The following is a 69,677-nucleotide window of genomic DNA, read 5'->3' as shown; positions in this document are numbered from 1 at the left end:
GCGGCGAAGTCGAGTGCGGACTGTCGGCCGGAGCTGGCTGTTCAGGGGTACAGACCATATCAGGGCTACAGACCTTCAGGGGTACACCTTCTCAGGGGTACAGACCTTCAGGGGTACAGACCTCAGGGGTACACCTTCTCAGGGGTACAGACCTCAGGGGTACAGACCTTCAGAGGTACACCTTCTCAGGGGTACAGACCTTCAGGGGTACAGACCTCAGAGGTACACCTTCTCAGGGGTACAGACCTTCAGGGGTACAGACCTTCAGGGGTACACCTTCTCAGGGGTACAGACCTTCAGGGGTACAGACCTTCAAGGGTACCGACCTTCAGGGGTACACCTTCTCAGGGGTACAGACCTTCAGGGGTACAGACCTTCAGGGGTACAGACCTCAGGGGTACACCTTCTCAGGGGTACAGACCTTCAGGGGTACAGACCTCAGGGGTACACCTTCTCAGGGGTACACCTTCTCAGGGGTACAGACCATCAGGGGTACAGACCTCAGGGGTACAGACCTTCAGAGGTACACCTTCTCAGGGGTACAGACCTTCAGGGGTACAGACCTCAGGGGTACACCTTCTCAGGGGTACAGACCTTCAGGGGTACACCTTCTCAGGGGTACAGACCTTCAGGGGTACAGACCTCAGGGGTACACCTTCTCAGGGGCAGTGTTGGGAATGTTACTTTAAAAAAGTAATTAGTTATACTCACTACTTGTTCCAAAAAGTAACTAAGTTAGTAACTGAATTACTCTATGATAAAAGTAACTAGTTACCAGGCAAAGTAACTATTTGCGTTACTTTAAAAAAAAAAAAAGATTTGCTATAGGTGAAAGATTTGGATTTTTCTGAGCAGTTTTCACTTGGCCTTAATGTGTTAAATGGTTGAACTGCCCATTCAAGGCCCTGATATGCTTCCAACTGAGGCCCCGTCCACACTAACCCGGGTAAATCTACAAATGCATCAATATTCATTAGTTTAGTCCTTCCTTCCAAACTAAAACTGAGAATTCCGACCCTGAAAACAATGCTTTTCGAAAACGATCGCTGAGGTGGATAAATGTGAAAACGCTGGGTTTGCGTTGTAGTGTGGACAGACGGAGGCTTTCAGAAACGATGACGTTCGATTGCCATGACACTGCCATGACACTGCCACAAGCTTGCGCTAGAGACCGAGAAGCTCATCAAAGGAATGGCAGGTGAAATGCAAATGAGGATCTCTCTGTACATCGTACTAATTTATCTCCAGAAACAACCTACTTCGAGCCTACTTCGAGCGGCGTTTCTGGACAAGACCGGGTCGAAAATGATCAGGGGTACAGACATTCAGGGGTACAGACCTTATCAGGGCTACAGACTTTCTCAGTTATCAACTGATCATGTCTATAATGGACTTTTACAAATTTTTTCCAAAGTAGTTGACATTTATTATATCGAGCACACAGTGAGACACTCAAAAGAGTAATTCAATACAAATGATACATTCCAAAGCTCTGTTTGAAGGTTTTCCAAGTACAGGCGCAAAAAAAAAGAAATCCGAACACCACATAACAATTATCCAAGGCCTATTTCAACTACAGCCAAATTAAGTAAAGACCAAATATTGGACCAAAAATATTAATTAAATATTGTAAATGCTAAATAAACATTAAATGTTAAATAAAAACTATACCAACATTTGGTCCTGTATGAATACATATCAGCCATTAAATACACTGTGAGGTGGGAGCATAATGCTATGTATATATATAATCTTTTTTTAACCATTCATTTACACCGACGGCGGCGTCAACCTTGCAAGGTGACAGCCAACTCGTCGGAGGCAGTTAGGGTGATGTGTCTTGCTCAGGGACATCTCGACACTTTGCTTTCAGGGGTGTCTGGGCCTCTGGGGGGACTCTGCTGGCCACCAGAGGGTCGGGTTCGCTGGTTTGCTGCCTGCTGGTCGCCGGTGGTGGACGGGTGTTACCATAAATGGGGCAGGTCATCTCTTAAGGAAAACCAAGCAAAAAAGATACAGGCCTATTATGATTATTTGAAACAGATGATAATTATCAAACAGTTGGGCCGCTTGGTATGATCTCAAATTCCGAAAAGGCACATCTCTTGCTTTAAATGTTATCAGAGTGCATTTGAATTCCAAAACAAGCATATTGTGCTTAGTATAAATATAGATACAATCAGCCATGTTTAGTTTCCAGGGGGAGCAGCGTCCATAGCAGCCACCATAGCAACGATAGAAAACGTTGTGTTCTAACAATTATCTGGCGAGACCTGAAAGAATATTCACAATAACAAACAAGCTAAACGTCATATAAAATCACCGGACGAAGATTATGAAAATAAAATGCACATTTCTCGCTAGAGATGTCATCAAGACCTATTTAATGCCGAATCTGTATCGAAATATTGCATTTTCCACTGAGAATAATATAAATGTCAGCCATCTTGTTTGTTTTGGCAGACTGATACTCAGTTGACGTGTATGGAGGCAAACAGAAAATAATATGACAAAAACAATTTTAGAGCAGTTATTGTGAAACTACTACCTTTACCCTCTTGGACCAAATTAATGATAAAAAATGTATGTGATCATTAATTGAGTCTCTCTCCCACTGAAATATAATTCCTGAAGCTTGTGTGTTGCCTTCTGACAAGCCTCTGCATTGCCAGCTGGCCGTCATTTTAGCATGAGCTCTCTGCTGCTGCAGTAGCCACATACGGCTTCATGTCCCTGCCAAGTTTCAGAACGTTTAAATTGTGATTGTTATGCAAGCAGTCGCAAGCAGTTTCGTTCCAAATCATTGTCCCGAACTGGTTTTGACACTGGTACAACAGGAACAACTGAGCAAATCCACCATTTCAAAATAAGGAAGGGATACTTCCTCCTCGTCTCCGTCCCCCTGAAATGAGCCAATGTTACAGAGAGATATGCTCACTGGTTCCAGTATATCTAGTGGCATAGAGTTCTTAAGTCAGGTATCGTGCAACGTTTTTTAGACTGAAGGTATTGGACAGTAGCGGAGCAATATGCATTCTCTTTATGGTGTGTGGTTTCCTGTCATTGTCTCTTATGGCTGTCTCTCTGTTTCTCTTCTCTTTTTTCTGATCACTGCTCACATTGAGTAGGAGTACTGAACATATGCACTGGCGAGCATGTCTTTGGGGATCTGGGTGCTGCATTAAGGCATAACTGGGTTAGGCCTATCTATTCATCTCTACATTTAATTTTAAAATACTTTTATACGGGCCTAGCTCCATTTTAAATCTGTTGGTTTCTGGATCGTCTGAGTAATGAGTCGTCTAAAGATAGTGTGTCATTGCTTCAATGTTATTTTCTACCTGTAAACATGTTCCTTTACTCTGCTGTAGTTTGTGAAGTACAATCACTCAAATTCTTGTGAAAATATTTACCGACAGCGATACATTGATGAACTTATATGTACTTAGTGTGAGTCACTTTGGATGAAAGCGTCTCCTTAAGGGACTAAATGTTGAGTTATACTCACCATAATGCATATCACATATACTGTATGTATATATATACACACACATAAGGACGCTGTAAAATGACCTAATAAAGCAAACAAATTGGGCTTAGATTTAAAGGCTGACAGATACCTTGGTGCCTTCGCCTTCTTCTCTGAACAACACAGATCATCACCACCAGCACGATGAGGAGGAGCGCGGACACTCCAGAGACGATGAGGAACGTCTTGTTCCCGATCACATCTATAAAACCTGGGGTCTTAGTTCCTGTGGAGCAGATAATAAATAGGTCAATGATATATCTATATATATATATAGATGTTCACAATATATTTGTTTGAATATGTTTTTTGAATTTTGAGTATCGTCAGTGCAAACAAAATAACCTGAATGTGTAATTCAATTTAGTTCCATACACACCATGCCGAAAGTTACGCAAGCACACACAACCCCGCACACACAACCCCGCACACACAGACACACACACACACACACACACACACACACACACACACACACACACACACACACACACACACACACACACACACACACACACACACGCACACACACGTTTACAGTCCCTCACTTCACCTGATTTTGCAGTCACTTCCATCTCGTTCCCTGCTGTTATGGAGAGAAAATTATAATCTCCTACTTCTTGTTTGGACTCAATTAAAGATATTGCAGACACAAACATATCATTTATTGATTCGAGGTATTTATACTTTTAAGTTACCACTTACCGACAACAATGAGTGTTCCATTGGAATAGATTTTCCTTAATATAGGTTTGACGAACGTGACTACACAATAGTACCATCCACTGTCCTTGTCTTGGACATTTGTTATTGTGTAATTGCACCACATCTTTTCCTCAGGGGGTCTATTGTTGCATGTAAAGTTTCTCTCTTCGTCTGATCTTTTTGAATCATTGGCGGAGAAGCGCCAGTTCAACATTACTCTGTTACTCTTGGTTCCTCCCTGACATGTACCGCTGCAGATCAGAGTCAGGGAGGAACCACGAAGAACCGGGCCTGGGGGTTCATCCAGGATCTGGGGTGTACAATTCGACGACATGGCTGTCACTGCGAAGAGTGAAGGGAGAGAGAGAGAGAGAGAGAGAGAGAGAGAGAGAGAGAGAGAGAGAGATGTTTAACATGTCCACACAAAACTAATCGTTATCGTATCAATAAATAATAGATCCCTAGATAAAAAGAGATGAATGTATGTTTGCAATTAAAGGAAAATAATAATTTACTTTTGACATTAAGATAAATCAACAAATTCTTTATATATAATACTGAATATTTGTATTATATTAAATATCAGAGCTCTCTAGTTCTTAATCCTACCTGCCAGGGAGACTGGAATAAGGAACATCTCCCAGACTATCATTTTGCTCTTCTCAAGGTGTTAGCTTCTGCCGCAAACACCAGGTATGAACACCAGGTATGTTACGTCAATCTAAAGGCATCATGCACCCTATCTGTCAGGACTTCCTGTAAGGCGGTGCTCTCTCAGGCATCAAGCGGTAAGAGTGTGTGGGGGTGGGTGGAGGGGGTGGAGTCTATCATGAGAACTTAGAACACCATCTACCTTCAGTCCTCTCTGTACACAACCAAAGACCAGCAACGAAACCAGGCACTGTGTGTGCGTGTGTCTTTGTGTTGTATGTGTGTGTGTGTGTGTGTGTGTGTGTGTGTGTGTGTGTGTGTGTGTGTGTGTGTGTGTGTGTGTGTGTGTGTGTGTGTGTGTGTGTGTGGGTGTGTGTTAGAAGGGGAGCCACCACTCCTCCCTCTGTGTTATCTGCAGACAGACCTGTCTGTCTACTCCTGTCTTAACGCGACGACGTCAATCCCTGTGAACAACAACAAATCCTAGTCGCGCCAAGCAGCTGTAGTCGTGTTCAACACACACACACACACACACACACACACACACACACACACACACACACACACACACACACACACACACACACACACAGACACACACACACACACACACACACACACACACACACACACACACACACACACACACACACACACGCCCTCCCAGCAGTGAGCCCTGGGGGGGAGGCCTGCTGTAGCTTGTCCCTCACTGTCAAGTAACGACAGGAAACAAAGTTCACGGCAGTTGGTTGCAAAAAAAAAGTATAGTAATTGTCTTCGAGATATTTATATATATTTTTTTTGTTCCTTCGCGATATCTGCTGAGCGAGGCTCTGTCATGAGGAGGTGGAGGCGGTGAATCCCTCGACAGGCTGACTTTAAGTGGAGCGCAGAAGGCTAGCTGCGCCCTAGCAGGACTCTGTGTTGCAGTGGTGTTTGTTGGTGGTTTGTTTTGATGGGTCGAGTATAAGTATCATCAAGGGTGTTTTAGGCGTATTCCGAGCTGATTTATTCTGGAGGGTGCGAGTGATGTTTGGTGACTTCTGAGGGCTGAGCAGATTATGCCTCATCAGAGCACGAGCACACGGGCGTTCAGGACCGCTGGGCAACCTCTTTTTGTTATCATGGGGATTTAAACAAATAAGAAATTGAATTTGTCTGCACGCCCAGACCTGAAAACCCCCCCCCCTCCTCCTAAAGCAGAGCTCAGAGGAAGTCGCCCTTATCATGGAGGAAGAAGGGGTAGTGAGGGAGAGAGAGGAAGAGGGAAAGAGAGAGAGGTAGGGAGATGGAGGCAGAGGAAGAAAGAGAGAGAGAGAGAGAGGCAGAGAGAGGGAGGGGAAGAGAGAAGGTGAGAGGCAGAGAGAGGGAAGTGGCAGAGGGAGGCAGAGAAAGAGGGAGAGAGAGAGGGAGAGAGAGAGAGAGAAAGAGAGAGCGAGAGGAAGTGAGAAGTCGGTAGATTGGCACTCGGATATATCTGCTTACTTTTTTTAAATAACTGCGGCATAACAAGAATTGCAGTTCATTTCTTCATTGCCGGATCAGTCTGCTGACGTACGGAGTACATTTATATTCAACCTGTTTTTATTTTTTGCAAGCATGCATAAAGCATCAGGAAGTGAGAAAGGTTGAAGCTCACCAGTCTGCCTTCCTGTCCTCTGGGTTCGTGTGAAGCTGCTCTGCTTGGTTAGAGAGCCTGATGGCGACAGCCATCACCATAGTGATAGCATCCATCAATGTCATTCAAACTATTTACTGTATTATTGTATTATTATTTTTTCATCATATGCCATCAGGCGGGGAGAGGGGGTATACAGTAGACTATAACTTCTATATAACATGAATGCCCCTCCTCTTCCTCTCTTCCATGTTCTCCTCCTGGTGGACCAGTGACGAGTACCCAGTTCAGAGACGTCCACCTGTAGCCGTGACAGCATGGCCGCTGTCCCGACACACAGGACACACCCAGCGGCTCGCCGTACTCGCGTCGGAGGCTGGCTCCGACCTCGCCCCTCTGTTCCTCCAAGGCCGTTGTCCTCTTCGTCCTCATTGTGCTCATTGTGCTCCAGTTACCTGAACTGAAGTGAATCCGGTTTAACACCTTTCATTAACTCGCACATTAAATGGTACAAAAAACAAAACCGGCGTCTTGCCATCACCGCCAAACAAGATAAGCGAGAGAAACTGACACAGACTTGGCCAGCATGGCGTTCGCCCGGGGCAGAGGTGTGACAACTCTGTAAACCAGACCACAGATTGGATATTCTGTCCGCACAGAATCCTCATAATTATTGTTATTGTTACAGCCGTTAACCACAGTCCCAACCCCCCATGCCACCATGCCCGGCCTCTGATTGGCCGTGCCGTGATTGGGTGGGCGGAGCTCCACAGCTCTTTCCCGGTTGGACGGTGAGCAATGGCTCCGCCTCTCCGTGGCGGGAGCATTCTCTTGGCCCCGCCCTTGTTTTTCCTGCTGTCGTTGGGAGCGCTGGGAGCACTGGGAGCACAGTACTGTGATCCACGGAAAACCTTCCCCTACCAGGGTAAGTCTGCCCTACCATCCCTCGGTGGGAATATAATATTGTTGTATTATTATATTGAATATTATAATATTCATACACCCATGGTTTATATACTGGATTCATTTCATAAAAAATCTTTGAGGGAAATGCCAGAATAAGTTTGTCACTACCACCAATCTTTGGGTAAGGTTGAGGTTAAGGTTAGGGTTAGGGTTAGGGTAAGGGTTAAGGGCTAGGGTAAGAGTGAGGGTTAGGGGTTACGGTTAGGGTAAGGGGTTTAGGGTAAGGGGTTTAGGGTAAGGGTTAGGGATTGGGTTAGGGTACGGGGTTTAGGGTTAGGGTTTAGGGGTTAGGGTTAGGTTTAGAGTTGAACATGTGAACCCGTTGTGCCCTCCTGCAGACGAGGACCTCAGGCTGTTCAGGGAGGAGGGGGTGTGGAACTACTCGACCATGCTGCTTCGGGAGGAGCAGGGCGTTCTGATGCTGGGGGCCAGGGAGGCCATCTACGCCCTCGACCTCCACAACGTCTCCAGCAAGAAGGCCGCCGTAAGACCCTCAAACTGACCCTCAAACTGACCCTCTCTGCTAATCTGTTACTTGAGATGGCAGCCTTGAAGGAACGGTTGTTGTTACAATTGTGTAACTTGTTGATCATATTGCTGTGTTTAGTATTTTAAACCGACATGAATTAAACAAGATGGCCGATGAAACTTTTAAGCAAGAAAATAAGTGACCACAACAGTTGGCACCTAATCCCCCCCCCAGAACCACCGCTTCAACGAAAGCCGTGAGCTTCTCTATTGTACCAAAAGCATCAAACGGCTAGCAGCCGTCATAACTGGCCATGCTTTGTGGCCCAATCATTGGCTCATAGTATTTGTAATTTATGTTACAGGCATTACGTATTCAATTGATAATTAAACCACATAGGATCTCCCCCCACTGCGGTACTCGACCCTGCTCTGTGTCGATCAGTCGTTGGTGCCGGCACATGCGGGTATCTCCAACGGGGACTTGTAATAGAAGCTGTTGCTCTGAATCTGAGCGCTTCCCGGTGGATGGAATGTAAACGGCGGCGTCAGTCATGCGACCGACGGCCGGTTGAAGAGCTTGTGTTGTCCTGTGACAGTAGCTGCTCTTTACTGTAGTCCCTATCAGCCGGCCGGCCTTGTTCGCCGTGCGTGTTGGGTAAACAAATCAGGCGCGCATACATGAGTCTCTCTCGCTCTCGCTCTCTCTCTCTTATATACATATATGATATATCTAATGCCAGTGTCACCGGGGATAGAGTGACATCTGTTGGGTGCTTCCACTCACAATTATATTTGTCATCATCAATTGAATCCTCTTCACCATCTGTTCATCTCTCTCGGCCTATATGTCTCTCTGTCTGTCTATCTGTCTCACTGTGTATCTGTCTTACGGTCTCTCGGTCTTTCTGTCTCTCGGTCTTTGATTCTCTGTCTCTCAGTCTTTGTCTCTCTGTCTCTCGGACTTCCTGTAAGGCGGTGCTCTCTCAGGCATCAAGCGGTAAGAGTGTGTGGGGGTGGGTGGAGGGGGTGGAGTCTATCATGAGAACTTAGAACACCATCTACCTTCAGTCCTCTCTGTACACAACCAAAGACCAGCAACGAAACCAGGCACTGTGTGTGCGTGTGTCTTTGTGTTGTGTGTGTGTGTGTGTGTGTGTGTGTGTGTGTGTGTGTGTGTGTGTGTGTGTGTGTGTGTGTGTGTGTGTGTGTGTGTGTGTGTGTGTGTGTGTGTGTGTGAACACACACACACACACAGAGAACCACAGAGAACCACAGAGAACCACAGAGAACCACAGAGAACCACTGAGAACCACAGAGAACCACAGAGAACCACAGAGAACCACAGAGAACCACTGAGAACCACAGAGAACCACTGATCACCACTGAGAACCACAGAGAACCACAGAGAACCACTGAGAACCACTGAGAACCACTGAGAACCACTGAGAACCACAGAGAACCACAGAGAACCACAGAGAACCACAGAGTACTCCGACAGTTTGACCTTGTGACAGGTGACCTTGGGTGTCTTGAAAGGCGCCTCTAAATTAAATGTATTATTATTATTACTATAATCCCAGAGGCCTCCCGCTCAGCCCGGCGCTGCAGCCCACCAGCGTACGGGCGGGGCTGGACCGCCTCCACGCCACGCCCAGGAACAGCGACCGGCAGCAGGGCTCCCTGGTCAGCATGCTGATCCCAGTGGAACGCAGACTGTAACACTCTCTGTCTCCCAGAGCCGAGCAGAGCAGTGTGGTTCAGGTGATGGCCCGGCGATAGTCAGTGTGTTTACATAGATCGGGTTAAGCCATATATACCGGTTTTGCGAACGGGCCGTGACACTCGTCTGAATGTACATGGCCTTCCAGAGAATCGAATAATATATATGCGGGTAGAAAGCAGACTATGTACGAGTTATCTAGTTGTTCTTATCCGATTTCACTTGTCCGTTCATGTACCGGTTTCTCTCCGAAGTAGCTTGGATAAAGGTGTTTACATGCATTTTAAAATTCCTGTTGAGGTCTAATTTGTTTAATTACCCGAATAGGACTCTGCATGTAAACGCACCGAGTGAAGGCTGGTTCAATGGGAACAACTGGCCAATAGGACAATACGCCACGGCCACCAACACAAGACCTGGAGGATTAAAAAACAGATGCTGAAACCTTCTGAAGAGGAACATCACACACGTGAAGCTTGTGGAACCCAAGCCAGCAGATGTGCCAGTCTGTGGTGTGTGTGTGTGTGTGAGAGTGTGTGTGTGTGTGTGTTGGTTTGTGGATGTGTGGGTGAGGTGTCAAGGTGCTACGAGGCATGCCATACATTCTTTACCAGGGCAACAGTTGTGGTTTCCTGTGACAAAACACAAATGGGTCTCAGATCTCCAGGGTTTTTGATCATATCCGCAAAATAAAATAGAAAATTTTGAGATTTTGAGCATCTTATTAAATTCTTATGTAAGAATATATTAAAATACGAGGTTATCACAGTAGCAGAAACGCTGCTGAAGTTTTTATAGGCTTTCCAATAGCCTCGGAGTATAGTGTAATTAATAATTAAAGAAATAATGCACCTAATTTGCCAGGAAGCATCCTAAAGCACGCAGGGCGTAAACAATGGATGTCTGCAGTCAAACACAAACAATAATTAAAAGACATTGGTAATTACACATCACGAGCACTCTCAATATCCTCCTACGTTGTGTTCCACCAAACGTACGTTGCGTCTCAGAGACAAAACCACAATACCCAGAGTTCTCTACGGCCGCATGCGCACAACGCACAACGGCCCAAGGCGTCGGTGAACGAAGATGCAATGTACTATAGCAGCATCAGTACCAGCAGAGAGGTGAAAATAGACCGAAACAAGGGGACGTTGCAAAAGTGCCGATTGTAGTTCTGGTGACTGTGCGACTAGTGAGCCGGAGCGCCAGGATGGGGGAACATAAGGTAAGACCGGACCTCAGGAACAGGTGTTTAGTCTCGGTCGGGTCGGGGCGTAGCTCCGATACAAAGAAAGGAGGGGAGGACGGCTAGCGACGAAACATGAGAACTCGTCTATTCCGGGTCATACTTGTACATTCAATGTATGTATCTTGTATGGTTGCAAGAGTTGTGGTGATCAGGAATACGACACCTCTCTCTATATACCAAGAACCTGCCATTTGGTTTACGTCTAGTGTGTGTGTGACCGGTGAGATAATCATCCCCACCTTCATTGATCCCATGGGAATATAGCTTCAGAGATAAGCCCGTCCCGACGTGTCTAATATGAATCAGGGGTTTACAAACGCTATTACATAATAGCAGCCTATAGCCGGGATAAGCGGGCTGCAGTCCTATACTCCACCTCGGCCCGCTGCTGCTGCTGCGCCCTTCTGCATCACAGAGCATTACTCCGATTATGAACGGTGTGTTGTCACTGTTGTATAATAAGGCCCAGGCATGTTGTAGACTCGTAACGTATACAACGCAACGCCTTAGTTTGTATTTTTCCACAAAAAGCATATGTGAACACGCATGCAGTAAGATCCCCATAGTGGTGGAGTCGCATTATTAAATTATGAATGCGCATCTCCTCGCCCATGAAGTGTCCTTTCCGGCTCTGAGAGGGTGGATACTGATACCCTGCTCTGTGGAGCAGAACGGAAACGCTGCCTTTCCAAGAGAAAGCTCAAGTATACATGGTTGACGTTCTGCCTCAAAGGCAAATAAAGGGTATTGAAATGGAAAGTGTGTGTGTGTGTGTGTGTGTGTGTGTGTGTGTGTGTGTGTGTGTGTGTGTGTGTGTGTGTGTGTGTGTGTGTGTGTGTGTGTGTGTGTGTGTGTGTGTGTGTTCCAGGAATCTCTTCGTAAGATCACGACCACACTGACGTTAAAGAATGAGGAGATTACGAACTTCATCTGCAGCCTCAAACAGAGTCTGGAGAACTTGGAGGTACAGGAAACATCTCACCGCTACGATTCCCCCACGTAACCAGTTCATAATGAACATGTGCTTTGTTTTGTGAGCTGTCTGTCTCACTGCTCTGTGTCTCACTGCTCTGTGTCTCACTGCTCTGTGTCTCACTGCTGTGTGTCTCACTGCTGTGTGTCTCACTGCTGTCTGTCTCACTGCTGTGTGTCTCACCGCTCCATGTCTCACTGCTCTGTGTCTCACTGCTGTGTGTCTCACTGCTCTGTGTCTCACTGCTGTCTGTCTCACTGCTGTCTGTCTCACTGCTGTGTGTCTCACCGCTCCATGTCTCACTGCTCTGTGTCTCACTGCTGTGTGTCTCACTGCTGTGTGTCTCACTGCTGTCTGTCTCGCTGCTGTCTGTCTCGCTGCTGTGTGTCTCACCGCTCCGTGTCTCACTGCTCTGTGTCTCACTGCTGTGTGTCTCACTGCTCTGTGTCTCACTGCTGTCTGTCTCACTGCTGTGTGTCTCAATGCTGTGTGTCTCACTGCTGTGTCTCACCGCTCTGTGTCTCACTGCTCCCTGTCTCACTGCTCTCCGTCTGTCTCCAGGCCAACTCAGACCGTGTCCATGGAGACCTGGAGTCTGAGTTCACCTCCCTCAACGCCGTCCTGGACCAGCTGAAGGACGGGATGCTGACCCGCATCAAACAGGAGCGCGCCAGCCGCACCTACGAGCTGCAGGTAACTAGCTCACCTGACTAACCCTGACCAGCTGCAGGTAACTAGCTCACCTGACTAACCCTGACCAGCTGCAGGTAACTCGCTCACCTGACTCACCCTGACCAGCTGCAGGTAACCAGCTCACCTGACTCTGATGATAACCAGCTAACCTCGCTATGATGCTAACCCATATGACACACAACTGCTCTTTGACCTTTTAAATAATCCTAGATCAATATTTGACGTGTGATGGTGAGAGACATCAGAGGTTCCGTGCGTGGCGCGTATTCACTCCGTGCCTCTCCACTGCCAACACAAAGACCTTTTAACACAAAGAGGAGGTGGATTCATTCATTCAAGTTGACAAACAGGCCAACCTTCTCTCAAAGCTCAGGCCACTTTCTTCACAAAGGTTACATTCTGCACTCTTACGTTCAAACCATTTATCAAAGATAGATAGTGAGCTTTTTAGTCCTCAGTTTTCACTCTCAACGTCACAGCAGTGACCGCGATGGACAGCATGTCGCTGGTCTCCTCCTCTTTGTGTTCCCACTGTGTGTGTGCGTTTGTGTATGACTGTTTAAAGACCAGCCTTGGACCTTCGGCACCAGGCCTGACTCTCAAATGATGGCTGTTCTGTGCAGCCGTCCCAGAGGACATAATGGTTCCATTATAAAGACGACAGTGGAGACCCTCTGGGCTGTCTGTTCTGATCCGGGCTCGTGCTTCTGTCTCTGTCTCTGTCTCTGTCTCTGTCTCTGTCTCTGTCTCTGTCTCTCTCTCTGTCTCTCTCTCTGTCTCTGTCTCTCTCTCTCTCAGAGTCAGCTGAGTGCCTGCTCTAAGGCCCTAGAGAGCTCGGAGGAGCTGCTGGATCTAGCCAATCAGACGCTGTGTTCCTCCCAGACGGAGGGCTTCATGCAGGTACAGCCCGCCCCCTGGTCCGCTCCACAGCACTGCGCTGTTCCCCACAGCCGTCCGTTTTATTTTTTTATCTCTTTATTGTCAATATAAAGAGACAATAAAGTGCATTTCGTGCAACGAAATTGGGGATTTCTACGTGTGTATATTTGCAGTCTTCATATGTTTGAATAACGGAAACGCTCCTGTTAGTGTTTGCGGTTGTTTGTCCCACTACTGACACTGTTGTTTTAACGCACAACTCCTGTGGCTCTGTGTGTGTTTATGAAGTGTTGAATCACAAGCTCATGGGCTCCCAACTCAGTGTTCTCTCCGTTCCATATGTCTCCTCTCCTCCTTTCCTTTCCTCCACCGCTTCCTCTCTCCAGGCGGCCAAAGACATTAAGGATAGGTATAGTACTTCAGTCCACCCCCTCTCCACCACCACCTCCTCTCCTAGCCTCCTAACCCCTCAGCCATCCCATCATAGCCTAGCCCTGCATGCCTTCCCAAATGCTGCAGCCCCCCACCCTAGCTGATGCATTTGAGACGACCCTCACTTTGACCCGGTGGGGTTCGGTTGGTTGTCCTTGTTTTGTCCTTTGTTATTTTATTCATTCCCCGCGTCCTGAGTAGCTTCCTCCATCGTGTGACACCCCCCCCCCCCCCCCTGGTGAATGCTGCTCTCTGGTCACAGCTGTGTGGAGTGGTGGTCAGTGTCATGACTGGTAGTGAAGTCTTGTAGACTATCGTTTGTTTTGTTAAAGTGATGGACAACAGAGACGCCTCATTGACTTCTCATTATGTTATTACGGTCTATCACAGTATCAAGTATCGGGAGATGAGGTTCCTCCGAATCCACTGCCAACTCGCTGCATCTCAGTCCCTATTTCTTCAAGCCTAAGGGTCTATTTTCCATCGCCAAGCAAGGTTTTAAATGACCTTCCACTCGCGTGACGGGATTCTGCAGCTGAAATTAGGCTGTGCTGAACTTTGAGGAGCAAACTCCAGAGGGGATGAGACAGACTGCTCCTCTAGAAGCCTGAGTCTTTCCACGACTGGCCTCATTAGCTGGCTTTAAGATGTATATTATTATACTTTATTAAATGCCAGAATCCATCTTCTTGACATGATATTTGGTATGTAGTACTAGAAACCCCCCTCTGTGATATGCTGTGGTTATTAAACGTTATAGACCCTGTTGTCCATCACTTTAAGTAGCAAATAGCTTTAGACCTAGCCCTTCATGTTAGCGATGGTGTTTGGCGTGCCAGTCACTGTTCAGCTGAATACAGGGGCGTGCTTCTTCTTGTTCTTCTCCTCTCTTCTGGTTGTCTGCTGTGCGTGCGCGTGTGTGCTCACCCGTGGTTCGTTTGTGTGTCTCTTTTGTTGGTAGCGTCACAATGGCCCCCGCCTTCCGCCTTTCCCTGAAGGCTAAGGCCAGTGACAACATGAGCCACATGATGGTGGACTTCAGCCAGGAGCGGGAGATGCTGCGGGGAATCTCCTTCCTGCCAGGTCTGTGATGAAGCCCCCATGAGGTCATAGAGGTTCAGCCCAACTCGGATGGGTTCGGGGTCAAGTATACAACCCAGGTCAGACTGGGTTGTTAGTATGACCTGGGTTAGGGCATAATATTCTAGAAAGATTAAATGAAAAAAATAAAATAATTATATATATATATATATAGTATGCAATAATAATTGCATGCTAAATATATATCTATATCTATATATATATCTATATAGTATGCAATAATAGTTGCTTGCTAAATGCAATTATATACCAAATATTTACCGTATTAAAATAAATGTATACAACATTTTAAAATATAAATTGAAAAGTGTTATTAAAGTGTTATTCTTTGTATACAATATCATGCGGCCTCAGATCACTTAGTGTTACACAAAGCTTACCTGGAGCATTGATGTGGAGCGCAGGTGTAGCATCAGAGTTAGCATCGTTACGGTGGGGTCGCACACCTCTCCACACGCCCCAACGGGGTCATGGGTCAACACCCAGGTCAGTGGTGACCTGGGTGTTGACCCCCCCCCCCCCCCCCCCCCCCACAGTGCCCGCCACCCCGGAGATCCAGGTGTCGGAGTGCCAGGTGTGCGACAACACGGTGAGCGTCTTGTGGACGCTGCAGGAGCCGGACAGCAAGATCGACCACTACACGCTGGAGCACCGACGCACCAACCACGACGGGCCCCCCCGGCTGCGGGAGGAGTTCCCCTGGATGGTGGTGGAGGGCATCCGCCCGATGGAGCACACGCTCACAGGTCGGTCCCCGCACCACGGTGCTGTCCAACGCTGCGCTCTGATTGGTCGACTGTGGTCCCATTGTTTGTTAATGACGGGACACGCCTCTGGGTTTGAACAGTTCCGGTTCCAACCAAACAAAACACCCTAGTTGGGAGCGAAACCTCATTACCATGCCTTTTTTCTTGGGGTGTGTGTGTGTGTGTGTGTGTGTGTGTGTGTGTGTGTGTGTGTGTGTGTGTGTGTGTGTGTGTGTGTGTGTGTGTGTGTGTGTGTGTGTGTGTGTGTGTGTGTGTGTGTGTGTGTGTGTGTGTGTGTGTGAGAAATGCACTGGTAATGAAATGCACTGGTATTGTTATTCTGCACAAATATGGCAAGTTCTTAAAACAAAGCATCTTTGTGTTTGTGTGTGCGCGTGCTATGTTTGTGTGCTAAGAGCTATGCAAATGTCCTGTGTGCTTTTGTTGTTCTAATTTATTTCCCGTTGCCAGGGTTACGCTTCGACACGCGCTTCATGACGTTCAGAGTGAAGGCGTGCAACAAGGCCGTGGCCGGGGAGTTCTCTGAACCCGTCACGCTGGAGACGCACGGTACACACGCACGCACACACACGCACGCACACGCACACCTCTCACTCACACCAGCCCACAGAGCAGACAAACCACTGTTCCCCGGGGTTGAGCGTTCCTCACATCCGCGCAGACCAAACGCCGTGCGTAGATGCGTGGTGCACTCAGGGTTTGGTACGACTGAGATCAGACCAGAGATTTGCTTGCAGCGGGATCACAAGATAAGGTTGTGAAAGCGGCCGTTCTCACGCGGGCCCTCGTGCGGGAGGAAGCGGGGGCTGGGGGGCTCGGGGGCTCGGCGCTGGGCTCTCACGCCAAACCAACCTCAGGGACGGTTTCACCCGGAGAGAGACTCCATTAGAGAGTACGATTCACTGCGTCATCAAGGCAACTGGTGCGAAACTATTATCACCGCAGTGATGTTTCTATTATGTTGATTCCACCTTTAAAAAAAAGAAAAAAGGTTTGTGACTTTCGGCATGCCACAAACCAGTCCCTCTGTGGATTAAATAGATGCTCCGATACGACCAACGTGTTCTGAACCCACTCTCTCTTTTGGCACCACGAATGACCATCGGACTGCATTTAAATAGCACTCTTCAGACCGGTGGCCACTCAAAGCACTGTTCAATAAGTGCCTCACATTCACCCATTCTCCCACCGACTCCGAGAGAATGTGTCTTGCTCAGGGACACCTCGACACTCTGCTAGAGGAGCCCGCGACCGAACCAGCAACCCTCCATTGGCAGGACAACCAGGACAGTCTGCTGACGCACCGTGCCGAAACTACGTCTGCTCTGCAACCGTATAACACCTGATGTGGTCTGAGCTGGGTTACCGTGCTTCTGAACAATCAGCCACAACATGGCCTACATTACGTTGGGCGACGCTTCCGTCTGAAGCACGCTGTGACACGGTTCTTTCTTTTTCTTCCTTGCATGGATGGTCCCAGCGAAGCGACTCGAGCCCGTTGCCCCGCCGGGCCCGGCCAGGTGAAGCCTCATTGTGTGTGTGTTTTCTCCGTTTGGACCCCTTAGCCTTCCTGTTCAAACTGGACGCGGCGTCGGCCCACCAGAACCTGAAGGTGGAGGAGCTCAGCGTGGAGTGGGACAGTGTCGGCGGGAAGGTCCAGGAGATCCGCAAGGACAAGAACCGCACCAACCAGTCGCCCATGCACTCCCCGGCCAGGTACCCACCAGTCCCCCAATGACCAGTCCCCCAATGACCAGTCCCCCAATGACCAGTCCCCCAATGACCAGTCCCAATGACCAGTCCCCCCATGACCAGTCCCCCCATGACCAGTCCCCCCATGACCAGTCCCCCAATGACCAGTCCCCCATGACCAGTCCCCCAATGACCAGTCCCAATGACCAGTCCCCCAATGACCAGTCCCCCAATGACCAGTCCCCCAATGACCAGTCCCCCATGACCAGTCCCCCAATGACCAGTCCCCCAATGACCAGTCCCCCAATGACCAGTCCCCCAATGACCAGTCCCCCATGACCAGTCCCCCATGACCAGTTCCCCATCCACCCCCCGGACAGGCACCAGTCCCCCATGACCAGTCCCCCATGACCAGTTCCCCATCCACCCCCCGGACAGGCACCAGTCCCCCATGCCCTCCAGGTACCTCCCACCACTGCACCCCCCAGTTACCGGTACCGGTAACTGGGTACCGGTCAGGAGCCGGACAGCAAGATCGACCAGGTACCGGTCCCCCCCCCCCCCCTCCAGGAACCAGTTGCCCATGCACCCCCTTAGGTAGCACCCAGTCCCCAATGGAGTCCCCGGCCCGGTCCGACAAACCCTTCAGCCCCCGATGCTGAGCGTGGGGTTCAGGCTGTGGTCCAACCAGGGATCAGGGGGGTTCTAACGGCGGGTGTCCCTCTGATCCGTCTCAGGGTGTCCATGATGTCCCCCAAGAGGGTGCCCACCGTGAGGCCGGGCCGGGACCGGTTCACGGCCGAGTCCTACACGGTGTTGGGTGAGTACCGCCGACGCAGTGGGAGTGAGATCCTTCTCCAATCGATGGTTGAAGGGGACATATTTGACCACAAGGCGTGAGTGTGACAGTGTGACTTGTTAAAAGCACTCGCAGTTTTCTCACGGTGGTTTGACGTGACCTTTTAAAATATGGTCACTGGCTTCTGCTCTTTGTGGTTTTGAGGTGTCATCACCAACTGTGAGTGCGATTAACAAGTCGTCACATGTTACTACGATGCGCACAAAATAAATTAAACTATGTTTCATTAACTTGTGTAGTCCGCCTGTTCACGTGCTCACGGCCTCACTACTGCGTCGTCTCTCTCCCGCAGCGGACACTGCGATCGACGCCGGCCAGCAGTACTGGGAGGTGCGCTTCGACAAGGAGAGCAAGGCCTTCGCGGTGGGCGTGGCCCTGCGCAGCCTGGGCCGCTTCGACCAGCTGGGGAAGAGCGGAGCGTCCTGGTGCATCCACCTCAACAACTGGCTGCAGCAGAGCCTCACGGCCAAGCACAACAACAAGGCTCGCACCCTGGACTGCGCCATCCCGGACCGCATAGGGGTGTACTGCAACTACGAGGAGGGTGAGGCCACACAGAAACCAGGGTTAAAGCTGCGCTATGTCACCTCTAAACTACGGGGAGGGTGAGGCCACACAGAGCCGAGTGTTAAAGCTGCGCTATGTCACCTCTAAACTACGGGGAGGGTGAGGCCACACAGAGCCGAGTGTTAAAGCAGCGCTATGTCACCTCTAAACTACGGGGAGGGTGAGGCCACACAGAGCCGAGTGTTAAAGCTGCACTATGTCACCTCTAAACTACGGGGAGGGTGAGGCCACACAGAGCCGAGTGTTAAAGCTGCACCATGACACCTTACAGCTCCTATTTCTCAAGAAATAATCCTCGTCCATCCACGGGTTAACCCATCCAGGGAATTCTGAACCAAAAATCGATTTATTCCGGACATTCCCAACATGGGAAAATCTGTGATGGTCTGAAAATGATCTAGATAAGAATATATAGGTTATATAAAGAGGTTGCTAATTGGAAAAAAAAATGCATAGCGCAGGTTTAGCATGAGGTCAATCTAAGCATCGTATTTCACTGGTATTATGCTGCCGTCTTCAAATAGTTATCCACATTTATATTATAAAAACGTAACTTACATTATAGTAAACTGTAACATTTTCAATCTTGAGTTGACGAGCTAGCTAGCATGACGCAGCAGCAGCTAACATGTGGTGCTGGTGTTCCTGCCTCCAGGGACCCTGTCCTTCTACAACGCCAAACTCAAGCAGCTGATGCACACCTTCAGGACCAAGTTCACACAGCCCATCATCCCGGCCTTCATGGTGAGCACGCCAGGTTTTATGTGTCTGTCACGGTAAGGAAACTGAAAACTGCAGTTTTAGTAAATACGAAATACATAAAATAGATAAAAACCTAAGCGCATAGAGTAACAATCAGCGTGTGTACATGAACACTGAGAGATGATTGTAACCCTGTTACCGTAATGAGGTTTCCTACCCCAGCTACTCTCACTATCCGGCGAAAGGGGTGTGTGTGTGTGTGTGTGCGCGCATGGTGTGGTGTGGTGTGAGAGACACAAGACATGAGGAGAAAAAAACAAGAAGATAATCCAGCAAACCCCAGCGTCCCCGCGTGTCCCTCTGCTGCCCCCTGCAGGTGTGGAACGGGACGTTCTCTGTGAAGACGGGACTGCAGGTGCCCAGCGTGGTGCAGAGCGGACAGAGGAAGAACAGCAACACCAGCAGCTCCAACGCCAGCCTCACCTAGGACGCCCCCACCCATCACCACCCATACACACATCTCATCATCCATCACCCTCCCATCCATCCACCGGCCCCCCCACCCACCCATCCACCACCTAGCAGGGGGGGGGGGGGGCCCAGCTGGAGCCACCCGCTGCTTGACGTTACCTCTTGTCTGGCTGGTCGACTCTTGTGTTTTATCCCTGGAATCTGGAAGTTCAACAACAACTTGCTCTCTGTGGCCCAACCCGCCGTCTGTAGGCCTCTGGCTACGTGGGTGACTGAGTGTCCTCCGAACGGTCCGTGTCTCATCGTAACACACTGAGTTTTAGTTCTGTAGCAGAATGCATTTAGAGCGCTGGCCGCCCCCCTCGTGTTCATTTCCCGCCGCGGTTGTCATGGAATCATACAGCCGGCTGTGTGTGTGCGAGTGTGTGCGTGTGCGCGCGTCTCCACGTCTGCATGTGTCCAGCTGTTCGCGACCCTGTGCCTTTCTTTAATCGTGTTCAAACTAAAAGGCCAAACTGAACAATCCACAGCGCTTCTGCTCTCGCCCTATCAGAAGCGGTGTACTTAACGTGTGTCCGTGTAGCTTGTGTGTGTGATGTCACTTCCTCCTCATTATCAGGTACTGACACTTTAAAAATCTCACAGTTCGGAACTCACTTCTGTAGTCATCTCAGTAGTCAAGTCATAGCAAAGATAAACTCACCGACTTATGTTAACCTAGTCTCAGCCTGCTTTTAGACACCGCGACTGTAGTTTAGCACTAAAGAAGGACCATTTTAACTCCTTCACCAGCAACATTTCAATGGAGTCAGAAGCGATCAGCTTGGCTGTGACACCACCTGGTTTCGTATGAACGGTCCCACACTTTGCTTACAAACTAACTTGGTGTAATCCCTCTTTCAAAGTTCTGTCTCCAGTCTGCAACGCTTTGACTACCGAGCTCTCAAAAGGACTCGACCAAAAACAGTGTTGCTACTTGTAGTATATGGTATATTATTATGTTAGTTGGTTATATCTGAATAAAGACACATTTATTCAAAGCTTTTTGAATTGACTTGCCTGCGTTCTATACATGTTAACCACCCTAAACAGTACTGTAACTTCATGACTGTCCTCGTTACCGTAACGCTTTTATGTCTGGAAGGCTAGAGGCAGTGGATGCTGCGGACATGAGAGACTGGCTTCAGTCTTGAAGAAAGGGATACTAGTACCACATTAGGTTCAGCTGATGAAGTCATTTCGTACCCTTGAGGCCCCATGGGGCAGAAAGGGGTGAATATCTCGCTCTGGAAGCCGTTTACTAAGATTAGATTATTTTCTTTATTTGAATTTAATCGTGTATCACTTGCCGTAGTGTAATGTTGTTTTATATCACGTCGACTTCTCTCTACCAATATGGTTACCACCATGGGGAAAACTAGCTTGCAATGCTTTGACTGAATCTTTATTTTAACATTCTTTTACATTTTAAAGAACTTTTGCAACGTACTGTAAATAGTCAAAAAGTATATACTATAATGTATTAGTCACATTGAGGAAATAAAGGAATAAAGCACTGTTGTTCTTGAATTCTTATCGTCGTGAGATTGTGTGTTTTCATATTTTCAGCACACAAGACATATGTACATGTTTCTTTGACATGATCTGAATGGTAATCGATGCCTGAAGTCACAAAGCGACCCTCACACGTAAACGGGTAACGTGATTTATAGACAGTCAAGGACAGATTATTTACACCTGCACTATGTACGATTACTCATAGCACCCTCTAGTGGCTTGATTTGGAGCTACAGCTATAGCTCTGTTATTATTGGTCAACAGTAACTTTCGTCTGAAATTCCCCCCCGCCTATGTCAAATTAAATAGCGTTAGCGTGAATGTTAAACCCATTTGAATACTACCGTCTGCTCTTCGCCATGCTGCCCAGTATGTCAGACCTCTACTGAACACTAGCCTGCTGCAAACTGGAAGGCCTGTCCTTGACTATGTCTACTTGGCTATCTGTCTAGATATTGAAAACTTATTACAGGAACACATTTTTGGTTTCTCGTGTGTGTGTGTCTGTTTATCTGTCTACCAGGTAGGCAGATAGACAGGTAGACAGGCAGACAGAAAGGTTGTTAGACATGTAGGCGGGTAGACAGGTCGATTGGGAAACATGTAGAGATGTGTAGACAGGTAGATGTGCAGGCAGGGAGACAGGTGGACATGAAGACAGGTAGCTGGGAAGAGAGGTAGAGATAGAGGGTGATAGACAGGTGGGTAGACAGGTAGACATGAAGATGTTTAGACGGTTTTACAGTTAGATGTGTAGATGGTCAGACAGGAACATGGAGATGTATAGACAGTTAGACAGGTAGACGGGGAACAGATAGATGCGTAGACAGTTAGGCAGGTAGACGGGGAACGGTTAGATGTGTAGACAGTTAGACAGGTCGACGGGGAACAGATAGATGCGTAGACAGTTAGGCAGGTAGACGGGGAACGGTTAGATGTGTAGACAGTTAGACAGGTCGACGGGGAACAGATAGATGGGTAGACAGTTAGGCAGGTAGACAGGGAACGGTTAGATGTGTAGACAGTTAGACAGGTCGACGGGGAACAGATAGATGGGTAGAACGGTATGAAAGGCTGGCAGGGAGATTGAAGAACGAGGAAGGAGTTTGTTTTGGTATTTTTCTGTGCAGAGAGATGGCTGAGGTACAATAGCATGAAGGGTCTCCCAGGGGACTATGGCTTCTGGGAAACGCCTGCAGTGTCTTTCCTCATTCTTTGTTAATTGACAGATAAAATCTTTTAATGATGGATTGATGATACGATTAACATTATATATTGCATAATTACTAGAGCTGTCAAGCGATTAAAATATTTAATCGTGATTAATCGCATTAATGTCATAGTTAACTTACGATTAATCGCAAATTATTTTTCTATGCTAAATATCCCTTGATTTTTTTGTCCCATAATTCTTCTCATTTTAATTCTCTTATCAACATGGTGAAGTGCATCGGCTTGCCTTGTGCAAATGATTTTTTATTGATAACAACATTGGCATATACTGATCAAAACAGGACGATACAAAAAAAGAGCCTATAGTGCAATTAAACGACTGCTTTGAACAAATGTCATTTGAACATAGCAGTCAGGCAACTTTTTTTTTTTTTTTTTTAAATAAAATAATTACGTTAATCGCGCGATAAATTTTTTAACGCCGTTAAATTTGGTTTGCGTTAACGCCGTTAATAACGCGTTTAACTGACAGCTCTAATAATTACACAAGTGTTGCAACAATGACCAGTATGAAGATTAATGACATGTAATTAAAAGCGAGACTAAAGTTTCACCCACGAGTATCACCCATCTCAGGTGATACGGCCATGGTATCTCTCTGATTATCTTCACGTAGTCTTTGTTTGCACTAGGTTTATTTTTGAGGAGTGGTGTACCAGAACCTGCTGGGGGTGGGGGGGGGGGGGGGGGGGGGGGAAGAGAGAGAGAGAGAGAGAGAGAGAGAGAGAGAGAGAGAGAGAGAGAGAGAGAGAGAGAGAGAGAGAGAGAGAGAGAGAGAGAGAGAGAGAGAGAGAGAGAGAGAGAGAGAGAGAGAGAGAGAGAGAGAGAGAGAGAGAGAGAGAGAGAGAGAGAGAGAGAGAGAGAGAGAGAGAGAGAGAGAGAGAGAGAGAGAGAGAGAGAGAGAGAGAGAGAGAGAGAGAGAGAGTGTGTGAGTGAGTGAGTGAGTGAGTGAGTGAGTGAGTGAGTGAGTGAGTGAGTGAGTGAGTGAGTGAGTGAGTGAGTGATTTCTATATTCTATAACCCATATTGTAAACGATTATGTATTAGTCACATTGACGAAATAAAGGAATAAAGCAACATTTTACTCCTGAGAGACAAAGAAAGGCACATAAAGGTGGTAGGTTGACAGCATTTAATTATAGAAATGGACTACATTTATAAAAGGTTTTCAGACCTGTGGCCACTCAAAGTGCATTAAAACGATTGCCTCCCATTCACAGACCGACGGCGGTGTGACCATGCCAGACGACAGTCAGCTCGTCGTGGGGAGGGTCCTTCACTCAGGGACACCCCCACACTTAGTTAGGAGGAGCCGGGGTTCAAACCAGCAACCTTCATTCAATTAAATGTTATTTGTATAGCCCTTATTCACCGTTATAGTCTCAAAGGGCTTAACAGGCCAAATACTTAAAACTCCCTCAATAAACTATGACGAAAATCTTGCGGAGGAACGCAGAGTGGAGTATGACGATGCCAGTCAACCCGCTCAACCTGCTGAACCACTTCTGCCCAGATACGAGTCATACAAAGGCCCTAAAACACTGAAAGATAATGTACAAATATAGAATATTTATTTGGATTTAACTGTAGCATTAAAACCTAATTCTGAGTGAGATACAGATATATTAAATCAAATATACCAAACATTCCCTTCAAATACAAATCTCTTCATATTTCAGCCGCAAATGTGTTTTTTCATTCATTAAAAGAAAAAGGCACAAAAGACCTTAAAGGCGAGACAAACACTAAACCAAAAATCTTTTAGTTTTGGTTTGAGGCACACCACAGCCAGTGAATAGGCCAATAATACTGAGTGACAAATCATGTCTGAGCCTACGAGGCGTGAGTTGACAATAAGGAGTGAAACCAAGTCCGTTTGTATCAGGAGAGAAACCTGAGAAGAGTGAGGCTCGACAGCCATCAGTGACGACCAGAAGCAGACCACAGAGCCCATGGACTCAGGTCCCTGGGGGTCCCTGGGGGTCCCTGGGGGTCCCATCCCCTCTGGAACCACAGGAAGAACCCTCTTGGTAAAGATGTGTCTGTTACCTTACTCAGAGACACCCCACTGGCTGCGACATGGCGATGCACTTCCAGTAGATCTCTCCTCCCTATACCGCACCACACGCCGTAGGAAGGTTCATCGCGAGTCCGGGAGAGGTCCCTCTACTCTTTAAAAATCCTCTTCTTCAGAAACGCCTCCTTCAGCTCCAGGGAAAGGCAGGACACTGTGAAGAGAACAGGACGCGTGGTCCACAAAATGAGGTCCACGAAACGAGGTCCACAAAACGAGCTTCACAACAGCCGGTCACCAGAGACTTTGTGAGGGTGTGGTGGTTGTGAGGGTGTGGTTGAACGACCATATAGGGCAGGGAGTTACAACCAGATATATACGTTAAGATTTAGAGCTTTCAAAAACATCAATATCAACACCACTACGATGTCAATCATGCTATTAAATGATAGTGTATATTATTATTAATCTAATGTTATTTCAAAGGAGAACATTTATGGTTTGAAGGCACTTGAGCCGTACTCATGGGGGAACAACACCTCTCTACGACAGAATAATGAGAGAGCGAGAGTGAGAGCATCCAGAGTCTGGTCTCACCGTCACTCTTCGACCGCACGGCACTGGATTGACGGGGAGGGAAGGAGCGAGGAGTGGGAACCGGCTTCCCTGCTGGTGCGCGTTCGCCCAGCTCCGCTGCCGGAGACACCATGATAGGATGGGACGAGGGACACGGGCAGGCAGACAGACAGAAAGACTAGACAGACATGCAGTAGAATAGGATGTTTGAAGATTAGAAAGACTTTGGCTCACCATGGCTGCTATCGGATTCCCTCTTCCTTGGAGCAGAGGGCATCACTAAAAGAGCAAAGGGACACAGAGAGAGCTATGAATGACACATTTATATTAGAAGTGTCACCCCTGAAAACCTTTAACCTGCGTTTCCCAGCCTTGGGTCCACTGGTATGCAAATGGCATCGATTGAAGAATCCCGGGCCATGGATATTTGAGGGGAAGTTTCTGATCATAAAAGCTTCTTTACATAAGTACTGTACATGCCTCATCACGTACCTGCGGTATGGTTTGAGGAAGCAAAAGGGGAACCCCTGCTTTAAACAATGAACATAATGCCAGTGCAGATCAGAGAGGGGGGAACACATGAGTCCCATCAAAGGAGAAGAACTCCTACTTACACGCAACGCGTTGCTTCGGAGTCACAGCAGCTGGAAAACACACATTCGATTGACATGCCAGGTTAGATTTACAGCAAGCACGAAGGCCAAATCACATGTTGGCGTTGAAAGAACAACATTCCTCCTGACACAGTAATGCATCTACCCGGAATTGACGTTTTTCTTTTAGAGAACCAGTTTTGCATTTACCCTCAAAACACTTTTACATTTACGGAATTTAGCAGATGGTTTTATCAAGAGTGACAATAGGTACCATTGGTCATAAGAAAGAACCATCAAAACACGTATGTGTTTGTGCGTGGATGAGTGCGTGTGTGTGTACATTGGTGCTTGAGTGTGTTTGTGCGTGTGTGATCTGCGTGTGTGCGTGCGTGTGTCAGCGTGTGTGTGCGTGCGTGTGCGTGGGTGCTTGAGTGTGTGTGTGTGTGTGAGAGTGTGTGGAATGCGTGTGTGCGTATGCTTTTACCCTGTTTAGTAGGGTACCCAATGGGTATAGATGGGGGGGGATTGCACGGTCTGGTAAACTTCTCTGCATTCTCACTCCGCTTGGGTAGAACTGTAAATATAGAAGGGGGGTGGGGGGGGGGGGGATCGGTCACGATCCAACGGTGAGGAACAACGTAGAGAAGAACATAATAACCGGACTGAATATGAAGGAATATAACGAGGTGATCAGCGTGTGCAGGGAGGGGGGGGAACGCACGCGGCACATCACCGGAGGGGAGAAGGACTCAGACTTACTGGGAATGCGAGATGGCGGCTCCACTGTCAGATATTCCCGCTGCTCGCCTGCTGGGGGAAACGGAGCACAGGCAACAGTAAAGACCAAGAGAGCACAGCAGCAGCCAATCACACGTCAGCCCACCAGGGGGTCTGGGTCTGAGTGTGTGATTCTGACGTATGATGGAGGGACGGGCCAAAGGGCAGGAGCAGAGCCGATAGGCCGTAGACGGATGAACAGAAAGACGTGTCATGGATGGACGGATGAATCCTGTATATTTTACATTTACATTTTACATTTAGGAGATTTTGCTGCCTCTTTTTTCAAAGCGTCTTCCAACCCTTCATTCACACATTCACACACCGACGGCGGAGTCGACCACGCAGGGCGACAGCCAGCTCGTTGGGAGCAGTCAGGGTGAGGCGTCTCGCTCAGGGACACCTCGACAATCAGCTAGGAGGAGCTCGTGATTGAACTAGCCACCTTCTAGTTACCAGCCAACCCGCTCTAACTCTAGCTACGGTCGCCCTGGTCAGATCCCATCCAGTATTCTTTATTCACTCTTGTCATGACGGCATGGGTGAGACACATGTACTTGAATTTAAACAGTGGGTGCGTATCTTCACTTAAGTGGAGTTCCTCATTCTCACAACAGTGTGGAGCCATGAAGGAGACATCTTTTCCTGCAGCTTCCACAAAGGGAGACCGCAAGTTGGATATAGAATTTGTATATAATTGAACAGAAATCCCTTTTCCCACTCAAGCCCATATTGTGAAAGGGATGGATATTATAATAACTGACTACTCAATAACTAACTGACAGGGAAGACACTGAATAACAAAGAGTAGTAGAGAGTGCAAAGCCAGCGATCACATAAAAAATGTTAAAATGTTAAACATCCGTGGCGATGGCAACGTGCTTGCCAAATGAGAGTAATGAACTCATCAACCACATTCCATACAAAGCAATCATGTTTCACTGCTCTATGCCAGTAAATGTCAAACGGGTTGGACTTTGGCCATCAATCTAATTTGCATGTGGCAGATGCCATTTTCTGTTTTATTTGTCGTGCAAAGTCTTCAACATGTAAAGCAGCTTGCTTGTGTCCTAGTGAAGTGAAAGGCCTTGTGTGTGTGTGTGTGTGTGTGTGTGTGTGTGTGTGTGTGTGTTGGTACCTGGTTTGGATGGTGGAGTGGGGGGGGTCTTGCGAGGGGGGGGGAAGCAGACCGACTTCTCTCCACTCTCCTCGTTGGACTTGATGAAGGCTGAAGACACAGAGACAGAGGGGAGTGAAGGGGGTGAGGAGAGGGAGGGGGGTGAGGAGAGGGAGGGGGGTGAGGAGAGGGAGGGGGGTGAGGAGAGGGAGGGGGGTGAGGAGAGGGAGGGGACTGAAGGGAGTGAGGGGACAGAGGGGAGTGAGTGAGTGAGCCGTCATGGAGTGAGTGAGAGTGTCCCCGCCCCCCTCCCTTACAGATGTTGTCTTCGTAGTTGTCCTCACTGATCAGGGGGGTCAGTGTTCCCCCTGTCACCTCCAACATCTCAGTGATCACCGCGTCCAGCGTGGCACAGTCGATCTGAGCACAACAACATGTTATTAGTTCAAATATCAAACATAATAATACGATTATTTAGTTTTTGTCGAACTAATCAGCTGAAATTAGTATATTCTTCAGTGGTGCGTTGAGCATATTGTTTTGCATTGTCAAGGAAACATCTTTCTTTCTTTGCTACATGTACAATTAGTGGCGTCCTTTAAATACTCACAGGCTCCTTCAGATCGATGATGAAGCCTTCACCGGGCTTCTGAGTCACGCGGTAGTGTTTGAATATAGGACTAGACACACACACACACCCAGAGACACACACACATACACAGAGACACACACACAGTAATTAAAGAGCTGTTTCTCTGTTGAGGTGTGTTTGTGTGTGTGTGTGTGTGTGTTTATGCGCGTGCGCGTGTGTGTGCACGTGTGTGTACGTGTGTGTATGCGTATGTGTGTGTATGCGCGCGCGTGTGTATGCGTGTGTGTTTGCGTATGCGCATATGCGTGTATGCGTATGTGCGCGTGTGTGTGTGTATGCGCTGGCGTGTGTGTGTGTGTATGCGTATGCGCGCGCGTGTGTGTGTGTGTGTACGCCTGTTTCCGTGTATGTGTGTGTGCGTGTGTGTGTGTGTGTCTGTGTGTGTACCTCATATGGACCTCCCTGGTTGTTATGGTGAAGGTGTTGCCATGGCCGCCAGGGCGGAGCAGCAGATTCCCTCGGCCCGCCTCTCTCTCCAGCAGAAGCTCCGCCTCCACACGGGTCGCCTTCACGAAGCACCTGGACGCAAGCACACACGCACACACACAAGTTAGCACCTGAACCCACACACACCAGATGGTGCGCGTCCAGTGTGTGTGTGTGTGTGTTTGTGTGGAGCTGGACCTCATCGGTCCAGCCTTCCCAGCGGCGGGTCCCGGCCCCACTCACTCTGGCAGGGGCCCGTTATAAGCGGCGTGGCTCCGGGCTCCGCCCTCGTCGGGAAGCGCGGCCGCGGGCAGCGGAGGCGGCAGCCTCCTCCTCTCCCTCTCCCGCTCTACGGCCTGCTGCAGGTCCCGGGTCTGACCGGGAAGCAGGATGATGCCACTGGGCAGCGAGAGCTGAGAGAGTGAGAGAGAGAGAGAGAGAGAGAGAGAGAGAGAGAGAGAGAGAGAGAGAGAGAGAGAGAGAGAGAGACTCCAGTCATTATGTGGAGACTATTGTTCTGTTTACCCAACTTATGTTTATGACATATTTCATGATACATTACTATATTTTAAACAATACTTCTACTTACAGAGTATCTTTTCAAATCAAGCAAGCAAAGTCTTTACTCTTATTAGTCTTTGCTCTATTATTTATAGACAAATATACAATTTGCATTTGCATATATATATAAAACAAGTTCAAGGCCCTGTGGCGCCACAGTCACACTGGGGTCAAACTCAGGTCTCAGTCTGAGGGCAGACCAGCTCAGATCGGGGTGAACGGGGGTTTGCTCTCTCTTGCTGGATATTTGTTTTAACCGATCGTGTTGCTGGAGTCGGGGTCTGGAAACACGTCCCCGGCGAACACGGTAACTTGCCGTACTAAACTGTAAAATAATCTGTCTGTAGGCCACTATAGAAACACACTAAAAAAACAAACAGGTTTTGTTTGGCAAAATATCTCTGGAAAGAAACGGACGGAAGGCGTAACGCCACCCGTTAGAGACGTTGGTTGCCAGCCCAGGCTCTGCTACCCCCTCCCCAGAGGTTCTGCTATAACCCAGTAGGACTGCTGGACCAGAGGTTCTGCTATAACTCAGTAGGACTGCTGGACCAGAGGTTCTGCTATAACCCAGTAGGACTGCTGGACCAGAGGTTCTGCTATAACTCAGTAGGACTGCTGGACCAGAGGTTCTGCTATAACCCAGTAGGACTGCTGGACCAGAGGTTCTGCTGTAACACAGTAGGACTGCTGGACCAGAGGTTCTGCTATAACCCAGTAGGACTGCTGGACCAGAGGTTCTGCTGTAACTCAGTAGGACTGCTGGACCAGAGGTTCTGCTATAACTCAGTAGGACTGCTGGACCAGAGGTTCTGCTATAACCCAGTAGGACTGCTGGACCAGAGGTTCTGCTATAACCCAGTAGGACTGCTGGACCAGAGGTTCTGCTGTAACCCGGTAGGACTGCTGGACCAGAGGTTCTGCTATAACCCAGTAGGACTGCTGGACCAGAGGTTCTGCTGTAACCCAGTAGGACTGCTGGACCAGAGGTTCTGCTGTAACCCAGTAGGACTGCTGGACCAGAGGTTCTGCTATAACCCAGTAGGACTGCTGGACCAGAGGTTCTGCTATAACCCAGTAGGACTGCTGGACCAGAGGTTCTGCTATAACCCAGTAGGACTGCTGGACCAGAGGTTCTGCTGTAACCCAGTAGGACTGCTGGACCAGAGGTTCTGCTATAACCCAGTAGGACTGCTGGACCAGAGGTTCTGCTGTAACCCAGTAGGACTGCTGGACCAGAGGTTCTGCTGTAACCCAGTAGGACTGCTGGACCAGAGGTTCCGCTGTAACACAGTAGGACTGCTGGATCCCAGATAAGTTTTACCCATTCAAATGGAGCTCTTCATTAGCAGAAAGAAAGGAAGAAGAAGGCCAGAAACAGCAGAAGCTGACCTCTAGCACGGCGTGGATGTAGCCCTTCCATAGCTCTCGGGCCTCGAGGCTTGGAGCCTGCAGAACAGAAAGAAGAGTCAACTGTAATATCGTACAACGAATAAACAAATCGATGAACGTCAATGGATCAAATGCTTACCACAACACTAATTAAGGTGGATGTCGTATGTCAATTGCACCCTTACGGTAAATTTTAAGCTCCTTTCTTTCAGGTGGACGTTGAATCTGGCCTTGTCCAAGTTTGAGTCGCGGGTGGGGTCGTCAGTGACCGACCGGAAATCAACGAGCTCCAACTTCTCCAAAAACTGGTGATGTGCACACGCACACACACAAAGCATGCACAGGCGCAAGCACACGCACACACAGGCACACGCACACGCACAAAACATGTACACACACGAAACATGCGCGCACACACGTTTAAGTCAAATTTAATAACTGAAGTCAGTCAACTAACTAAATACAGAAAAGTGTAATAGTTAGTGCTTGGTGTCTCGTTCAAAGAAAGTTGCATTTCTTACATTAGCATCTTTGCTGCTGTTGAAGAAAAACAATGTGTTCCCGCTAAGAGCTGTCCATCGTTTGAGAGCCGCCTGAGAAAGGCCCACAAGAGATTCAGACGGGTAGACAGGTTGTCAGGAATACAGGTATGCAAGGAGGCAGACGGGCAGATGAGAAGGATGAGAAGAATGAGGAAGAAACATTCTTTGGAAAGACTGCGCTATGAATGCTAGTAAAGTCTTCAAAGCGTGGACTTTTTTTTCTCGGAACCTCAGTGCCATCATCGTACTTATGTTTTTAATCGCATCATGAAAGCTAAAACAATCCCATCTCATACCAGCACGGTCTTTGTATGATTACATGATTGTTACAATGATGACGTATGTGAATGCCGATGTATTCAGCATTACAATTAAATCATTTTTATACTAATAATGAATTATTCTTTATGATAATTATTTTTGATAATACTAATAATTGATGTACATGTATACATATTATATATACATACATACATACATACATACATACATACATACATACACACATTATTAAAAGTTTAACAGTATGTTTGTATGTATATGGGTGTAGGACAAATGTACAGTACAAAAGCGCCAACTATTTAGTTCTGAATAGGCTTTTTTCCTAAGCATGTTTAGTTAAACTATGCCCCGTACTCCATAAATAGAGAAGCCGTCAGACCAGTAGGATAGTAACTGTGGTCATACCCACGGATCGGCTATTATCAACAACATGTAATTTTCCAACGAAAACAGGCTTTATAAAGCTGCTATTGACAAAAGCTTTGCTGTTTATTATTGATTATCAGCTGATATTATCAAACCAGGCAAATTCAGGCCAGGTTGTGGTTGGCAGTCTCCGAGGTCTGACACACGTTTAACTAAAGTTACGTAGGCTATTGCATTTGTGCCTTTTCAGATAAATGAACCTGTAACCCAACAACTTATTTTCAAGACAAGATGATATACACTTTAATACATTGAAGTAAAATAAAATACGTTTAATAAGTAGATGGAGTAGTTCAATAGTTAGGGCTCCCATGATTTGCGTAGAGTTTACCTTATCTCTGAACGACCTCTTCTCCAGGTAACCCTCGTAGTACAGATCTGGAAGGCTGGTCTTCCGACGGTTCAAACCATTCATCGTTATTTATTGATTTATCGGTGGATGTCAGGACAAATGTTTAGAAGTAACTACCACTTGGCCACCCAAACAGATCTTCTTTGATCCCCGGCGATAACAGAGCCCATTAGTGTTGCCACTCGCCCCGCTGTGTGGATGTTTACCGTCCGTCAACTTGTATGGTTCGCCTTCCAGGTAGGCTTACCTCTACGCTGATTGGAGAACATGTCGCCAGGTAGGCTGGGCTTCAGGTGATTGCGGAGGCAATGTGCGAATTCCAGAAATCAAATGGACTCGTGGATGTTTTACGGTAACAAGCCATTGATCGTATGATCAAAATACCCAAATGATAACTCCAATCAACAACAGCAATACAGTTTGATGCTGATTGACTCTCCCCTTGTTTTGATGCGGGACAAAGTGAAAGTAGGTCGTGCACAGACAGGGTCAGCTGGTAACAAGCTGATCCACTGCCCTCCGACAGGCAGTGGATCTGTTAGCGGGGTCGGCTGGATCTTTTAGGGAGGGTGACGGTTGGGGGGTCGGGGGTCGAGTTGATCTGTTAGCGGAAGGGGGGGAGAGGGGTTGTCGGTAACGGAGAGCAGGGGGGAGGAGGCTCGGTCGAGGAGAATGTACACAAACAGACGTGCACCGCACGGGGTCGAGGACTCAACGCCGTTAAACTTAATAAATCGATATTTATTTTTTTCCCTACTGTTTTGAAAAAATAAACATAAATAAAATAGTCAGTGGTTTTAAAACGGCCTTAGTTTAAAATACATCCCCGGCCACAACAGACGGACGGTCGGTGGACGGCGGCGCGGGAGCGAGCGACACTATTTCCTCCGGATGAAAACATGAATGAATGAACTATGATCTCTTCAAATATGAAAGGAGAGCGTTCTAACAACACACACACACACGTTTATTATTTTTTAACGCTTTTATTGTAAACCATTAACGTCCTGGTGAATCCGGGCAGATGATTTGTCATGAGGCGGACAGAGGGAGAGAGCGGGGGAGAGTGACAAGGACGAGGAAGAAAGGAAGGGGAGGGGAGCTGACATTAAAGCAACACAACAAGGAACTAGACGAGGAACCAGGAGACACAGCGCCTCATTCTATCATCTGATAACAGATCGAGCTAATGGAGCGAGGGGAGATGTGAGATCACTGTATCGCCTCGGAGGGTCTCGTGCGAACATCGTCTGACGCCGCGGGATTAGAACCTTTCCGGGACGGTTCGGTGATATGGGTGAGAATAATGGAGACGGGCTATTAATTATGATTCTCAGTCAAACATTGAGATGAGCAGCAGGCCTCGTCTTGCGGGAGGAAGCGGTTAATTAGACGTTTGAACAAAGGGATCGGCGATAGATGGAAGTATGGTGGTTCATAACATGAGCGGTTAGGGGATATCCAGAATATTTTGTCTCAGCCGGATTATTAATATCACTAATGATTGTTTTCATGGTGTATTACGAACACGACGACGTCTTCCTTGAGGCTATCTGCCACTGAAGTCACCGGGGCGACAAAAGCTTCTGGGTTTTTTTGGCGCTTGGAATCACAAGTCACTCACAATTATTGTAACACAACTGCACATAAGTGAGTGGCCCAGTGATTACTGGACGTGATTTTATTCAGAAATTGTTTAGGGCTGTTAATTGAAACCGAAACCAGTTGTCGTTATCAAGGTCACGTGTCCAACGACGCAACAGCTTCAAGGACGCTGAGGGACAACATCATAGTATGATAACACGTGCATATGATGTGTGTGTGTGTGTGTTTGTCTATGTGTGTGTGTGTGTGTCTGGTCCCAGAGCCCCCCTGCTCTCCACAGGTGGTGGTGGTGGAGGACGGAGGAGAGGAGGAGGAGGAGGAGCTGAGCGGAGGGGAGGAGTCGGAGCTGCGCTCCAGCAGTGGGCGTGGCTCCCTGCTGACCCGGAGAGGGATCACACTGAGGGTGCTGCTGAAGGACGGGCTGGTGGAGCCGGGGGACGGGGCGCTCACCATACACTACCTGGTACTGACTAGAACTACCACCTGGTCGTACACCTGGTACACACTAGAACTACCACCTGGTCGTACACCTGGTACTGACTAACTATAACTACCACCTGGTCGTACACCTGGTACAGTACTAACTATAACTACCACCTGGTCGTACACCTGGTACAGTACTAACTATAACTACCACCTGGTCGTACACCTGGTACTGACTAGAACTACCACCTGGTCGTACACCTGGTACACACTAGAACTACCACCTGGTCGTACACCTGGTACTGACTAACTATAACTACCACCTGGTCGTACACCTGGTACAGTACTAACTATAACTACCACCCGGTCATACACCTGGTAGTCAACATACACTAGCTGGTACACACTAACACACTATACACACAAGCCATACACTTCCTGGTACAGCACTAACTATAACTATACTACCTGGTAATACACTTGGTTCTCACCATACATTGCCTGGTACACTCTACACACACACACACACACACACACACACACACACACACACACACACACACACACACACACACACACACACACACACACACACACACACACACACACACACACACACTACCTGGTACAGTACTAACTATAACTATACTACATGGTAATCCACCTGGTACTCACCTATACACTACCTGGTACAGTACCACACACTAATACACCATCCACTACCCGGTAATACACAATACACTAATACATTACCTGTAACGTTAACGTACTCTCTCCAGGGGAAGAAGTTTGTGGGCGACCTTCTGACGGACGGCAAGATCCGCTGGGTGGAGACGGGGCAGATCTTCAACTCGCCCAGCGCCTGGGCCACGCACTGCAAGCGTCTGGTCAACCCGGCCAAGAAGTCGGGCTGCGGCTGGGCCTCGGTGCGCTACCGCGGCCAGAAGCTGGTCCAGTACAAGACCAGCTGGCTGCACAAGTACCAGCCCAGCGCCGACATGGTGAGGGCTCCGGCCGGGCTGACGGTCCACGGCTGACGGTCTGGGGGCGGGGGGGTGTGTCCTGGTGCTGGTCTGAACTCTGTTGTGTTCCCATGGGGACCAGAGCCTGGTGAGTGAGGAGGAGGACGAGGACGAGGAGGAGGAAGGGAAGACGGCCGCGCCGGCGGAGGAGAAGAACAAGAACGCCAAGCCAGGATTACACGGTACGAACTGTCCTGTTGCATCAGTGTAGCGGTGAATCAAGAATACTATCATGTAAAATAATGTTATTATTTTAGCTATGAACAATATGTAAACATAAAGAACGCATTCATTTATTAATAGCAAGTACGTTTGTACAGAAGTTTATCTAGCCTCCACCAATCAGCTTGTGATGGTTCTAGTCTCCACCAATCAGCTTGTGAAGGTTCTAGTCTCCACCAATCAGCTTGTGACGGTTCTAGCCTCCACCAATCAGCTTGTGAAGGTTCTAGCCTCCACCAATCAGCTTGTGAAGGTTCTAGCCTCCACCAATCAGCTTGTGATGGTTCTAGCCTCCACCAATCAGCTTGTGAAGGTTCTAGTCTGCTCCAACTCAAGTGGTGTGTCTTCTGGTGTTGATGAAGTGCTTCCAAGGAACCAGGCGTACCCTTCCTCCTACAACACTACTTTTTTAAATCTCAGTGTTTCAACTCAAGCTGAAGCTCATGGTTAGGAGCGTGGGCAGACGTGCGTCAGATAAACTCAGTGCCCCCCTGTCCTGCAGACATCATGGTGGCCCGCCGGACGGACCGCGAGAGGATCCCCGTGAGGTACGGGAACCTGGGCGCCCGCGACCCCAGCAGGTAGAGCCTCGCTAGGACGCTCACTATGCCCTGAGTGTGTGTGGTCCTGTACTCACCGTGTCCCCCCCCCCCCCCCCCCCGCCACCTCTCAGGGACCCCCACACGCTGGTGGAGCTGTCGGCCTTCTCCGCCATCAACCGCTTCCAACCCTTCAACGTGGCCGTGTCCAGCAACGTGCTGCTGCTGATGGTGAGACGGGGGGGGGGGGGCTACGGCGTCCTATTGGGACTCACACTGGGGGCCCCCCTAACACTCATGATGGCTCTGACAACAGGGGGCCCCCCCTAACACTCATGATGGCTCTGACCACCGGGGGCCCCCCATAAAGGGCTGATTAAGGTTCACGCGACGCGACGACCACGCAGACGCCTCGACGCAGCGGCGAGCCTGTTTTGGTTCATCACAGCCGCGCGCTTCTGCGTCGCCACAACGCAAGGTTACCTTCTTGGGAGGCGCACGTCCGGCCCTCGCGGTGGACGCAAGGAGGGTCCGCAGGGACGTAAGGGGTCCGTCCGTAGCCCCCTTGCGTGGCGTGAACGTGGGACCGTAATCAGCCCTTAACACTCTTGATGGCTCTGACCAGAGGGTCGGTCGTAACACTCACTATGGCTCTGCTCCTCCTACAAACCAGGGCAGAGTAGTAGACTAACCTTGACTAGTTTAACTAGCAGAGTGCACTTGTAAATAAAAGGGGCGGAACCATAATCAGAGTTATGAAAATGCTAATTATAAAGCTATTTAATGGATTCTAGTTCTGTTTGTGGAGAGTAAAAGTGCGGTCTGTTACAGGACTTCCACTGTCACCTGACCACCAGCGAGGTGGTGGGCTACCTTGGGGGCCGATGGGACACGACCACACAACGTGAGTGGATCTGCACTAATCAATCAATATAAAACCCTTATCTGGAAATTAACACCGTGAAGTTTGTTGTACGATCCATTCATTGTGTCCGGCCCAAAGTGTTATTAGTTTGAATAGGATTTAAACCTGGTATATTGACTCCATTAGTCTCGTTCTGTTCCAGTGCTGACGGTGTTGCGGGCGTTCCCGTGTCGGACCAGACTGGCGGACAAAGAGTCGGCCTCCGCCGTGGAGGAGGAGGTACAACAGCGCCCTCTACTGCTGAGATGGATACAAAGCATTTTAAACCACACAACTGTTTCGACAGTGACTTTTTCCGTCTCGGCCGAACAATAGAACTCGATTAAGTATCAGTAGTATACATTTTTTTAACTATTATTGGGGAGATATTTTCTGTGACTTGGCAAAAAAAGGCTTGATTAGCCTTATTTATGGTAAATATATCTATAGAAATATTTACCTTCAATATGGCTGTTCTCCCTATTCTACCTGTTCTCTCCGTTCTCTTTATTCTCCCTGTTCTCTCTCTTCACTCTATTCTCCCTGTTCTCTCTGTTCTCTCTATTCTCCCGGTTCTCTCTCTTCTCCCTGTTCTCTTTATTCTCCCTATTCACTATATTCTCTCTATCCTCTGTTCTCCCTGTTCTCTCTATTCTCCCTGTTCTCTCTGCAGATCTGTCAGAACCTGTTCATGCGCGGCCTGTCATTGGTCGGCTGGTACCACAGTCACCCGCGCGGCCCCGCCCTCCCGTCGCTGCAGGACATCGACTCCCAGATGGACCACCAGCTGAGGCTGCAGGGCTCCAACAACGGCTTCCAGCCCTGCCTGGGCATCATCTGCGGTCAGTGGCTGGAGCCAGCCTCTACGTACCCCAGGGCTCTGCTCTATCCTAAGAAACAACGAGGTTCTTCTAATGTCGCTCTCCTCACGTTGGTGGCGTCTCCTGCTGGATTCAAATGTGTAAAAGTTAATGATTTACACATTTGTAACATGTCCCAGAGGAAATAGGCCCACCAGGTAGTGGCCTGATTCCCTCGTTTATTTTATTCACACTTTTGAGTTCCTCTTCTTGCTGCACCTGTGAGGTTTTATGGAAAGGAGAAGTAGAGCAATAATGAGAATACTTTCTATTCCGAGTGGTTGACATCGATGCCCTCGGGATGTGGTGCTGCCTCCTCACAGAGGGCTTACAGCCAGCTTAGAGCCAGCTTAGAGCCAGCTCCCCTCACCAAACGGGTTATCTGGGACAAGGTGTTCGGTATCAGGGCTGATTCAGTCGGTCGAGTGGGCGGGGCTTGAAGCCAAAAGTTCGGACACAAAGCTCTAATTCCACTTTTCATTTGCAGGTCCGTATTACCACGGAAACCAGGGCGTGGCGTCCACAATAACCCCGTTCTGGGTGGTGCCTCCACCTGAGGTTAGCGGCCAGCTGCATCCAGCCTTCCAGGGCCAACCGCACTGCTCTCATTCAGTTCACCTCCCCAAGCCTGATTCAATCTGTTCTCATTAAGCCTGCTTCAATCTGTTCTCATTCAGTTCACCTCCCCAAGCCTGATTCAATCTGTTCTCATTAAGCCTGCTTCAATCTGTTCTCATTCAGTTCACCTCCCTAAGCCTGCTTCAATCTGTTCTTATTCAGTTACCCTCCCTTAAACCTGCTCCAATCTGTTATCATTCTGTTCACCTCCCTTAAGCCTGCTTAAATCTGTTCAATCTGTTCTCATTAAGCCTGCTTCAATCTGTTCTCATTCAGTTCACCTCCCCAAGCCTGATTCAATCTGTTCTCATTAAGCCTGATTCAATCTGTTCTCATTCAGTTCACCTCCCTAAGCCTGCTTCAATCTGTTCTTATTCAGTTACCCTCCCTTAAACCTGCTCCAATCTGCTCTCATTCAGTTCACCTTCCTTAAGCCTGCTTCAATCTGCTCTCATTCAGTTCACCTTCCTTAAGCCTACTTCAATCTGTTCTCATTAAGCCTACTTGAATCTGCTCTCATTAAGCCTGCTTCAATCTGTTCTCATTCGGTTCACCTTCCTTAAGCCTACTTCAATCTGTTCTCATTAAGCCTGCTTCAATCTGTTCTCATTAAGCCTGCTTCAATCTGTTCTCATTAAGCCTGCTTCGATCTGTTCTCATTAAGCCTGCTTTGATCTGTTCTCATTAAGCCTGCTTCAATCTGTTCTCATTAAGCCTGCTTCGATCTGTTCTCATTAAGCCTGCTTCGATCTGTTCTCATTAAGCCTGCTTCGATCTGTTCTCATTAAGCCTGCTTCAATCTGTGTTGCTGTGTTAATCTGCTTCTATCCACGTCTAAAAATGAGCACCCTGTTTTATCTGTTGATAATCTAGTCGTTTTCCTCAAAGCAACGACCCAACGACTACGGCATCCCCGTGGCGGTGGAGGTCACGTACGTCCAGGACAACTTCCTGACCAGCGACGTCCTCAACGAGATGGTAGGCGTTCACTGATGGCGTTCACACACAGTGGGGATAACACGCACACACTGCCAGACCCCAGGCTCACAGGTCTGTTACACACGAGGGACATTCTTAGGCTTGGTTCCTCACGGCAACAATACAAGGTAAAGTAAATACGAAAGTAAAAATAAAAATGTGTAAAAGTAATCATCAACAGGGTGATGTGGGACCCCGACCGAAAGAATCCCGCTTATTATATTTCTACTAACTGAAGAAATCGATAATTTGACACTGAATGACTAACTAAGCTAAAAATATATATTTTATTGATTTAAAAAAGATTTTATCGCTTCTGCTAAAGATAGAAGCCTGTTAGAATCGACGGCTGGATCTGCTGCCTGCTTTTCAGAAATGCATGCCGTAGAACGCAGCGATAGACCAATCAGAATCAAGTATTCAACACTGCTGTTTAACAAGCCTTCATAGCGCTAACGGGATCTCCGTCCTCCTAGATGCTGTTGGTGGACTACTACAGGACCGCCCCGGACATCGTGCAGTTCAGCCAGTACTGGTGCCCTGACACCACCATGATGGATAAGATCAAGGTACCGTCTGGGGACCGGATGTTTACGTTTCATACGATCTGATTCCCGTTCTGTCAGAGGAACTGACCCAATTTCTCTTTCCCCTTTACAAATTAGTTTGTAACCTATTTTGGAATTTGTGTCTAGCGTATATTTTGCTGTTTTGCACAAAAAGCGTTTTGTAAACAAAGTTTGTTTGATTAAGATGTCAGGTCACGATGGATATGACCTTTGGGGCCGTTTCCTGTTGTCATGCCGATGTCTGTAATGACTTCCTGTTGTCTCCTCAGGGCTCCCTGAGTGGCCACGCCCCTAAAGACCAGGCCTACTCCCAGATCCTCGAGCATGTTTACAGTCAGCTGAGTATCACGCAGTGAGGGACCAACGCTGTGTGTGTGTGTGTGTGTTTATTTGGGTGTATATGTGTGTGTCAGTGTGTGTATGCTTGCGTGCCTGTGTGTATATGTATGTATGTATGTATGTATGCATGTATGTGTGTGTGTTTATATAAGTGTGAATATGTGTGTGCGTGTGTGTGTATGTATATGTATGTATGTGATCATGTGTGTGTATGCGTGCACGGATGCTCTGCGTCACCTTTCCGAGGCGTCCAGTGCTCTGAACAGCCCCAGCGTACGATGTGAACACTGTTAGACCCACAATGCCTCCACTCGCGTTAGCAATACGTTTCTTTGGTAGGACAGTGTCAGTGACTAGAGCGGCATCCTGTCGGTTGAGTCAACGTGTAAAGCTGTGGCCTCCAAGTGGTCCCCTGATGGCTTCCTCTGCTTCCGTTTGAAACAAATCAGACTCAATGACTAGAATTAATCCATTGTTAATGCCGGGAGCACATTGAACAGGATGCCGTTTCCAAATTCAGGAGACCAGGTGACCTCATCAGTGGTATCAGGCCGTACATACTTCATGTTATTGGATCAGAACATAAAGTGGTAGTTACACGTCTCGGCACATCTTGGAACCAAAGTTTTTTTTTAAGGATGCTCACATTGCGAGTGACGACGTCTCTCTCTGGGCTCGTGGACCTATTATACATTTTGGTGAAAACGTGATGGTATAGGCACATGGTGCCAGAGTTGTATTGTTGATATTGAATGTGTAGGAATGACCCTGATGGACCTCCTAGCATCACATAAATGATTCGCCATAGCATTGGCTTTACTCTTCCTTCTTTAGATCAGTTCAGACGTTCTTGTTAGGCCAGTTTCCGTTCAACTCCATCAGTGTCAAAACGTTCAGCGTGCAAAATGTTAATGTTTCTGAAGGCAGCAGTTGTATTAGTCAGCTCACTAGTGGTCAATGGACCAAAGGATGGATGTGGGCCATGTGTGTGTACGTGTTCAAACATGACAAACTGTTTCAACTCTATTGGTTGAAAAAGCAAGTCTTTTTTTATTTAACCTGTACTGTATTTATAAAAATCTGTGGATTGGGCGATGCAGAAATATGGAGAAAGCAATGCCTTATAAAACCTGCTGATGACCTAAATAAACATTAAATTCAGACACTGGAATCCCTTCGATTGAGATTGTGTTATTTCTTTGATAAGACGCTTGTTGAAGGCTGCTGAAGCACTGAGCTCCATTGAATCTAATATCCATCTATATTCAGGAGAATTCTCTCAATACGACAGCATTGCAATTATTTTTCTTTCTTTATTAAAAGAATGGGGAAGGTTGACAAAACAAGAAGCATGTACAAATATATTGATAATAAATCACAAAGTATTGCCGTTAAATGTTGGACTCATGACATAAAAAACATGGAAAGGTAACTTAAACTAAAACATACATTAACAAGGTATCATATGAGACTACATGCAAAGTTAAATTTAAAAATGGCTAGGGTCGATACAAAAAAAATACTATAGGAGAGACAAAGTGATTTTCGCGGTGTAAAAGGGAGTATTCTAGCTGTCCGATTAAAACACACAGACGCCGTTAACCTAACCAGCGTGCCCTACTGCCAGACCAGATGTCCATGTGGGCAGAGTAAACCAGTCAGCCCTGTCCCATGTGGGGTCTGGGACCGTGTACACATGCACTACGTTTGTGCACAGCAAAGTGCCATGGTGGGAGGATGAAAACAATACAAAACGGGATAGAATAAACGGATCGGGTCAGGAAATTCATGACCATTTAAAAAAAGTCTATATTATTTTGGTTATTATTAGTCACGTCTCCACCTCCCTTTTTCAAAGGCACTAAAACAGCTAAGCGCAGGAGGCTTGTGTCTTGCTGCCCTCCTATAATACAGTGAGTCCACACCAAACATCCACCCTGAAGCCCTCTACTACTACCAGTGAAATGTACTGTAGATGAGACATGTAAACACGAGAGGAGATGGAACAGAGGGAGAAGAAGTCTCTTAAAGTCCCCCTGGGATCCTTCATCATAATCACCGATCTATACATAACTTAACTCATCTGCCCGGTTGAGTAAAAAGAGGTGGCAGAAAAGAGTCATGCGACACGACAGGGGAAGAAGACTTCCAACGGTGGACCTTTCCCTTTAAGAACTCCCTTTTCAACCCTGGTCTCTCCCTCACAGTCTGATGGACCACTAAACCAATCGGAACGATGCATTTAAGACACCATCATACAGGAGAAGGTGGAGGGCAGATAGTAAACAGTGGGGTGGATCGTGGTGGATGGGACTAAAGAGACACTGCCTGCAGTGTCCTCAGGTCCGGTGAGTAAAACCTGGTAGACGAGTGTCATAAAGAGCGAGCAGGTGCTGAGACCGACTGGTGATGCAGAGGCATCACGTGTAGTACAGTACAGTAAGTACTGTGTAAGACAACAGGAAGGTACTGTGGTTTTGCTGAGAGCCATGTGGCTGATGCACCCTACGTATATACCTATATACCTATATACCATACATGTATACCAGACACATGGTATGATACACAGACAGTGTACTGATTAGTGGCTAAAAGTTGAAGTGAAAAACAGGTGCAAGAAGAGCATCAACTTTGGGTCTGGGCGTCACGGTGGAGTCGTCTCACCATCGGAAAAAAACACAAACGCACGCTCGCGTGAATCTCATTTGGGGACCAAGGTGCGTTAACAAAACTTTTGTTTTCACAGATCCGGAATAACGGCACAACTCTGATGAATTGTTGCGCAAACGGCGAGATAAAAAGTTATGAGGAGTAAATACTGAAATCCTATCAGGACCTTCAGAGAGGTCTGGTCTCTGAGGGTGTGATGGAGCCCGGGGCCACAGCCTCAGGGTCAGGGTGTCACTGTGTGGGGAGTGTCTCTGGCTCTTAAGGTAAACCCCGAAATGTAGAACGGATTTTTAAGGCTCATAATTGACGGAAACCAAAAGCACAAAAACAACAATAAATCTTTTAAAAACAACAAGTGTTCAGACGTTCGACCGCGTGACCTATATCTGCTACTGTGCAACTTTACGCCTGGTGTCATAATGAGTTCAGCCAACAGGGGGCGTCCAGAGGGCAGCAGAGTCAATTCAATTGACTCGGCTCTGCACAACAATTAAAACCATATTGTTTATGAAATGTAGGGGAACAATAAAGTCACCTGTTTGATGTACGAGTTGCACTCTTGTCAATTAAAAAAAATGAAGTAACGTTTTTTTTCTCCTCAATTCAGCTGTTCAGAGGTAAACATGATTTCATAACGAGTTGTCTCAGATGAGGGAACCTGACCTTCTAACCTCGTTGTGGGAGTGGTCTTTATTTTAATACATTTCTCAACTGGAATGTGTAACATCATCGTCTTCTGAATTTCCCTTCAAAGTCCCGAAGACAGAAAGGAGACTGTAGTATTAATGAAGATGATGTCGTGGTGGACTACAAGATGAAGATGAAAATTCTACACCCCATCTCTAGCTTCACCCTCATCCCTCTCCCTCTCTCCCTCTCACCCTACCATGACTTTAGAGGGGCAGGGCCACCAGCACCTCCACGTAGTTGAGAGGGAAGAATCCTGATTGGCCGTGCAGCATGCCCTCGTACCAGTTCTCGTCGATCTGATTGGTCAGCGTGATGATGTCGCCCTCGCGGAAGCCCAGCTCGCCCTCGTTCTCCGGGTCGAAGTCGTAGAGCGCCTTGCAGCTGGGCTGCTCCGGGACTGTGCACACACGGAGAGGAGCGGACTTAGCATCACAGTCATCACAACATACATGCGTGCTGCGAGGGACGCATGCTGCGCGTCGCTGGTGTCTCCTTCAGTGCTGCAGGTGACCGGCTGAGGAAATGGTCAATGGTCTGCATGTATACAGCGCTTTTCTTGCTTTACTTTTTTTCGCTTCACGAAACCGGCCTAACATTCACCTAGTCGTTCACCCGTTCACACACAGACGGCGGTGTCAAACCATAAAAGGCGACAGCCAGCTCGTCGGGAGCAGTCAGGGTGAGGCGCCTTGCTCAAGGACACCTCGAGACACACACACACACACACACACACGCTAGGAGGAGCCGGGGATCGAACTAGCAACCTTCCGGTGACCAGCCGACCCACTCTACCTCCTGAACTACCGCGGCCCTTCTTCCCTTCATTGCTCAGCCCACAACCCACAGATGAGCAACCCTACTGAACACATCAAGGAAAGGGTGGGATAATTTTATCTAGGCGTCAATGAGGCGACCTACTGTGTGGTGAACATCAAACACTGTCCATCGCTGCTGTTGAACCGTGGTTCTCAGACTGTTTTTTAGGAATGTACTGAATGCATGTTTTTCTTCCCGACAACATGAATCATTTTAGGGAGGAGAAATATGTCTAGGTATTTCAACACTTCTCTGGATGACCGTAAATTGAAAAACTTTGAGAGGAACGTTGTTGGCTTCCTGTCAGGATCAGATGAACAGACAACGTTGTCTTTATTAGCCGACTACTTCCTTCTCCTTGTTTTCGAAATTGTACCCCGTGCAACTGTTAGAGTAACACTGCTGTAGAGCACTGCTAGTGTGACCGACCATCCGCACACCACATCTAAAAAGGGCCAACTTTAACCGGTGGAATATTCATGGCCAGGGGCGAGTTAACCATCGCCACAGTGTATCACCACAATGACTTGTTGATTGTTCACCGGTTGGCCTTCCTAACAGCCCAGAATGTTCCCAGCCTTGGCTTTCCTCTCACTTTCAAACAGCGGCGCAACACGCAGACAGGAGCCTTGAATGGGGGACCTCAGCTCTCCCCCTCTCTCTGCGTTTCAATTCTATTTTTCTATTCCCCGTCAGGTGTGGCCGCTGAGATATCCGACCAAGGCCGCATTGTCAGGTCGTATATCCGGTGGCACAACTTCAAACGAAGGGTTAGGTCGATTACGAAGCTAACTTCAACCGGTCGGCTATTGTCTGCATCCCGTCGTGTGAGCGCTTGTGACCGGTCTGGAAGATCCGAAGACAAGCGTCTCATTGAAGTTGAACCGACGTGTAAACAAAGTGTCACCGAGCCTGAAAGCCTATCAGTCCAGCGCGTGACCTTTGGTTCTCAGTCTTCATTTCTGTTCATCCCACAGCTTCTTCATCCCTCTCTCAACAGCCTCCTCTTTGTGTCGGCTCCCTTTCCCCGCAGGTCGGTTTGGTTCTGCACATTAGACGGGGAAACCAGGAAGTGTCGAGTCACTCGACTCCTCGCTACTCCAAACAGAAGATGGAATCATCTCGACGTCCTTGGTGATCCAATCATGTGGACAATGTTCCGAACTCCAGAGGTACTACACCCACACACACACACACACACACACACACACACACACACACACACACACACACACACACACACACACACACACACACACACACACACACACACACACACACACACACACACACACACACACACACACACACACACCTCCCTCGCTCCACTTCTGGACACAACAAAGAAAACGTGACTCTGGAGTTCCCGAAAATCGGACCCTGAGAAATCGATGACGATGTCGCAGGAAACGGAAACAAGGTCATTTCCAGAAAGGGGGGGGCAGCCAGATGAGAGTTGACCCCATTACCGCCCTCACCTTCCCTCCCTCCCTCCCTCCCTCCCTCCCCCCTCCCTCACACACACACATGCACGCTCAATGTCCAGCACAAACACACATGTATAAAGACCCCCAGCCCCTCTCTTCCTCCCATGAGCACACACACACACGCGTTCTCACCCGAGTTGCGTGCTGGAGGCGGGACCACCGTGCTGTAGTCGCCGTTCGATTGGTCGTTGTCCTCGTAGTCATAGACAGGCTTGGGTTTGGGCGTGTACTCGCGGCGTGGTCGGGACTGGGCCTCGTTCATCCTGGAGACAGAGAATAATAAATGTTATTAACCCACTAGGATCAGATGTGTGTGTGTGTGTGTGTGTGTGTGTGTGTGTGTGTGTGTGTGTGTGTGTGTGTGTGTGTGTGTGTGTGTGTGTGTGTGTGTGTGTGTGTGTGTGTGTGTGTGTGTGTGTGTGTGTGTGTGTGTGTGTGTGTGTGTGTACCTCTCTCTGAGCTTGTCGGACAGCTCGTCCAGCACGGTCACGGCCTGCCGGTGGTACTGCAGCTGGGACTCCACCAGGGAGGACAGCTGGCTCACCTGCTCCACCTGCTGGGGTCCGCCACGCACACACACACACACACACACACACACACACACACACACACACACGCACGCACGCACGCACGCACGCACGCACGCACGCACGCACAGAACACACACACGCACAGAACACACACACGCACAGACACACACACACACACAGCCACACACACGCATGCACGCACGCACAGAACACACACACGCACGCACGCACACACGCACGCACGCACAGACACACACACACACACACACACACAAACACACAAACACAGTCACACACACAGTCAAAGGCGCAGCCACAAACACACGCAGTCACGCACATGCACAGACACGCACAGTCACACATATGCATATAAGTGCATGTAAAACACAGAAAGAGTCAGCCCCATCCCCTCCCACGTCCACCCCTGTTGATAAACAGCTCTACATCCTGGTTAATAAATGACTCATGGGAGCTATGGCTGAATGCAACACTGGAGCTAATCAGGCTGGGTTTTGTTTAAACCACAGGTCCTCACTGATAGAACTGTTTACGACCTGAATAGAGGATGTTGACGATACAGAACAGTGCATTACCTACAGCACATGACCCAGTACAGTACGATAGGTCAATAAAAGGGAAGACGCAGTCAAGCTTGGTTTACTCCCAGTTAGGGTAAGGAATGACAGACTGAGAGGTGAAAACATTGCCTGAGATTACAAGGAAAGTTGGATGTCATGATTTGTTGATGCTAGGTAAACAATTAGTAAAGGAGCAGGGCAAGTTAATAGCCCTAAGAAACACGAGTCAGAAGGTATTTATAATCACCCTCTCCACTCGAATATACATACAGCGCGCGCGCGCACACACACACACACACACACACACACACACACACACACACACACACACACACACACACACACACACACACACACACACACACACACACACACACACACACACACACACACACACACACACACACACACACACACACACACACACACAGGGGGTGGGGGGGCCTCACGTCGGTCTCCAGCAGGTTGTACATGCTGGTCTCCGCCACGTCCTTGGACTCGTGGAACTTCTCCAGCGCCTGGCGGATCTCCAGGTCGGGGATCTTCCCCTGCCGCTTCTTCTTGTAGTCGTAGTCCAGCCGCCGCCCCTCCAGCTTCTTCAGGTGGTGCTGGGGACGGAGACGCACGTTGGGGCTCGCAGGTGTTGGTGTCACGGAGCCCTGCACCCCCAAGGCTGGAGGGGTTGAGCTCGTGGGGAGGCTCCCCTTGAATTCTAAGCGGCCCTGCTGCGGACGAGCGAGCTGTCGCCCTGCGCGGGTTGACTCCACCGTCGGCGTGTCAATGTGTGCATGAACGGTTGTAAGTCTCTTTGGATTAAAAGCATCAAGCAAGTCTCCTAAATGTAAATGTAAATGTAAACGTCAGATGAAACGTCCTCTGAGGACTGGGAAATAGACAGGTTTTTTTTAACCTTTATTTAACCAGGGAGATCCTTAAGAACAAGTTCTTATTTACAGTGATGGCTAGGGATGCACCGATCCGCTTTTTTCACCTCCGATACCGATACCGATATCTGAGGTTTAGTATCGGCCGATACCGATCCGATACCGATATAGAAAAACAGCGCGAAATTATGGCTACAAACTGTACGTTTCATTGAGGGGAAAAGACTGGGATCATGAGACTTTTTGGAGGTGCTTTATAAGGTTTGTGGTATAAAAGCTAGAAGGTTTAGTACCACCCCTCGGGACATTTACTTTGCATATGTTGCATGTAGCCGTGGAGCTTGCTGGCTTAGGTAAAGTGAAATAGCTCCAGATAGCAGATCCTTTTGCTCGCTCCATTTTGCAATCACTGTAGGCTCCGCACGGCGTGTTGCTTGTTTATGACGTCACTCACAGCGCACAGCATAGAAACTGAATAGATCAGCCAATAGATAGATAGATACACTTTTATTAATCCCGTGAGAACATTTGTGGGAAACTCAATTATCAAAGCAGCAAGGTAGTAGGAATAGGATTCAAGTATGTACATAAACGTAAAAAAAAAAAATATATATATATATATATATATATATTTTTTTTTTTAAATATGGATCGGCCCATTTGTCACCGATACCCGATCTAGAAATGTCTTCAATATCGGTACCGATACCGATACAAATATCGGATCGGTCCCTAACCCTAACCCTAACCCTAGTGATGGCCTGACAAAAAGCACAAGCTTCTTGGAGGGGAAGGGTTAAAGGGGCCGTGAGAAAGGATGGGTTAGAAAGGCAGCAGCACACAAACACAGCTGTACAGACGTACAACAAGGCAGCAACAGGGACCTGCAGGGTTAACCTACAGCTACTCAGACATACGACAAGCACGAGCGAAGAACAGGATTACATGAACAGGGCAGAATGGCAAGAATAAACGTATAGCAAAAAAACATTCAAATACATACATCAGCGGGTATGGGCGTGCATATTTTTGTTTGACTAGATGGGTCGCGAGCATTGGCTTTGCTTTGTCAAAACTCATCGCTGACAACCGTGAAACCGTGAAAGAATGGATCAAAACAGCCCCTAATAAACCAGGAACCAAGGAAGGGATGGAACATAAAATAGAAGTGGGAACAGAACCGGTTGGCCGCGAATCGGTAAGGTCCGACAGAAAGCAGAAGTACAGGAGCATCCGCGGAACTACCAGAGCCGGCAGGTCCCAAACCAGGCTTGTGTTTAGAGCCAGAATGGACCCTCGTGAAGGGCCATGCTCCTCTGTATTTCATCCTAGTGACCTCCTACCTGTATCTCCCTCAGGTCCTTGTCACAGAGTCCCTGCAGGGGGTCGATGAAGTTCTGTTTGACGTCGATGTCCAGCGAGTCCTTCACCTCCGCCATCCTCCTCATGGAGTCGCCCACATCCACCAGGGCTCCCCCTGAACACGCACACACACACACACACACACACACACACACACACACACACACAGTGTTAACCAATCACAAACAAGAAAAAGATGGAAGCCCAAATACAGTAGGGCAGTGACAGCCATTCTACGAGCCCTCCTTCTTCCGAGTGGCTCTCCACATGCGACCCGTGGGGCTTTGAATGTCACCCGGAATATACCTGACAAGGATCCACTCAAACCACCGGTCGTACCACCAACCCGACGTACCAAAGTTGGTGTCTTCTCCCAGCTCCCGGCCGTACTTGACCATGCACTCGCCCAGCAGCCCCTCGGCCTGGGGGTAGCCCGGGTTCTTCACCTGCCCGCGGATCTTGGACATCGTGTTCAACATCGACAGCTTGGCTCTGGAGGCTGGTCCAGGAGGAGGAGGAGGAAAAGAAGTAGGGAGTGAGTGAGTGAGTGAGTGAGTGAGTGATCAAGTGAGCGAGTGGCCGCGAGCGAGTGAGTGATCGAGTGAGTGATCGAGCGAGTGAGCGAGTGATCGAGCGAGTGAGTAAAATAAACAGGGAAAGTACAGTTGAATAGCAACATTCAGAATGAAGAAGGTCTGTTTCAACAGTCGGTAACTATGTGTCACTGTTCTTCACATGCTTCACAACACGGCCCTGTGCAGAGCAGGGTTGGTGGGGCAGTGAAGGGTTACCATGGAGCTCTGTTTTTCTCTCACCTGGGTTGGGCTGGAGGTACTCTGACGTTTTGGAGATGACCTCCACCACTGCTTTACTGGTCACATCTACTTTCTAGAGAAACAATGGAGGGAGGACACACACACACATGTCAAAGCTGCACAAGGGACACACAGTATCAAGGAACAAACACAGTACAAAAACATGCAGTGGTGAAAACTCAACATAATGTGGAGAGGCTGCATTATTAAGTTGAGTCAGCATAAGACTACTTAAAGATGTGAAGCACATGTAGTACAGAGATGCAAAGGCCATGTGGTTGCAGAGTGGTAGACAGCCTGCTCAGGCTGAACGGTATTTCAGTCCGCCAACTTGTTTGGATGACAATCATTCCTGAGGTCTTAGAGACAGCCTGACGCATCAACAACACGCTTGGAGCGCACACACACATTAAGCAGAACTGGCGTTCCCCCGCCTCTCCGCATAGACATGATCCAACCGGTGGGACGCGTCCCGGCTCTCACCACGCGACCCGGGACCATGAACTAGTGCTGCACGATTACTCGAATCGCAATCGCGATATCAGCCTTTGCGATTGAATAATCGCAAAAGGCTGCGATTTAATAAAAAAAAAATATGTGCAAAAAAAAGTAATGATCATAAAAATAATAATAATAGTATTTTCTTATTTATTCCATTTAAGTTGTACTATTGAGAAAACGTAAGAAATTTCTGCACTGCAGAAATATACTGTAAACAGTAATGAATACATTTTTTAGTTTTTGTATTTTTTAATGCTAGTTTAAGTTTGTATATTTGAGTTGAGAAATAAACATTTTTAAATTGTTCAACAATCTGTGTGCATTTTCCTTTATAACCAAGCAAGTAGACTCATGACACCATTTGTTCATCATATCGCAATCGCAATATTGTCCACAATAATCGCAATATGACTTTTTCCCCAAATCGTGCAGCACTCCCATGAACCCCCCGGGTCCTGTGTCCCTGCTGTGTGTGAAAACAGCGGTCACTTGCGAGGGGTTTTAAAGGTCTCTTACCCGCTCCAAGTCTTTGAACTCTTCGTCTAACTTGGTTCCCTCGGCGCCGCCCACTTTTTCACTCACCATCTGCCAATCACAAGAAGTGAAAGTTCTTGATAACAGAATTAGCAGAGTTCTAGAGAATGGGTCAGCAGAGGTGTGTGCTCAGGTATGAAGGGTTATGGTTTTAAAGACACATGTAGTTTCATAACAAGCAGTGAATTCTAAAATGCAACAGAGCAAACATCATCATAGAAAACCAAAAAAAAGGAAATAACATTTATCCTACAATGGCTAATCATGGCTTCATTTGTGTTCACATTGGGTAGTTACAGTACATATCATACAGTACATTTCTAAATTAAATGTATTATTATTATTATATCGTGCTTCAAGTAACGTCAGTACAAACAACATCCAGCACAGGAGAGACGATCAGAGACAATGGTGAGCTATTGATTGCAACGTCCCTATGGCAACAGAAACTCTGCTACAGATAATCAATGACACAGAGCCATTTTAATCATGCTGAAAGAAGTTGACCGCTGAATCTTTATTAGACACACAAACAAGAAATCACTTTTTCATAATTTTTCATATCAGCGTTTTGAATTAACTGTTTTGACATGTTCATTTGTAACACTTTAACAAGACACCAATTAGCCTACATAATAACCAAATGTTTGATTTCCACTTTGATAACATCATCATCAATATGCAACCATAATTAAACTCTTCATATCATTACAATTATGGTATAGCCATGATACAGCATTGTAATAAATCTATAACTCCACAATGCCAGCGTTTAGGTAACTTAAAGCGGAGAGCTTCCTTAAGAGTTACGCAACATGTTGCACAAGTTAAGCCCCAGTCCTGGGGAAGTGGGGGGTCCACTCCAAAACTAATGACACAGCCCATCACATGCTGTAGGCCACTGTAGGGGGCTTCTCATTACAACTGGTGTTGTTTGGTTCCTCCCCTAAACGGCTGAATCACGACATGGCAGACTGTGTGTGGGACTGGGACGTGTGGCCCCGAAGTACCGCCAACCAAGAAGAGAACCACTCCAGCACCCACTCAATGGAGATGGAACTTTGGGTTAACCCAAAGACGACAGGAACATGGCTGCAATCGGGACGCGGACACAGAGTTTGTTTAATACAATTGGTTACAATGAGGAATTCCTGTGGTCTCTGTTAAAACCCATGACAGAGTCAGCCTGAAGGCACAGGTCACAAGTAGAGACAGAGCCGCTGCGCCCTAATTACTAGCATCTGCCTTCCGTACGCAACGCAAGACAAACCTACAGGCCATCGTCTCCATACACATCTCACTGAATCCATACATTAAAAGACACATGGAAAAACAGAGTTGGATAACAACTTGACCTGGTCGGCATAAATATGCTTGAATATAACAATATAACAAACAAAAAGCCAACTGAATATTTAGGAACCAAAACACGAATGTCAATTGTGTATAGTAAACCTTTCAACATCCCCATCCATGTTTCATCTGGATGCCGAGAGGGGAACTAGTACATCATGCTGTAGGCATCCCAGCACCAAACTCAATACATTGACAAAATATCTCTGATCAACACCATGTATGACGGAAACATTGACAACAGTCATTTTCCACTGAGCAACCAGGATGCTTTTGTAAAGAAACAGCAGAATAATAACGAGGTCAGTACGATTAGGACGTTGTTATTGCAGGAGTCGAAATTAATGGAATATACAGCGAGGCAGAGCAGGCACAAGAGGGATGTACAAACACATGCCGAGTCCGACCCTTATTCAACAATCTGTCTGCTTCCTGCATACCTCAGCAGAACCCTGACAACATAAAACAGCTGCAAAGCTGCAATCTGCCATTACTTTTTTTTATTACTCTGGCAAAATGCAGAGAATAGGCAGTTTACTCATAATAATATTGCACAATAACTTACTAATAGTGTGCTCTCAGAGGGAGGTCTTAATCAATAGGAGTACACATATGGAGGGGTGGCATATTTCAGTGTGTGTCAATCGCAAGTGTTATTGGCTCTCTGGGTTCTGGCAAGAGCAGGGCCTGCATTGCAGTTCTTACAGCACAATTAGGCAGGCATGATTCTTACATTCAAAGCAGGGTTTTTCTTTTTTTACACAAACATCACTGCAGTGGTAATCCCACCACTTTGAATGATTCAAAATGGTCTTTGTTTTTTTTTATCTTTGAACACAACTGGGCTGTTCCTGACAGGAAACCGAGCCAGCAAGCAAATGTCTTTCCTGCCGAGATCACCCGGGACAGGAAGACCTAAAGTGCCTTCATCGTCGACCCTCTCTGAGATCACTGATTTAACCCTTCATCATCAACCCTGTCTGAGAACAGATTTTAACTGCGATCGAGAACGGTCATCACCAATCGTCGCCATCTACATCTCAGTATGGACACAGACGTCAGACATGATGAATAATGACGTCTGTAAAACATAGTGTGTGTCTGTGTGATTGTCTTTCTAGCCGTGATGCAGACATTTCAACTAGTGGTATCTCACATTATGAACCCAAAACCCAAAGTACTTTTTTACGTACATTTGCACTGTATAGAAACACACACAATACGTCTCAAATCAGCCTACATGTTGTCTGGTCTAAATGGAGCCACATTTGTCTCCAAACGCCATGATGGCTGCTCATATACAATGCCAACGCAACCATCCCTTATTTTACAACATTTCAAAAACGTAGTTTTACCAAATCAACATGAAATTAATATTTGAAGAGGAGATGTTTTCCATTATTGAGATGGACGCCTCTACGGTTCTGCTAAACATACCTCCATGCATGTGTATTATATGTTATGTGACCCACAAAACAGATGATCATCTAGTATGAACTAAAGAGTCAAGGTCTCATGAACACATCTCTCTCCTCCCAAGAGTAAAGGTCTCCTGAAAACATCTGTCCTCCTAAGAGTGAGGGTCTCATGAACATCACTGTCCTCCTAAGAGTGAGGGTCTCATGAACATTACTGTCCTCCTAAGAGTGAGGGTCTCATGAACATTACTGTCCTCCTAAGAGTGAAGGTCTCATGAACATCACTGTCCTCCTAGAGTGAAGGTCTCATGCACATCTCTGTCCTCCTATCTCCAGCATCTGGAGTCTGCAGCTAGCTGCTGAGATTGGTGCTAACGCGATGGGGACGTCCGTCCGCCAATAAACCGCACATTTATTGAAGTATCGATAAGGAAACAGTGAGCTAGATGGTTAAGATGGCCTGACAGTAGGTCACATACTTTACAAGAGACACATAGGAGCAGGAGACCCATCCGGAGGGTGAAGTTAGTCCGCTAACGGCGTTAGCAACTGTTGCTAGCTGCGTTAGCGGGCTAACGGAGTCTGAAAGTTGAGAAGGAAAGTTTCCTCAAACCTGGCTGGCTTTGTAGAACTGCTTCTTAAACCCCGCCACCGACATCTTGGACCGGACTGTTCACGACACGTCCACGGAAAGTGAAACGGAGGGGGATAAGTTGTTGCTCGGTGTTTTTTTATTTGGTGAAACGGTCCGGTGGAGAAACGCGGAGGAGTGATCCCGGAGTGCAGCGTCCTCAGGTCGGGACGGCGGCCACGTCGAGGGGTCCCGGGTGGGGATCACCGGAGAAACTCAGCGAGAACACTTATAGAATGGGTATCAAGTGTGCAATTTGCTCGAAATAGGCATTGAAAAGCGGGTTTGCATAATGGGACAATATTTCTGCAGCGCTGGCCACGTTCGAGAAATCATACTCCTGGTTTTGCTGTCATTGCATTAATACGTGCACAGCGCCCCCTGTCGTATTTATTAAATGACACAGGTCTGGTTGTGGAGCCAGGGGACGCCATCTGGTGTTCCTCAGGTCTCAGCATGCCTACCAGCAGCTTCCGAGAGGAGGCAACAACGCCCCATATAATCACACGGATGCTCTACAATAGACGCATACTATTCTCTTACGTTTAATCCTATTACACTTGCAAAAACAACATCAAATCCTAGACAATTGTGCTTCAATAGTAGTCCTACATTAATAAATAAGATATAGAGACATTTCAGTTTATTGTAAAATACCTTTATTACATTATTTGAATGACATATTTAATCCCCACTGTACAACAATAAAACTTTCAGTATCAATTACCTCTTAGGTTTAGATCCATGACATCATAAAATGATCTTATCAAAACCTACATTGATTTCAATAACAATTTTAAAAGTGTGTGAAAATGACGTACAGAAGGATTGTGACAAATAGGGAAACCGTTCAAGGAGACATATCTGAAAAATGATCTTTAACAAAAATAGAATAACATCTTTCCAAGACTAAGAGCTACTACACTGATGAAAAAAACTTTTTTTATGAGGGTAGCAAATAGACAAAAGATCACAACAAAACCAAAACAGGATTTAGAGATTCAAATCCACTTTACTTCCCAGCATGTTTCATGACTTGAACTCAGCAGCCCAGGAAACGTATGACATTAGACACAGAGATACATGCTTTGTTTCTCCTCTGATCAGACATCCCAAACAACAATGTACTGTGCACAGTGAGGACAGTGTGAAGGTGTTACCTTGGTGCAAGGTGTCCCGCTAGACCTAGAGAATAAAGACACTGTCCAGCCTAGAGGCCAGCCTTCTCCCTGAGTCGTTTTAGCAGAAACTCCAGCCCTAAAGATGCTGCTACGCTGCTGGTACGAGCACTGTGGGGCCCGTTTATTATCATCGGTGAGTTTCACATGAGGTCTAAAGAATTACATTTGTCTTTTGAAATGCCCATAGCATTGATACCTTTGCATTAGGAGGCTATTTGTTATTGGTATGAATCTTAACCGTGGCCTCCTCCCGTTGACGCCTGATCCTGCTGAAGGTACCTGGACACCACGCTACGCTAACCTCTGTCTCTGTTGGATTGCTTGTGGAATCTAATGTGGAACGGGGCCAGGGGGGGGCCCCCCTTAACCGACGGGTCCCTCTGAACCGAAGGGGCCCCTCTGGATCGAAGGGCCCCACCTCGACCAAAGTCAACGGGCAAGACGTTATTGCACAATCCCACCGTGCCACTGTCTGAAGCACCCAGAGAAACGTTTCTATGGTCCTGTGAGCTACAGATGGAGAAGGACAGCACTGTTCCAGCAGTGCAGTGAGAAACCTGATTACAATGTATAAATCAACGGGACATGCATCTTTTTGCGATAGAAAGTAATACAAAAATGGTTTCTCAGCAGAAAGAACTATCAACAGAAGCTTGCCAAAGCCATGGCCAAGCGATCACTGGCCGTTATCTTTTAATAGAGCGAAATATGTCCTCTTCGTTTTTACGAGGAATTTGTGTTAGTTAAGTTAAGCCACTGAGGAGAAATCTATAGTGTTCTGAATTTTTGAAATCGCAATCCTTCACATTTGGAGAACCATTAAGATATAAATCAAACAAGATAGTTGGAGGGGGGGGGGTAGCTGTGGACTCTAGAAACCCTTTACTGTGCCACATGCTCTGTGCGGAGGGTGAGGTAGTTAGGGAGTTGGGTTACAGACCTAATGAATAGCTGATCAAAAACACATTCTCCGCCGAAGCCCAAAAGCAGTGAGAAACGAGGCTGTGGCGGTCAGACTCAGTTATATGACTGTCGTAGGAGTTTCAGGAACCTCCCATTGTCCAGTCCACTCCGGGGTAATTGTTTTACAGCCGTGTTACAGGGGACATCGTTCCACACTTTCATCCGAGTGAGTCCTGGCTTGTTTTACAATCTTCCCAAAGCCTCTTGGATCGACTCCATGTAGAAGGCGTGGCGGAAGGACCAGCCATGAGCATGAACATCTGTCGAAGGACTTCATTCTACAGGGGCGGTCAGAGTCATTGTTGGAGTTTAAATCCAGCAATTTGGGGCCAAGAGTTAATTTTGGATTAATTCAAGGACTCTTAATTGCTTATTATTCAGCTAGTTTGATCAAGTCATTCCCAAACCCCCATATATGGTCAGACAGTATCTGTTTAAGACCTGAGAACAAGCAATACATAAAAATCCTTTCCTCGAAATTTCTCTCACTCTCACTTTGAATTTGAATTGAAACTACTCTAATCTTACATTTCTATATTTGTAAGTATGAAAGGAGCATTTGCAAATACTTTCATTATACTTCCATACTATCATTATTTCCATTCTAAGTGGCATTATGCAAAAGGGAGAGGGGATAAGGACTGAGGTCACTCATTACGTTGAAAAAATAAAGAGTTCACAAAAATATTTATATTGTGAAATAAAAATATCAGTGTCTGTATCAGTGTGCTGGTAAAAAATACCAATATGTTTTAGCGTAAGTGCTATATCTCTGCTGTGCAAGGTTCAACCATTCATTTGCACAGTTTTGCGCAGTTGCAGAATCCTGCTTGTTTGTGAGTTAGATCGTGGTCCCTTTAGACTTTAGTCTGATCGTTGGAGACCAAACGGCAAAATTAGGACACTGTCAAAATAGGTCATGAAAAAAATGCCCTGCTACTATGAGGATTGAAGCCGGCATTGCACCTGTACATTCTGTATCAAGCCATAGGCCTGTGATGGGAAAGGGGGAGCTGGGGTACATTCGTTAACAGCTTAAAATAACAGCCAGGGCCCGGAAAGATTTAAGAACAAGTTCTCGAGGTTTATCAACACCTTCTTGAAAAAAAAAATGTCAGGGCATAAACTAAGATGGGTACATTATCATCACATCAATGATGTTTACCTCCACGTACAAAGACGATCTCCGGCGTCCACCAAGAGAACCTCAGATAAAGGTGAAGTCACTCTGGCATAGGGCCGTGTGAGACACTTCTTTAAGGGCAGGAGTGGGGAGGCGAGAGGAGGGCTAAAGTGTAGCGTGCAGGATTGTCACTGAGCTGCTGGTGGATTTTGCCTTTGCAACTTGCCACATAAGTATATATTCTCTCTCTCTCTCTCTCTCTCTCTCTCACCCTATGTTTTATAATCTGCAGTTGCTCCCTCTCTGTGTCTGGATGGGGGGCTAGCCCTGCGTGGAGTCGGGGAAGAGGTCACTGCCGAACACCTCTCTGTACAGCGGGGGGAAGGCGTGGGCCGTCTCCGGGTGGACCAGGCGAAAGAACTCCAGCTTGTCGATGTGGAGATGGCAGATGGACTTCATGACGGGAAGCTTAGACACCATCTGAAAAGGAAGCGGGAAGAGACTGAGGCTCGATCTAAAAGGTGACGTTGTTTAAACTGCATCAGATCCTATATCAGGTTCCACATCCTCTGTGAGAGTGGAAATCGACGGCAAGACGACAAACACAGACACCATGTGTCCCAAGAAGGAAAAAAAAGTATTAAGAATTATAAGAATATTAAAAAGCATTTCACATTCAAAGAGTCGAGGGCAGTTATTAACAACATACATCCTCTTGACGAATACAGCTCTTGACACACGCCTGCGAAATGACCCTAAAGGGCTGATTATGGTCCCACGATCACGCAACGACAAGGACCACGCAGACGCTTCGACGCAGTCGTGAACCTTTACGGTTCTGCGTCGGGTTTGAGTAAGCGGACCAATCACAGCCCTCGCTGCCGCGTCGCCTCGACGGAAGGTTACGATATCTGGGAAGCGCACGTCCGGCCCTTGCGGTGGACGCAAGGAGGGTCCGCAAGGAGGGTCCGTAGCCCCCTTGCGTTGCGTGAACGTGGGGCCGTAATCAGCCCTTTGGGGGAGCTCCCGGGTGGACCGTCAGTCCTTTACCTTGGCCAGCTTCTCCTCTGCCGAGGCCTCCCTCTGCAGGCAGCGCTGCAGCGCCACGTACACCTTCTCCTGCAGCCTCTGGATGTGAAGCGTGTCCGTCAGCCAGGGGCGATCTGCAACCACACGGAGGGTCAGTGAGACCCCGTCACAGCGCAGCACGCGGGGAAGGAAGTCCGCACGGGTCAAATCATCGCAATCAGAATGACTTTACTTTATTGTACAACAAGAGTACAATTCTTAGGCTTGGTTCCTCAACAGCCATACACCTCAACGTAGCAGCAACAATACAGGGTAAAGTATATGAGATAGTAAAAGTAAGTGGTAGTGGTACAAGCCACGGTCGATAGTAGTGCAAAAAGGTTGTGCAAATTACAGGAATATGTATTGAAGTTATCGGTTTTAGTTAAGATGTGCAAAAACGCACAGACACCAAGGTGGACCCTGAGAGGAGGAGCTGGTCTCACCTGGCGACAGCAACACGGCCGCGCTGAACAGCGCCATCTCCTCCTCGCTGAGCTGCAGGCGGCTCAGACTTTTAGCAAGGTCAAACACGGCACTCACAAGGTCGTCACAGCCTAGCAGAGATACAGAAGGAGACCAATGAAAACATCATCCAACGCCAAACGAGAGAGAGAGAGAGAGAGTGTGAATGTGTGTATGTGTGTGTACTTATGTTCAAATGAGAGAGAAGGTTATTTTCAAACGGCTGCATTATAAGTGAGTAAGTGAATGACCAACTTACCGAGCGCTTTGAAGAGCTGCGCACAGGCAAACTTGCCGTCGAAGAGCAGCGTGTTGTTGATGGGGTTGTAGGCTCGACACAAACGGATCAGAAGAACATCCAAACAGCCTGGGATCAAGAGGACGGAAACAATGATCACAATCTGGCCAAACAACTATCTAATGTCCACAGGGCAATTCAATAGATTTATCATGCATATAATAGCTATAACGTATATGCATAACGTGTTTTTTTAATTTGTCATGCTTGCAGTTAATTCAAGCTTTCAAAGCGTGATCTCCGTTAGCTTAAGTGCGGGTCGAAGTCCTGCAGTTAGTATCATCAGAAGCACATGATAAGGTAGGTAGGCACTGTCAAGTGGCTGGGCTGGCCAGACAGACTTTATGGCGGGTAAAGTGTATCGGCGGCATGTGACCAAACCTACGTGTTTCAAATCAATTGGGAATGTTAAGGCGGTTATGGATCAATGAGTGTGTGTGTAATACACGCAGTACGCATGTTGTTGTTTTTGTTGTTGTTGTTGCGGTGGGTGCAGGTGAAGCTCTTGCGGGACGGAGCACCCACCTGCTTTGAGGAGGATGATCTGGTCGTTCTGACAGAGGTCCATGAAGCCGGCGATCCGCTTGGCGAACTCCACCACGTATTGGATGGCGTTGGTGAGGTGGACCGCACAGTGCTGCCACATCCCCTCAGCGGACTGGAGACCGGAGAGAGACAAACAACAAGGGTTCATCGTTTATTCTGTCAGCCAACCCATACGTACACCGTTCCCAAGAATCCAACCCGTGATTCTGTGGTCCTAAAGTGAAGACTTCCTGGACTTCCTGCAAACAAAGCTCTCAGACAATTTTTTTCGGCCCCTCGTACCTTTGTTTGATAGGAGCGCGTCTCCTCTTGGCTGTACATGGTCCACGCCAACCTCTTCAGCTCCTCTGTGCTGTACTGGCTGGTCTCGATGTGGGACTTCACCACACTCTGGGTGATGCACTCTGCGGAAGACCAAGAAACACCGTCAGTCAGCTGATCTTGGGGTCGGTCCGATCAAAAATCAAGGCGTTAATATAGTGGGCAGCCATTGTCCAAACATTCTATCTTTATATTCCTATGATATCAGTTTTATGTTTGGATTGATCGGTCCGCAAAAGACTCCTACCTATTGTATGTTGTACATCCTGGCACTTAAAATACGCACTTATTGTATGTCGTATTTACTTATAGTACTTATAGTTGTGTAGCATCTTATCCTAGCCATCTTTGTTGCGTACGGGTAAGGGGTTAACCTAGCGATTGGTTCTATGAACATCCTTACTGTACCGACAGCGATATATTGTTGTTTCAACTTCTTATGACAAATGTACTCATTGTGAGTGGCTTTTGATAAAAGCGTCTGCTAAACGCCCTGAGTGTGAACGTTGTGTAAACGTGGTGTAGGCGGCCCGGGCGTCTCCTGACCTAGCTCGAGGCCGGAGCAGCCGTCGGGCGGCGGGATGGCGATGGCGCGGGAGAAGAGGCCGGAGTCCTGCAGCAGCTGGTACTCGTGCTTGATGTGGTTGTTGACGTCCACGAGGTCCGGGCCGCCGTCCTGCTCCGGGGAGCTCTGGGAGGAGGAGCTGCTTCCGGCGCTGCCACCGCCGCCGCCGCCGCCGCCGCCGCCGCCGAACGTCACGTCCAGGGCGCAGTAGTCGGGGGTCAGCGGCAGGTCGAACAGCAGCCCCTCCGCCAGGGCCCCCATGTCGTGGTGGTCGCTGAAGGCCGCGCTGGAGCCCCGGCTGTAGGCGCGGCCGTGGGCGCCCAGCTCGCCGCTGTCCTCGCAGGGCTCCGCCCCCGCAAACTCCGCCCCCGCAAACTCCGCCCCCGCAAACTCCTGGGACTGCTGGTGCCTCTGCACCTCGGCGTAAAGGCTGTCCCGCTGCTTCTTGGACATCCGGCCGAACTTCACCGCTGGTAACGGACACAACAACGTGAGGTTAAGTTAAGTTAACTTCACCGCTGGTAACGGACACAACAACGTGAGGTTAAGTTAAGTTAACTTCACCGCTGGTAACGGACACAACAACGTGAGGTTAAGTTAAGTTAACTTCACCGCTGGTAACGGACACAACAACGTGAGGTTAAGTTAAGTTAACTTCACCGCTGGTAACGGACACAACAACGTGAGGTTAAGTTCACCGCTGTGAACGTACAGACAGAACAACGTTAAGTTAAGTTAAGTTCACCACTGTTAACGTACAGAACAAGGTTAAGTCAAGTTAAGTTCCCCGCTGTGAACGTACAGACAGAACTGCGTTAAGTTAAGTTAAGTTAGGTTAAGTTCACCGCTGTTAAGGGCACGGACAGATCGTCGTTAAGGCCCAGCGGTCAAAGATCTCAGCGCCTTGGTTAAAGGTAGAGGGTGTTTAGCGAGGGTTGGTTAAAGGTAGAGGATGTTTAGCGAGGGTTAGTTAAAGGTAGAGGATGTTTAGCGAGGGTTGGTTAAAGGTAGAGGGTGTTTAGCGAGGGTTGGTTAGAGGTAGAGGATGATTAGCGCGGGTTGGTCGAGCTCCTTGTTTACCGTCACGGCTCATGCCCAGAGAGAGACACTTCTGCAGACGGCAGTGCTGGCAGCGGTTGCGGTTGGTCCGGTCGATGAGGCAGCTCCTCTGGCGGGAGCAGGAGTACATGGCGTTGTTCTGCTGACTGCGTCGGAAGAACCCCTGGAGGTAGACGAGGAGGCACGCAGAGAGTCAGGAAAGGGTCGGCTTAGCTCTGGAGGTAGAGCGGTCGTCTTGTAACCGAAAGGTTAGGCTAGTTCGGTCCCCAACTCCTCCTAGCTGAGTGTGGATGTGTCCCTGAGCAAGACACCTAGGCCCAATCCCATTTCTACCCCTTACCCCTCCCCCTTGTTTTGAAGGGGTAAGGGGAAGGGGTAACCCTTCCCCTTACCCCTTCAAAACAAGGGGGAGGGGTAAGGGGAAGTGGTAAGGAGGAGAAATGGGTTTGGGCCTTAACCCTAACTGCTCCTGACGAGCTGGCTGTCGCCTTGCATGGTTGACTCTGCCGTTGGTGTGTCAATGTGTATCAACCGATGTAAGTCGCTTTGGATAAAAGCGTCTGCTAAATGCGCTAATTGGGAATGGGATGGGCGTGGCGGCGGCTGGGAAGGATATGAGGAAATGGGAAACTGTTGAGATGTTTTACCTTGCAGCCTTCGCAGGTGATGACCCCGTAGTGGATCCCTGACGACTTGTCCCCGCAGATCTTACAGGGAATCACCTCGATTTGAGCTGAGGAGGAAAAGAAAAGCTGTGAGTAAACTCTGTAATCCCTTGAGGAATACAATGATTAGGATATTGCCAGGAATCCCCCCCGCAATATTTATTTTGCTGAACATTTTCTTCTATAAATTAGAATCACACTAGTATTTAATAACACACCTCTTCTCCGCATCCAACACAAAATTAATTAAAATATGTAAATCGTTCTGATAACATCGACCGCCCAAAGACAAGATATTCATCGCTTTACTCCATTGCCTTTGGACCCCAACACCAGGGTTGAGGGATCACATGCAAACATTTGACTCGTGGACGTTCGAGCATGATGTCGACAAACCAACCAGACAATAAAACTCTATGACCTTATAACAGGAGAAGGGCGGCCCCTCGTTAACACACTGTGACTCCAGACGGCGCTGATTTGAAAGATTCATGACCCTGAACAAGGAAAGTGCCTCAGCCTTGGAAATGTATCGCCGAGGGCCAGGGCCCGTTTGCATTGCTCCCGCTCTGCAAGGAACACAATGTCTCAACAATAAGATACTCTTTGACGAGCGATTAGCGGGGGTCAAGGAGAGCCTAATCAAACGCAGATAACGAGCTGAAACAGGCCTCTCTGAGAGCTGCACAATGTATGTATTTTATAGCCGGGGTCGAGCACGGAGCTCGACGGAACAGCCCGTCCTTCGTTAGGTTGTTTAGGTGACCGGCTCCTGACGCCCAGAATAGACGCTGAATTGCATTAGTCGAGCCCGGGGCTATAAAGTTTCAAGTAGCTGGATAACAATGGCACCCCGCCTCTCGTGCCCCCCTCTCGAGGGCTCTGGGCCCTCTGTGACTGTTTCAAATGGCAACACTGGGAAGAACGACCATCGTCGCAGTTGATTTGTCGTTGTCGCCGTGTGTGATTTGGTATGGGCCTGAATGGCACAGCGCTTGTGTCGATATATAAGGTTACCTGCAGTTTCCAACGCATCGTATTTAGCGGCGTTGGCGAGCGTTCAGTGAAGCACTGTTGGTGCTGTGTTGCAGAGATGATATCATCTCTTTGCATATTCACTCACACATCACGCCACTGTGCTGCTGCTGCTGCTGCTGCATGCGTCACATGCAGATTGTGACAAGTCAGGAACGTCTGATAGAATCTTTGGCATCTATGGCATCATGCGGAGGTATTTACAAAACAATAAACCTGAGAGATAATAAAGCCTCAGTCACTCTCTGCCTCCCGGCTGCCCCCCCCTCCTGTTATATAAGTGCTGTTTGGCTGCATTCCATGATCTCACTCGTTTAAAAGAGGTTCTCCTAGCAACACTCCCCCCCCCCCCCCCCTCTGTTAGGCACCCCATTGGTGGCTTGTCGTGTGTCCCTGCCTGTGACTGGCCGGCTCGCCTGCCAGTCAGCCGGGTTCTGTTCTACTGACACAGTTTCCCTACCAGCGGAGAGGGTCGTTGGGCTGTCCCCTGTTGACTTTGGGGGGGGCTGCCTCGCACGCGATACCACCGGGCTTCTCCTGGGTCCTGAAAGGTGGAACTAATTCAGGCTCCGTCGCTGAGCAAAGGTCAGACGAAGAGAGGATTCCATTCCGGGTTTTGGAGCAAGCCAGGCAAATCGAGAGTTTGTTTAATTAAGAGGATTCACGCCCCCCCCCCCCCCCCCCCCCCCCCACGGCTGGACGCATTCCCAACGCATGCAACGTGCAGAAAATAAACAGACACGGAATGATGAGCTGCCGACGTGTCCACTCTCGCTCTGGACATGTTGGAGCATGTAATCGGAGTGAAACTTCAGCTGTCTTTGAGGTACAACATGGATCTATTTATACTCCGGAGCAGCGGGCCAGATACCCTCCTAACCGCCGTCAGTTAGCAAGGTGCGTGTCCGTGGAACCCGAGTCCTCCCGGTGTCCGTCCATCCCGAGATGGCTCACGCCGATACCTAGTCATGTGTCTGAGCTGAGGTATCATAATTTTGTGCGCCAGTGTGTGTTGGAAGTGTCATCAGCTGTAAAGCATGTGCTACTACAGCGCCCTATACGTTTTCAGGTTTGAGGGTCATCTGTGTCTCACACACACACACACACACACACACACACACACACACACACACACACACACACACACACACACACACACACACACACACACACACACACACACACACACACGCGCGCGCGCGTGTGCGCGCGTCGCGCTCAGCCCTTTCCCTGTCCAGCCTTGTAAAGCCTGTAGGTGGACTTTAGCCTCTCTTCCCGCCTCAACAAACAGTCCCAAAGCTTATGTTTACCTTGCACATTACCTCCTGTTCGGTATAGCTAACCTATACCATGAATGGCTGTACTATGCTGCACGGGCGGGAGGGGGGTACACCGCATATGTGATATCTTAAAGAGACAGCAATGAACGGATGAGTGAGTGCTTTTTATCGCTCACATGCAGCAGAGGGGCCCCCAAACACCTGCCCCTCAGAGCCCTTGAGGAGCGATCCTTCTCCCCCCGTCCTCTGGACCCCACTGTAGTCTGGACCCCACTGTAGTCTGACCCCACTGTAGTCTGGACCCCACTGTAGTCTGACCCCACTGTAGTCTGGACCCCACTGTAGTCTGACCCATCTAGAGAACGCACGCTGAGCGTTCCTGCACAGCGCAGGGCAGCTGTGGTCCCGTCTGCAATACAGGAAAAACTTAGCCATTAGGTGGTACTGCTGCTGACACTATTTGAAAATATTGGAACGATGATACCGTTTTTCAAACTGTGCAATCCTATTGTTATTAGTTTTTTTTATTCTACTATACATGTTTTAACATCATTAACATAAATGCTAATATTGCATTTTTCACAAAGTATGCAAAAACATATCCCACAATATTAGTTCCTGGTATACTGCAGGAACTAATCGCATAAATGGGAACTAAAATTGACCCCTAAATCTTAACTGTGCCCCTTCCAAGACCAGTCGGGTCTATATGAATCCATAACTCTACGGCTACTCAACCTTATTATTGCTACCATGTTTTTACTGGACGTGTAGAGCAGACCTTGGGCCATTCCTGTGTAATCCCCTCCACCGCTGACGAAAACAGACTGAGGGCCTGACAACCCGCGGTGATCCCTGCTCCTTCCCCAGCCCCACGGGCCTCCCGCACACATACAGCACAACCAGACTCAGGAATTCAACTCGCAGCATGTGATTTTAAACACCGGCCAGAACCACAGCAACTAATTCAGGAATACGCCTTAGCGATCAGAATCATCTTGGACTGAACAAATTGTGTGGTCAAACATGGGGAAGATACAAAGACTGACACAAGAATTAATGTGTGCAATTTCTACGTCACCAAATGCTTGCTGGGTACACTAGATCTAACACTGAACCCTAAGGGAATATTTGCACTGACACGTTTGAATATGTGCAGCAGAGCAGGTGAGGAGGCACGGAGGGGAATCTTAGCGCCCTCCTGTCAAAGCGGTCCGGGTTAGGATTGAGGGTCCCAGTGAACAGTGGAAGGGCCCAGGCCCTTCCACTGTTCATTATGGCCTTGAGCTTAGGGGGCCGTGTGTCCTGGAGCTGTAAGAGGGCCGTACATCACAGACCCCAGTAGCACGGGTTTACACACATTGTACCAGCTACTACCAGTTCTGAACAGGAAACCAGCGCTGTGTGCTGATAGAATCTAACCACTGACACAAAAGCCATATGAATCGGATACTTTATAGTTCATTGTTTCGGCTCATTGCTCTACTTTGGGTTTTGTTCAGGAAGAGATGACGCAACGCACAAATGCATTGCATGATCATGCTCATTGCAATTTGATTGAAGATGATAAAATCATAATGGTTGGTTTCATATATGCAGGAAGAGAAACAAACACCATGTTGCCAATCCTGAACATGGTAATTCACCATGGTCATGAAATTTTACGACAGAATGAGCACAACAGCCACCTTTCCATGTTCCATTTTACTCACATTGATATCATAAGGTTAGACGTTCTGAAATGATGTAATTTATGTGACGTGAGCCAGCTGTCAACATGTAATACAGGTGACACACATTGGAGAGTTGATGTAACACTAACAGGAAACTGAGCTTAATGCCCGCTGTGCTTTTGCTTAAAGGTGGCTCACTGTGCCCATTTCAGCCCGCCAAAAACACACCATCCCTTTTTATCTGTATTATGTTTAACATGGATCGGCTGAAAAGGCTATCAAACAGTAATCCGTTTTATGTTGTGCCGATCAACATAACTCTTGTTGGTTGTTTTTTTGCCAACACAAATACAGAAAGTTTAATAATTGCGCTATGCATGCATCATTGTAAATGTACAAACTTGACTGCTCAGAGTCTGCATGGCTACACGTTTCCCGATAAAACCGCTTCATTATGTAATTCATTAATGTCCAATTGGAATGACGACAGTCCTCGGTGGCTCTGACCCCTGGGTGAATGCTGTGTAATCCTCCATGACATAACTAGGTCAATGGAACAGCGGACTCTTTCTCTCTGACCATGCACACAGAGCCTTGTCAACAACAACACAAGAAGGTTTCCTCAGATCCAAGCCTCTGCAAGAGAAAAACAATATCAGCGCGCCAGAAAGATATATGCGCACGTCGTACTCTGAATGGAGCACAAATATGAGCTTTGACCTGACCGACGCTATCCTCACATCGTGTTTACATCACTAATCAAATGCAACACTTTATGTGTTGGGTTTGATACGTTAATCAAACCGGAGTCTCACCAAGATGAAACCATGAACCCATTTGCTCCAAAATGACAGCATCATCGAAACCCAATCACCGTCTCCTCAAGACATGTATCCATAACGTCTCCATTCTCACCACCATTAAAGGACTCGATAACATTAGCACTACGTTTCCTCTCGGGGTTGCCATAAACAGACTTGGATTTTCTTTTTCTGGGACTCATGTTTTTTATTTATATTTTACAACTGTATTTTACACCACAATGCAACGTATGCCAGCAAAATAAAAAAACAAAAACTATGAAATCTACACCACAAACAGCTGTTTTTAAAAAAGACACGCGTCATACACACCCGTCAACACAAGACACTCACATGCAATGCTACAACACGAGATGTATTGTGTGGTTTGATTGACAGCTTTTTAATGATCCCTCCCTCCCCGCCTTCCCCGCGGGAGTCTCTCTTACATAACGAGGCGCTCTCCGGCGGAGCCTTGCTACTAGACCAGCGGGTCCCACCGGACTGAGGGGGTCAAATGCACCGGGGGGTTTAATGAACCGAGTCAGTGACCTTGTTTGGGTCAGATATTCACACATTTTAAAATCAATTAAAAAAAAAAAAACATGATAGGCCTATATGAAAAATATATTCTCGAATAAAACACGACTTTCCGTGTATTTATAGATGTCGCGCAGACATCAGAAACAGCGGGGTGTGTGCAGGTTTATAACCGACATGTAACGCAGCTTAGGGCCGGTCATACGCACTTCGGACCCGGTTCAAAGGAGACCAACGAGAAGCTGCGAGCAGCCACCATTGAGCTGCTGAGCGGAGCACTAAGTAATGAACTGACCACTAATAAGTCATCAAATGAACTGAGCACTACGTCATCAAATTACCTGAGCACTGAATCAACAAATGACCACTATGCAAAGAACATAAATAAGTTGTATACACTCACCTCTCATGGTGACGGCTGCTGTCTTCAGTTCATAAACTCCACTTTGAACTCCCGAGACGAACGACTCCTCACTCGGCTGATACTACTGCTCCGGATCGAACCGAACGGTGACCTGCTCTTAGAGCGGCGGTTCTTCTGCCGTTAGTTCCGCGCCTTCCTGGCTGAAAGCTCGCGCTGTCTGCAGTAAAAAAGAGGTCAGCTGCTCTCTCTCACGTCCTCCTCGGTCCGAGCTCTCTCTCTGCTCGCTCTGAGCTGCTCGCGGCGCGTGGACTCCACATGATCCGCCGGTCCGCCTCGATCGGCTGCGCGCGCTCCGTCGTGACCTTCCGCGCGCATTGAGCCTTCAGCTCCCAGGGCACGCGCCGCGTGCGTGGGAAAGTGTGGCAGTGTGTCACAGAAACAACCGCGTGGGAATCGGTCTCCATGCGCCGCTATGGCAGCAGCGCTCTCTCGGCGTATAGATGGGTTTGGTTGCGTCTCTCCCGCGTAAAGATAGAAGGCAACCTGGAGTTTCTTGCGTTGGTCGGACATTAACCCCAATCTGATAGTTAGGCCTAGTATTAATTTAACGAGGAGTTAGTGATAGCTTATATTCTACACTTACTGTATCTTAAATATGAAGTAGACCTTTTATTAATCATAACACTGCTAATTCCTTGATAACTCATTCAGTTGCAACTTGCAATCATGCACTCTGTTTATAATTTTCAATGAAAAGTAATTTCTTCCTTGGAATCAAATTCTTTATTGAATTATATCTGATTTGGGTTAGTGTCATTCCATTCAAAATAGC

General features: G+C 47.8%; 7 protein-coding genes across 10 annotated transcripts in view; 3 read left to right on the top strand and 4 right to left on the bottom strand.

Moving 5' to 3' along the window:
- LOC132468833 (uncharacterized) overlaps positions 1–5,026 on the bottom strand; it is a 15,910-nt gene extending 10,884 nt beyond the window's left edge. Inside the window, exons 1-5 of one of the 3 annotated variants that reach the window (XM_060066652.1) lie at positions 4,844–5,026; positions 4,235–4,576; positions 4,083–4,115; positions 3,621–3,755; positions 1,296–1,989 (exon numbers count right to left, since the gene is read on the bottom strand). In XM_060066652.1, the coding sequence (XP_059922635.1) occupies positions 1,826–1,989; positions 3,621–3,755; positions 4,083–4,115; positions 4,235–4,576; positions 4,844–4,886 (717 nt within the window). In that variant the 5' untranslated portion in view covers positions 4,887–5,026 and the 3' untranslated portion in view covers positions 1,296–1,825. Of the gene's footprint in view, positions 63–1,295; positions 1,990–3,620; positions 3,756–4,082; positions 4,116–4,234; positions 4,577–4,843 lie in introns of those variants that run through there. The other 2 variants (XM_060066653.1, XM_060066655.1) reach the window with 2 other exon arrangements.
- Positions 5,027–6,704: 1,678 nt separating this feature from the next.
- Positions 6,705–8,663, top strand: LOC132468834 (semaphorin-4E-like). The gene is made up of 2 exons (XM_060066656.1): positions 6,705–7,428; positions 7,808–8,663. Exons 1-2 carry the CDS (start codon positions 7,302–7,304, stop codon positions 7,969–7,971), a joined length of 291 nt encoding a protein of 96 aa, XP_059922639.1. The 5' UTR covers positions 6,705–7,301; the 3' UTR covers positions 7,972–8,663.
- A 2,034-nt stretch (positions 8,664–10,697) lies between these two features.
- fsd1 (fibronectin type III and SPRY domain containing 1) lies at positions 10,698–21,617 on the top strand. The gene is made up of 13 exons (XM_060066651.1): positions 10,698–10,888; positions 11,781–11,876; positions 12,447–12,578; positions 13,377–13,478; positions 13,844–13,866; positions 14,851–14,972; positions 15,527–15,736; positions 16,208–16,306; positions 17,323–17,473; positions 18,187–18,269; positions 18,601–18,852; positions 19,531–19,619; positions 19,954–21,617. The coding sequence occupies exons 1-13, from the start codon at positions 10,874–10,876 to the stop codon at positions 20,062–20,064; spliced, it is 1,485 nt and encodes a 494-aa protein (XP_059922634.1). The 5' UTR covers positions 10,698–10,873; the 3' UTR covers positions 20,065–21,617.
- Positions 21,618–23,953: 2,336 nt separating this feature from the next.
- Positions 23,954–33,114, bottom strand: LOC132469160 (signal-transducing adaptor protein 1-like). Of its 2 annotated transcripts, none has more exons than XM_060067094.1 (12): positions 32,531–33,114; positions 31,471–31,542; positions 31,135–31,254; positions 30,950–31,006; positions 29,240–29,409; positions 28,958–29,089; positions 28,529–28,598; positions 28,236–28,338; positions 27,940–28,029; positions 26,784–26,834; positions 25,450–26,598; positions 23,954–25,066 (listed from the first exon to the last, which is right to left on the bottom strand). In XM_060067094.1, the coding sequence occupies exons 1-11, from the start codon at positions 32,612–32,614 to the stop codon at positions 26,318–26,320; spliced, it is 1,230 nt and encodes a 409-aa protein (XP_059923077.1). In that variant the 5' UTR covers positions 32,615–33,114; the 3' UTR covers positions 23,954–25,066; positions 25,450–26,317. The 2 variants fall into 2 exon arrangements, with proteins under 2 accessions (XP_059923077.1, XP_059923078.1); XM_060067095.1 differs by having other exon boundaries at positions 26,784–26,831.
- Positions 33,115–33,970: 856 nt separating this feature from the next.
- Positions 33,971–41,801, top strand: mpnd (MPN domain containing). The gene is made up of 13 exons (XM_060066303.1): positions 33,971–33,976; positions 34,419–34,619; positions 35,359–35,580; positions 35,684–35,783; positions 36,326–36,404; positions 36,497–36,593; positions 37,194–37,266; positions 37,430–37,506; positions 37,940–38,108; positions 38,614–38,684; positions 39,618–39,722; positions 40,199–40,291; positions 40,561–41,801. Exons 1-13 carry the CDS (start codon positions 33,971–33,973, stop codon positions 40,645–40,647), a joined length of 1,380 nt encoding a protein of 459 aa, XP_059922286.1. The 3' UTR covers positions 40,648–41,801.
- Positions 41,802–41,923: 122 nt separating this feature from the next.
- Positions 41,924–55,282, bottom strand: sh3gl1b (SH3-domain GRB2-like 1b). Its single transcript, XM_060067873.1, has 9 exons — positions 54,882–55,282; positions 51,480–51,548; positions 50,463–50,535; positions 50,003–50,146; positions 49,629–49,762; positions 47,851–48,009; positions 46,743–46,849; positions 46,426–46,556; positions 41,924–44,387 (listed from the first exon to the last, which is right to left on the bottom strand). The coding sequence occupies exons 1-9, from the start codon at positions 54,924–54,926 to the stop codon at positions 44,194–44,196; spliced, it is 1,056 nt and encodes a 351-aa protein (XP_059923856.1). The 5' UTR covers positions 54,927–55,282; the 3' UTR covers positions 41,924–44,193.
- A 259-nt stretch (positions 55,283–55,541) lies between these two features.
- Positions 55,542–69,194, bottom strand: rorca (RAR-related orphan receptor C a). Its single transcript, XM_060067872.1, has 10 exons — positions 68,885–69,194; positions 63,136–63,221; positions 62,510–62,651; positions 61,411–61,899; positions 60,826–60,947; positions 60,523–60,655; positions 59,959–60,066; positions 59,681–59,791; positions 59,217–59,329; positions 55,542–58,646 (listed from the first exon to the last, which is right to left on the bottom strand). Exons 1-10 carry the CDS (start codon positions 68,889–68,891, stop codon positions 58,488–58,490), a joined length of 1,470 nt encoding a protein of 489 aa, XP_059923855.1. The 5' UTR covers positions 68,892–69,194; the 3' UTR covers positions 55,542–58,487.
- Between the last annotated feature and the right edge of the window lie 483 nt (positions 69,195–69,677).

This window comes from Gadus macrocephalus, chromosome 12, assembly GCF_031168955.1.
Source record: "Gadus macrocephalus chromosome 12, ASM3116895v1".
NCBI lineage: Eukaryota > Metazoa > Chordata > Actinopteri > Gadiformes > Gadidae > Gadus > Gadus macrocephalus.
This window is presented reverse-complemented; position numbering and strand designations above follow the sequence as displayed.

Coding starts and splice junctions, on each gene's coding strand:
- LOC132468834 (XM_060066656.1), top strand. CDS start 7,302: ATGGCTCCGCCTCTCCGTGGCGGGAGCATTCTCTTGGCCCCGCCCTTG. Junction 7,429..7,807: donor GAAAACCTTCCCCTACCAGG/GTAAGTCTGCCC, acceptor GCCCTCCTGCAG/ACGAGGACCTCAGGCTGTTC.
- fsd1 (XM_060066651.1), top strand. Junction 15,737..16,207: donor GATGGAGCACACGCTCACAG/GTCGGTCCCCGC, acceptor TCCCGTTGCCAG/GGTTACGCTTCGACACGCGC. Junction 18,853..19,530: donor GTACTGCAACTACGAGGAGG/GTGAGGCCACAC, acceptor TCCTGCCTCCAG/GGACCCTGTCCTTCTACAAC.
- LOC132469160 (XM_060067094.1), bottom strand. CDS start 32,614: ATGAATGGTTTGAACCGTCGGAAGACCAGCCTTCCAGATCTGTACTAC. Junction 28,030..28,235: donor CAACTACGAAGACAACATCT/GTAAGGGAGGGG, acceptor CTGTGTCTTCAG/CCTTCATCAAGTCCAACGAG. Junction 26,599..26,783: donor GCCGCCATCTCGCATTCCCA/GTAAGTCTGAGT, acceptor CTATATTTACAG/TTCTACCCAAGCGGAGTGAG.
- mpnd (XM_060066303.1), top strand. Junction 36,405..36,496: donor GGCGCCCGCGACCCCAGCAG/GTAGAGCCTCGC, acceptor GCCACCTCTCAG/GGACCCCCACACGCTGGTGG. Junction 36,594..37,193: donor GCAACGTGCTGCTGCTGATG/GTGAGACGGGGG, acceptor GGTCTGTTACAG/GACTTCCACTGTCACCTGAC.
- sh3gl1b (XM_060067873.1), bottom strand. CDS start 54,926: ATGTCGGTGGCGGGGTTTAAGAAGCAGTTCTACAAAGCCAGCCAG. Junction 50,536..51,479: donor AGTTCAAAGACTTGGAGCGG/GTAAGAGACCTT, acceptor TTGTTTCTCTAG/AAAGTAGATGTGACCAGTAA. Junction 48,010..49,628: donor AGGACCTGAGGGAGATACAG/GTAGGAGGTCAC, acceptor CTCCGTCCCCAG/CACCACCTGAAGAAGCTGGA.
- rorca (XM_060067872.1), bottom strand. Junction 60,948..61,410: donor CTGCTCCGGCCTCGAGCTAG/GTCAGGAGACGC, acceptor GGTCTTCCGCAG/AGTGCATCACCCAGAGTGTG. Junction 58,647..59,216: donor CAGAGGAGAAGCTGGCCAAG/GTAAAGGACTGA, acceptor CTTCCTTTTCAG/ATGGTGTCTAAGCTTCCCGT.